At 41.1% G+C, this 71464-nt stretch overlaps 3 protein-coding genes across 5 annotated transcripts in view; 1 reads left to right on the top strand and 2 right to left on the bottom strand.

Annotated features, from left to right (window-relative positions):
* The window catches only part of LOC149311701 (aldo-keto reductase family 1 member B1-like), a 14997-nt gene extending 4875 nt beyond the window's left edge, over positions 1–10122 (top strand). The window contains exons 2-10 of one of the 2 annotated variants that reach the window (XM_089526693.1): positions 288–455; positions 569–685; positions 2110–2187; positions 2777–2899; positions 4082–4188; positions 5134–5215; positions 6119–6202; positions 7733–7815; positions 9598–10120. In XM_089526693.1, the coding sequence (XP_089382819.1) occupies positions 288–455; positions 569–685; positions 2110–2187; positions 2777–2899; positions 4082–4188; positions 5134–5215; positions 6119–6202; positions 7733–7815; positions 9598–9640 (885 nt within the window). In that variant the 3' untranslated portion in view covers positions 9641–10120. Of the gene's footprint in view, positions 1–287; positions 456–568; positions 686–2109; positions 2188–2776; positions 2900–4081; positions 4189–5133; positions 5216–6118; positions 6203–7732; positions 7816–9597 lie in introns of both variants that reach the window. The other variant, XM_089526694.1, reaches the window with a different exon arrangement.
* Positions 10123–12485: 2363 nt separating this feature from the next.
* Positions 12486–26068, bottom strand: LOC149311700 (perilipin-3-like). The gene is made up of 7 exons (XM_089526598.1): positions 26006–26068; positions 21992–22187; positions 20605–20687; positions 16873–17137; positions 15338–15537; positions 13872–14000; positions 12486–13412 (listed from the first exon to the last, which is right to left on the bottom strand). Exons 1-7 carry the CDS (start codon positions 26066–26068, stop codon positions 13047–13049), a joined length of 1302 nt encoding a protein of 433 aa, XP_089382724.1. The 3' UTR covers positions 12486–13046.
* Positions 26069–34957: 8889 nt separating this feature from the next.
* On the bottom strand, positions 34958–62570 carry LOC149311699 (aldo-keto reductase family 1 member B1-like). 2 transcript variants are annotated; one of them, XM_089527723.1, is made up of 10 exons: positions 62377–62570; positions 57431–57598; positions 56311–56427; positions 54646–54723; positions 52852–52974; positions 46019–46125; positions 42594–42675; positions 40166–40249; positions 35625–35707; positions 34958–35221 (listed from the first exon to the last, which is right to left on the bottom strand). In XM_089527723.1, the coding sequence occupies exons 1-10, from the start codon at positions 62440–62442 to the stop codon at positions 35179–35181; spliced, it is 951 nt and encodes a 316-aa protein (XP_089383849.1). In that variant the 5' UTR covers positions 62443–62570; the 3' UTR covers positions 34958–35178. The 2 variants fall into 2 exon arrangements, with proteins under 2 accessions (XP_089383849.1, XP_089383851.1); XM_089527725.1 differs by lacking the exon at positions 56311–56427.
* Positions 62571–71464: the final 8894 nt, after the last annotated feature.

The raw sequence follows: 71464 nt of genomic DNA, 5'->3' as shown, positions 1-71464 counted from the left end.
GGAAGGGAAGATAAAAAAAGGGAAAAGAAGGGAAAGGAAAGTTTTTAGGTGAAACTCTAACAGGCCTCAGCAACAGAGAAAATAAACCCTATTCTTGGTCAGGTAATGGTCCAGTTTGCAGGTCGTAGTATGCCAGCGTACCTTGTTTGCCATTTCGGGTTGACTGCAGGGAAGATGTGATATTAAGATAACAAATATTAAAACCTTGGAGGGATGATAACTGCTTCTGTTTTCTTTGTAGGAAACTGCAACATATTACTCTCTGAGTAATTTCCCTTCCCTCTCAGTCTCCTTTAGGAAAAGTGAGAGAGGCCATCAAGCTGGCAATTGATATTGGGTACCGGCATTTTGACTGTGCTCTTCTCTATGAAAATGAAGATGAGATTGGAGATGCCATCCAGGAGAAGATACAGAAACAGGAGGTGGCACGAGAAGACCTTTTTGTCGTCAGTAAGGTACAGCTGTGTCGAAAAGCTTGAGGAAATGCAATTTTTTTAACGGAATAAAACCAAGATGCCTGTTATCATTCCAGGGCAGTTACGCAAGGAATGTCCTTATTGTTTTGCAGCTGTGGTGCACATTTCATGAGAAATCCATGGTGAGAGGGGCATGTCGAAGAACGCTCACATCTCTAAAGTTGGATTATCTAGACCTCTACCTCATGCACTGGCCCATGGGATTTAAGGTACGGTGATTTCGGTCCCTCCCCGCCAGCCTTTCCATTAGAAGTGTGGGCTGACTTTTCTTTCTGTTATCTCTTCCTACTATCAGAGGAATAGTCAAACCATCTTCTGTTCTACTTTTGGAAAATCTGTCAATTTTTAGGACTTTGACTAACAAGTAGATACACAAACACAGTGAGTCAATTGTTTCAGAAAGGATAGCCATGTTAGCTTATTGCATTAAAATCAACAGAATCATGTGCATCTGAAAGACAAAACAGATATTTTGGATATTTTGTAGCACGTGCCCTTCTTTTTGGACCATAGCCTCTTTATCAAGTATAGTAGAATAGTCCAGAAAGGATGATTGTATAGTTAATTTGTTATATTTCAAGGTGCCAGAAGACTTTTCACTGATTTAGTTGTGTATCTAATGTCTTCCTGCTAACACTTTGTTTTTTCCCTGTAGTATAAAGGTCCAAAACACACTGCAGAAATAATCCAGTTTGAGAACTGCTTTAACTCCCCTGGCTCAATGCTAGGGAATCCTGGAAACTGTAGTTTTGTGAGACATTTAGCCTTCTGTATCAAAGAGCTCCTGTGCCACAATAAACTAGAATTCCCTAGCACTGTGCCAGGACAGTTAAATCAGATTCAAACTGGATTATTTTTGCAGTGTCTTTCAGACTATAGTTACCTGTTTGTTACACATGAGACTTGTTCACTGAACTACTGGGATGGTGAAAGCAATTCTTAACACTTGCTCCGCCATTGTAATGTTTTCATTTCCTCAAGTCACAACAATAGAACGGGAGAGTGGGTCATAGAAAGGTCTTATTGGCGCGTTACAGACCTCCCCTTAGGGGCGGCCTGTAGGCGCACCTTTCCCCGCCAGATCGGGGCCTCAGCGGCCAGAGTGGCAGCTTCTGAAGCCCCGATCCGCCGCTTTCCGGGCTGCGGGGAAGCGGCAAAAGGCCCCTTCCCCGCAGCCTGGAAAGGGGTGTCCTTGGGGCTTCAAGCCCCAAGGACACCCCACGGCAGTGGGGAGAAGGAGAAAGGGGCCGTTTGGCCCCTTTCTCCTTTGGTCCGCTGGACGCAGCCGTCTAAAGGCTGCGCCCAGCGGACCAAACCAGGAAAGAGCTCCGAAACGGAGCTCCTTCCGGGGTCGTGGAAAGGGCGCCCTAGGCGCCCTTCCGCAACCCCAATATGTCACAACCGTTTGGAGGCGGCGCGGTCGTGACATATTGATGGTGATGGCCGTGTGGAACGGCCGCTGCCATTTTGTGCGTGCACAGCACGCACTAGGGTTAGGGCGGTGCGGAAGCACCGCCCCGCCTTAACCCTAGTACACGCTCCGCGCGTACTTTTAAGCCCGTATGTAACGGGCCATTGCTCACTATGCTAGATATGTTTGGAAACTGTGGGGCATTCTCTTGCTTTTTAACAGGCCGGAGAGGAGTTTTTCCCTGAAGATGAGAGTGGTAGGATAGTGCCCAGTGATACAGATTTTCTGGACACATGGGAGGTAAGTTTGGGGACTCTCCTGTTTTGTTCCATATCTGTGATTGCATGTGCCTTTTGCAGGAAATGGTTCCTGCAAACCTTTTAACACTAGAGAGTTAAGACTGGTGCATTCTCTTTGAAACATTTCCTCTACAAGCACCATTGAAACAGAAGGAATTTGAAGAAGGATATGAGTTGTTTGACAAGTAAAGTAAATTACAACTCTGTTCTTGGCTGATTGTACCTGTATTGACTGTTTTATTGCTGAGTATCTTATTTTGGGGAGTAGAAACTGAATTATTGTGACCCTCAATTGCTCACTCACTCTGTCTAGCTTTCCATCTATGTTTTTATGGGCATACATGGACTGTGTTTCTATTTTATTATGTTTTAAATGTGTTTTGAAAGGTACTTTTAATTTGTATTGTTAACTTGTGTTGTTAAAATAGATATCTGGTTTAATTGTCTTTTAACTTTTGTATTCATCTTTTTGTTTTTTGTTATGCCTTGTTTTTAAATGCTTGTAAGCTGCCTGAAATCCCATGCTGGGGAAAACAAACAAAACAAGCAAAGACATTTTCACCATTTCATTCTATTTTTTGATCCTGTAGGCAATGGAGGAGCTAGTGGATGAAGGTCTGGTGAAATCCATTGGAATTTCTAACTTTACTTGTGAACAGATAGAAAGACTCTTGAATAAACCAGGATTAAAATACAAACCAGTGATTAACCAGGTACCTTGCTTGCATAGAATGATTTGTGTGAAACGCCCAGTATTTATAGGTGACTTGATCTATGTGTTCTATTTTGGTACTCTTGGTATAGTAAAAAACAACAACAACCCCTTCTGAAAGGTGAGTAAGATGCTCTGAAACATGCCCAGTATTTTCCCTGGGTAACTTGGCAGCTGTGGTGTTCTGCCATTTTACATTTTTCAAAATCTTACATATAAAGCACCCTTTGTTTATTCCATGCCATGGGATCTAATGCTAGCCTGTGTGTATATAGGAGCTTTCGATGTGCTATTGTACATCAAGGTGTTTCTCGTTGGAGACTCATACATGTTTTGTTTATCCCAGAATATCTTCTATCGACTCCCAGTACACACAGAGATTTTTAATACAAGCTCCTCAGATTGGTTTATTTTAACCTTGTATAAAATTGGAAAGAACAGGAACAACATCTGAGACTTTTCAATCAGCCTGGATTCACTCTGTATGTGCTTGTTATGAAACATAACATCCAGTGATGCAGTGAAACCAGGATTAGCAGAATTGAAGTGCCAACAGAGGGATGCAGATGTCATCTGGTGTTTTCTCAAACTTCTCTCTCCTTCCCGGGTTTAGCTGCAGTCTTTCCAGGTTGAGTAGGGGTGGATTTAAATAGGAAGTTAAGTCCCATTAACTTTACAAAAAGGCCAGTTCCTGGGATTGCTGGACTTTGTATGAATAACACAGCTGATTGTATACTCTCTTTTAAAATACTCCTTGGGGATATGGATATAGGGGTATCATGATGAGTGCCTATAGTTCAAAACCTATCACTGCTCCATTTGTAGCAGCAACAAACATGTGGGGTGAGCTCTGAGTAGTGATAAATGGATGGTGGTGAGCAATTCAGCACACTTGCTGTTCAGTCTTTGGATACTTACCAACAATGCAAGAGTAAGCAAGGAGAAAACACAATGGACTCCCCCACCCCCAAGTATCCCTTCCTTAGCACACTCTGTCTTTGTCCATGTGAACAGAGCCAATGCAAAAACAGCCATGTGAACCCCTATTTCACATGAGAAAGAAAACTGCAAACCACCAGCATGACACCAAAAGTACTGCACCCCAATGCACACTATACTATAGCAGAGTGCATTTGCCTCTTTATCTGCTTGGAAATAAGACATTAGCGCTTGTGTGTTATAGATCGAGAGCCACCCATACCTGCCTCAGGAAGAACTGATAAATTTTTGCAAGTCCAAAGGGATTTCTGTAACTGTGTATTGCCCTCTTGGAGCTCCCAGATGGCCGTGGTGAGTTTACTTTAAACCTGCCTTCTTTGTAAACCCTGACCTTAGGTGCCGTTTCTTTCTTTTATTCTGTAATTTGTTGCTTTTTGTGTTGAATTAACATTTTAAAAAATATCCTGATGACATTTAAGCCTTGTTGCAATGGTGGTGGTGATTAAGTGAATGTTAATAGACATATTTGGGGTCAAATTAGATAGACATGGGACCACTGTATCATCTGCCACCAATAAAACCTTTAGCAGTAGTATGTGTCCTATATAAAATGGCAAAATCTAGTTTTGCTTTTTGGAATCTGGGGAGGGAAGATATTTTCAAGCTGTGAATGGCTGAATCCATAGATGCAGAATTAATGGATACAGAGGGGTGACTGTAAAGAAATATTCCATCTATCACCCATTCCTATCACCTATCCAGCAATCAAATTCCATCCCCATTGTGTTCTAAAACATTACTGCCACTGGCTCTGAGATTATATCTGCCAGTTCTTTTAATATCTTTGGATTTAGTTTGGATGGAGACTTATTAACCAAGTATTCCTATACTGCCTCTTTACATCTTCTGTGCTGCATTTCCCCTACTGCATTTCTGCCTCATTTTCCTCGGGTTGAGCATCCTTTTTCTTATGTGAGAAGACTGAGGCAAAGAAGGTGTTGAGTCGTTTTTCTTTTCTCTGTCCACTGTTAGCATTTTGCCATCTTCTCCATACAGTGGCCCTACCATTTCCTTTTTCCGTTTGCTACAGACATAACAAAAAAAGCCCTTTTTATTGTTCTTAACCTCTCTTGCAAGCTTGAGTTCATTCTGCGCTTTAGCTTTTCTGACTTTACCCCTACACTTGCTAGCTATTTGTTTGACTTTCTCTTTGATGATTTTCCCCTTTTCCCATTTCTGGCATTTAAAATGATTTTTTAAATGTATGTATGTATGTATGTATGTATGTATGTATAGGTCCAAATCTGATGCCGCTTCTCTCCTGGATGACCCTGTGATCAAAGAAATTGCAACTAAACACAATAAAACAACAGCCCAGGTACATGGATCCTTCCCCCACCTTTATTGGATGACATTACTGGGACCAGCAGTGTAAGGTTTTGTTTTGTCTACATGATCTTATGATTCACATGATTCAAATATGGATTATGTGTATCAGTAATTCTTAAGGCAGAAAACCAAAGCCGATTTCAGAATGTACACTCCATGATCTTTCATCTACACATGACTGAGAAGCACTGTTGCCAGATTTCAAGGTCTGACCCCAAGTCTCCAGTTTTTGTGGTGAGATATAAGTTTGCAAATTCTCCAGTTTTGCCGGACTCAGCTTCAGCTCTCTCTCTCTCTGTGTATGTTTGAATGATAAGCTGTAAGGTTCGGACTTAATGCATAACACCTAAGCACAATCACTGGGGCTGTCCCTAAGGTTTTGGCTTTGAAACCTCTGGGCTTGGGATGATGCTTAATTGGCAACTCTGCTAAGAAATGAGGTGAAGCATTCCCTTCTCCACTCATGTATATCTCAGGCATGTATATTCTATCATCCAGATATCTGGATTTCCACACATTAAAATGACATTTGATGAGGGCAATGCGCAGAAAAGTCACATTTTAAGATCACAATTTCAAGAGTCCCCCAGCTGTTAAAGTGACTGGCCATCCTGGCTGAGGAAGTCAGTGAATTTTAGTCTTAAAGTCATTTTACAAAGCTCTGAACAAGAGTATCCACATATTACATTCAACATGCATATGCCCAAATGGACAGCTGATTTGATGGCTATAATTTCAATGTCATTTGCACAGTTCAGTCCTACTTTTCTGTCTTGTGTTGTGGTAGACCCTACCTTTAGTTTTGTACTGAGGTTCTAAAGAGAAAGACCATGAAAAGGACAAGTGTATCACATTATCTTTGAACCATCCCTAATTAATGTGTTTCTCATAGGTTTTGATCCGTTTCCAGATCCAAAGAAATGTGAGTGTAATCCCCAAGTCAATTACCCCACATCGCATTAAAGAGAATTTTGAGGTAAGGTTGACATTGAAAAACATTTTAAGGCATTTCATCCAGACATCAATTTAGTCTATGCAAATAAAAGTACAGTTTATATAGCAGGCATGTGGAGAATACCTTTTCTGGAATTGAAAGGTTTTTTAAAATTAAACCAAACTAAATATTTTAGTCAATTAAAAAAAAATCTATTCCCACCCATTTCCCATTATCTAGGCCAGCATTAGTCAAAGAGGTTGTCCCTGAGCCATTCGCTGCTGGGTCCTGACAGGTTTCCAGGAGGGAAAGATAGAAACAAACAGTTCTAGCTAATGGACACAAGTATGGTGCCAGGGCCTGGCACACTGGACAAAAATAATTGTTGGTCTCCCTCATCAGGCAGTCTTAGAATTATTGATTTAGGTATAAAAGAATGTTCATTACATAGATCAGAGGTTTTTTGGACTATAGTTTCCAGCTAGAATGGCCAGTAGTGATGTTTATTGGAGAGCTCTTGGAGTTCTGGTCCAAAAGAGCTTTCTAGTTCTGATTTATGGACTCAATATGGACCCACCAAGGCCTTCAGTCTGGACCTCTAGGGACATTATCACATTAACCCCCTTCTTGCTTCAATTGTGTTAGTTAAAGAAAACAAGAACATACTGGTTTCAGAGCTGCTATTATTGCACATTTTCGCAACAGTACAACTGAGACTGTTTCCCTCTCATATGACCTACCCAATGTGCCTTTCAGCTTTATTTTATTTTATTTTTACTTTTTAACACCACTCTGGAGTTAGGCTCCTCTGATGCTCATTTTCTTCTTGCCTGATGTGCACACATGTGGTTATAATATCTAATCTAATCTAATACTTACTGCATGTAGTCTCCTTGCAGAGATCAGCCCAACTAGCTTTTTTTGTTGTTGCTCTTTTGACCCCCTGCTGATCCCAGCATGGTTTGCAAAAGCAAACAGCCACAGGGCAAGGAGCTTCAATTTGACCTGACCAAGCTTTATGAACTCCAAATGTTGCCTTTTATCCCTTGTTCAGGACAGTGGGCATAGACTGGAATTTCCCTGACTTGCAAAATGAAAACTTAAAATCATTCATGCCTACGGCTCTTGCATTTTCTGTGCTAGCATTTTCAAAAGAACATTTGCTGGCTCCTTTTCTTTGGATGCCTTACCTGCAAAGTGGGACCTTGGTATCCGCTGCGGTTTGGTTCCAGGCCTCCCCATGGATAAGAAAATCCATGTATGGGAAAGTCCCATTAAATAGAATAATTTAGTAATATGGTGTCCCTTATACAAAATGGTAAAATCAAGGTTTGCTTTTTGGAATTTATATATTTTAAAATTATTTTTAAACCATGGATCCTTGAATCTGTGGCTATGGAGGGCTGACTGTATTTCTAAATGGTTAAATTCAGCTTTAAGTTGCTGCAATGATAGAATTTTGAGGACTGAAGGAAAATTTAATGGAGACAGAATTCTTATTGGGGGCCAAAATGCTCATTGAATTGTGGGGCATTTCCAATTATTATGGCACTGTAAATTCTTTCTTTTCAGGTGTTTGACTTTGAATTGAGCCCAGAAGAAATTCGAACTCTACTCAGCTCAAACAAGAGACACAGGATCTGTACGATAGAAAAGTGAGTGTCTACTTGCTGTCCTGCAGTGAGTGGAAAAACAACAAAACACACCACATCAAGGAGACGCTGACCATTAAAACAAAAAGAGCTAAATGTACTCCACCACTGACATTTTTATCCATCTGCAATAGCCAAACCCATCTGCAGAATTCACAAGTAATAAACATTCAAGTTTAGTGAGACTTCTACCCTAAACCAAAAGTGTTTTAATGGGTCTTTCCATAGTTAAAATCCAACAAAATGCAAACTCCCAGTAGACCTCTAAGAACACAGAAAAAAACCAAAACACTTTGATTTTGATGCCATTTGGACCCTTTAAATTATTATGGTTATTTATCATACATATGTACAAATCTTATAAAAATAACTATTCTAAAACATGCTTCAACAACTGATTAAATTTCTAAAACAGATTATCTCTCTTCAGAGCTATTGTTTAGGTCGGAGTTATGTTTTATACACATTCCTTGTAACAATTGGACAGCAGAAGTATTTATTTCAGCTGTTACATTTTTTTTTGGTATATTGTATGTTTTTTAAAGTGCATAATTCATTGTAGAAAACATATTTAAGTTTCAGAATAATGATTTGTATGTTTATTGTATATTTCACTAGTGCAAGGCTATTAGTGCAAAGTGCAATCTGAAGGTCACACGTGGCTTCTTAAAGCTGTTTTTTTGGTCTTCGTCTCCTCCAGTTTTGCCTAAACTGTCCTTCTGTAACCCCAAAAGGGTGAATTTCCTTTTAGATTCAGACAGGTTGAAAGCTGATCTGTTATCTTTTTAACGTCAGACAGCACAAGCCTTTGCCATATTTTTTAATTGCTAAAAGAATTGGAAAAAGAAAAACTCTCTCTACAATCACTCCTTGATACTTAGCTCTTGTGCCAACACATTATTATTTTCAACTGTAGAATGCAAATACCTAGATCTTGGGAAAATTACTTTTGAAAAATAACTGCGTGGCTGAGATCCTACAATGGGGTCATGTAGCATAAATCTCTATATGTGTCTTTATGCAGTAAATGTACTATGCATTTCTTGTGTTGAATGGCAACATTGCACAGCCATACGTGCAACTCCATTTCCTCAGATTAAATAAGTAGACATTATGGATTGGACAGCTTTTTAAAAACCTGTTTCTGTAGCAGACGTTACACACCAAAATGAGCAGTCATCAAATTAGTTGAAAAACTTGGGGGATTACAGCCGAAATGAGCAACTTTTCTTAAACTCTGCAAATAATTTAGAATATGGGATTTATTCCACCTTAATTGCTAATAGAATCCAGAAAAGTTTGCAAAAGTTTTAAAGACTGAATCTCTCCATAGGAGCCTGCCCAGGCCCTGAAATTCTCAGCAGAGGCACTTCTTTCAGTCAAACTACCATCATTGGCAGGCTCCATGGGGATACATAAGAGGGCCTACTCAGTGGTTGCCGCTAGACTCTGAATTCCTTCCTGAGGAAGGCTAAAATGGGCCCCTCATTGCTGTCTTTCCATCAGCAGGCAAAGACTCCTTAAAAAAATCCCTCTGAAGATTTTTTAAAGGGAAGGTTTTTAAGACTGTATGTAGTGCATTAAGTTGTTTTTAAAAACTGCTTTTTAAAAATGTAATTGTATGTTTGGATAGTGTTATAGTTTGATTCTATTTTAATGTTGGTCTGTAGTATTTTCTTTTAATTATGTTGCATTTGTTTTAATTTGTAAGCCATTTGGAATCTCATTTTTGGGGAAATGGTGGTGTACAGATGATATTGATGCCAAGCTCTTAATCTTTCGCAGGAGCAGACTCCATAAAGATTATCCTTTCAAGGAAGATAACTGAAGGCATCATATAACCCATGAGAAACCAGCCAAGCAGCCTTCTGTTTGCATTACACCTTTCAGCAGTCACCCCAGCAAAGGAAAATTACTTGTGATACTCCCAGCAGCTCATATCTAGACACATGTAAAACCAAAAGGAGAAGAAAATATTGATCTAACTCTGCTTAATTGCAGTAGCTTTAGATGCTTTGTGCCAGTTTTGTTTTCACTAGATCAATTGTAGGAGACATTTGGTCCTCCAGATGTTTTAGCTTGTAATTACCATCACTCCCACTCAGCATGGTCAGTGGCAATGAGTTATGGGAATTATAGTGTAACACATCTGAGTATCTGTTGTATCTGCACTATATGGTTTAAGAATTACATATTCAAGCATTACTCTCAAAATGCCTTTTGAAATAAAGCAGTGATGAAAATAATGTGCCAACACCAATCTTTTAACTGATTGTGTGCTCAGGAAAATCCAGTGTTTCGCAGCACATCACCAAGTATTCTACAGAAGCTGAGTTCTTCAACCATACACCTTCAATTCTCCTCCTAGATGGCACAGGTTCTTTGCAAAGCTAACCCTAACCAATAGTTAACAATGCAAACAATACCAGGGCATGTCCATTACTAGTCACACCCAACCTGTCCATTAATAAAGATCTGTGCATAGCACTCCATTCCATGCATTTGATGAAGTACATTCACTTTATGAAAGCTTATGCTGCAAACTTCTGTTAGTTTCAAAGGTGCAACAAGATCCTTTTGCATATTGATCCAGACTTAGGTGCAGTACAGACCACCCAAAAAGGGTGGCCCACTGGTGCCTGTTTTTCCGCCAGAGGGAAGCCGCAGCCACCAAACCCTGTGGCTTCCCACCAGTGGAAAAAGAACCCGTGAAAAGCGGGTTTTTTTAATGCTGTGGCAGCGGCATAACATGTGTGCCACTGGCGCACTTGTTATGTAAGTGCCACACAGCACTTACGTAACAATGGCGGCACCCATGTATACAGGGTGCCACCATAGTTACACCCTCGTCATGTGATAGGGTTGAGGGGCATGTGGGCGTGCTGCCCCGAGGCAACCCTAGCGCATGACAAGGGCATCATGAAAGGCCCATCTGCTCCAGGTCTTACATGGCTATGTCTTAAGTAGGAGTATGGTTTGGAATGCTGTATGGCATGCTCCTATCATCTGTTGGTGATCATTCCCTTTTTTCCCTTTTCTTTAAGGGCAGTAGAAAGGAATATGGCTATTCATTTTTTTCTGGAGGTAGCAGGATGGCAATACAATTAGCTACTAGTATAAGCATCTGCAGGATGCACAAAGCACTGATTGTAACCTCCTTCACATACGCCTTGCTGTTATCCCAAAAGGTGGGCGGATGTGAGGCCCCTATCAACAATGATGGCATCTCCTGATATTTTGGAAAATTAATTCACTCTGCAAGAGGTTGGGTAACTTGTGAAATTTCTCTCATATGTATACCAGTATTGACTGACTCTGAATTACGAGATGTATTTAGAAATGTTCAAGGCACACATAAACCAATACATCCTCAAGAACCACACAAAGCTAACAGAAAAGAAAGGTGTGAAAGGTTGGATAGAGTAGTTGAGGAATGACTGGGGTGATATTTACCAGGCCTGAATATGAGGTTCCACATAAAGCGAAGAGTGGCTCAGATGGGGGCTCAGGGTGGCACAGCAAGTGAGGAGCACCATGTGTGCTCTGGTGGGCAACTGTGCATAAGGTGTCTAGGTTTGGGCCCAATATTTTATACCGTGTTTCCACTCCCAAAGGATACCTGATGGATTTCCCATGGAATAGAAAAGGGATTCCAGATAGCATTGATTTGAAATAAACCCTGGTGAGAAGGCAGTTGGATAGAATCACATTGTGGGGGTATGTGGCTTCATAGTCTTACACATTCCTCTAGGTTGGTGTGATGCTTTGCCTAGTTCCCATAGGTCATCTTGACTTCCAAAACATGCTGAACACTAGATGTCAAATATGAAAGCCCATATCCAGCTATCGGGTAAAGGATGTACTAACACTGCCTTGTCTGCCATTCTGAAACCAGTTGCTATAAAATCTGTGCCCTTTCAAGTACTCAGTGGAGAGCAAGTAAAAACCATATCTCCTCCTCTAATAAGTTTGTTTCTAATCTTCTGTTTTGTTACTCTGAAGTTAGAGCATCTGCCTCTCTGGAACCTCTTTTTCATTCTGTGGGAAACCAAGTTTTTGTTACACTGTGTGGGATAGTATCAAACATCCCTTGAGTGGCAAAACAGGCACTAACAGTGTGCTGCATGCACGCTTTCCCTCACTTACTGTGCCACCCTCAGGCCCTATCCGAGCCACTCCTCACTTTCTGTGGAACCTTATCTGGTAAATATAACCCTTCCAATTCAAACTACCCGCTAACTATTCACACCTTTTTCTGTTAGCCTTGTTTGGTTCTTGAGGTTGCATTGGTTTGTGTGATTGCATGCCTCTTTTGCACATTTCTAAATAAAACTCTGGTAATTCATTAAAACAAGAGTCTTGAGGCAGTCAGTGCTGGTATACGTAGGGGAGAAAGATCTCAGAAGTTACCCTATTGAGTTAATTAATTCCCCCAAAATATCAAGAAGATGCAATCATTGTTGGTACAGACCACAAGTCCAACCTTTTTGGGTAACAGCACTGCATACTCAATGGCAACATTAGACATCACTCAATAGTAGCAGAGAGATTTCTGGCTTCTAAAATGTCTCAAGACTTTTTTTGTAGTGTGACCTTTCATGAGGAAACGTCAGATACTGCAGTTGTTGAGCAAACCCAATTTCACCCCTGTTAAAACTAGTAAGAGATAAGACTTGTGTCTTTATGAAGCAGTCTTTATTTGGATACACATTCAACACTTTTCCAGAGCAGCTGTGTCCACATTCCCCCTGCCACTAGCCCATAAAACAAGTACTAATAATACCACTAGTTCTTGATAGCTAGTCACTGCCATCACTTTAGTACTAGCCACTTCTGAACTTTTGGTCACAGAGGATTTTGCAATTTTAAAATATGTGCATATGTGCTTTTGAATAATTATTTGGATTATCCCTTTAATAATTTCTCCAGATGGTTTCTCTCAACACACAAAACACTCCACCCAGCCTATAAACCAAGTATTCCCAATAATATCACTTGTTCTTGACAAAATTACTCAGTGCCATCACTTTACTACTAGTAGCAGGTTGCAGTAGGACATTGCCATTTTAAAATATGTGAAATCTGGAGCGGGATAATTACTGTTAAAAGTGATGCCTCAGCAAAAACTGTCACCATCCATTTACATTAAGTGAGTTAAGACTCTTATTTTAAATATAATGCAATACAGTTTCACACTCTGTAGCAATAAGAACAGTACTGCAACAGACCGTGTCTCAGTTAAGCTCTCTTGGCTCTTCTGATTCAGCAGTTTCAGTAGGTTGCTTGGAAGGGAGCATGAAAGGTCCCACAAACCAGGAGAGGGGTGTGTGGTGGGTTATGTAGTCCCGCAGCTCTTCCATATATTCTTGAGCTTTTTTCACTGTCTGGTAGCTTTGGGCCAACAGAGTGTTGGAGAGCTCCTGGAAGGAGCCAGCACTCGACAAGGAATCATGGAGTTCTTTAGTGCTTTGACGGATTTGATGCACCTTATCTTGCAAGCTGGAAGGAAATCCCTGGATGCCAGACATCAGTGTCAGGAACGTGGTTTGCAGCTGCTGGAACATGCTCTGGATCATTGTGACAGCCTGGACATCTACCTGCTAAAATACACAGGGCAAAAATACTCAGTGCCAATATGTCTCTTATTGGAAGCAGATTAAAGGTCTCCCATTAACTTCTCGATTGAATCCAGTACTTCAGATTTTTACCTTTGACTCTCATCAGCTCAAGCTAGCAAAGCAGATCATGAACAGCTTTGGCTATAGTGTGATCCCTCCGGGCTGTTTTTGCATCCCTTGACTTTCTCCCATACACCCTGACCTTTTATCTGGGCAAAGTAAGTTTTTCCCTCTTTCCTGGAAGTCTCCAGGAGTGAGGATTAACCTTTTAAATAAATTCTGGGGGCTCCCCACCCTGGACTTCTTGCCACTTCCAGTTTTGGTCCCCTCTTGACCACTTTAGTAGTTCATGTCATTCCGATAGTGTCCCAGGGGCAAAATATTGATCCCTGAATCTGCAGCAGTTGCTTGTCCTGGACTTACAGGTAACTCTTGGCTTACCGCACACAGACATGCTTCTAGTTGCTCTTTGGTTCCAGACTGACCCTTGCTCCATTCTAACACCATCTGGCGAAACTTCTCATGGTGCTCACTAATTTTCTCTCCTGCTTCATTTTTCATATATTCAATCTGAAAGGTAAAAGGGAAGGGCTTGGATTGAAAGTAACGGCAACAGTGGAAGCTCTAGTGTCATGATTTGTCACTTGTCCTATCTCATTTGTCAGGTCCACATAAGCTTTTGTCTCTCCAAGGATTTATTGAAGGGAAAAGCTACCTAGCTAGCTATTTTTATTTGTTTGAAAAACTAAAATATGCCAAGTGCATAGTCAACAGATGAATCAGTAATTTATAAAAAATACTTCCTACCTTCAGAGAATTGGTACAATGTAACTTTCTCTGGATTTAATTTCTTTTCATTCTTTTTGACTTCTTCCTGCATTGCTAACTTTGCATCTTCTATCAATCTGCCTATACCTCTATGACAGTAAGTCTGCAATAACTAAAACTAAATGATATAAGTTGAAGAGTTAATGAACATTAATTCCAACATATATCCCCATCTTTAATTTATACAAACTGTTTAAGGTTCCCATTTTTAGTAAAGCTAGTTGTGGTTCCTCATCATAAAATACAAGTCAGTCTGTCCATTTCAGCTAAATCCAATAGTTTAATAAGCAAGTCATCTTTAGAAGAGACATTTAGGTTTTCCCAGTGTTATGCATAAATAAACCTGGCTGCAGAAATCATATAGTGTACCACTCTTTCGTGGTGATCTGATATACATCAACCATAAATAAAATGCTGGTTTTAGATGCAATTTTAACTGTAAAATTTCTGACATTAAGCTGTTCATCTGGATCCAGAACATCCTAGCTTTTTGAAAAGCTCCACCAGGCATGGAAAAAAGTGCTCTCACTGGACACACATTTCCAGTATTTATTACTTTGGTCTTTGTACATCTTAACCATCATAGCTAGTGTTACATGCCATCTGAAGAACATCTTGTTCCAATTTTCTTTTAATCTAGGTGGGTGTAAAAGTAATATACCACCACAAATGTATTATTTAGGGATTTCAGAAAGTTACAACCTCCCCTCCCCCAACATACTTTGCTTTATTTGTTTTTGCCCATTAGAGTGGCCTACTGACATGCCCTATGCAGGCTAAATGCAAGTTGAAAACTTCTCAGAATAAATTATGGTCTGAAGTCATGGAGAAGTAAATTTTTCTCTTGTTTTAAGAGGATGGGACTGAAGTTTGAAGGAGTTACTTTTTTGGACTATAGCTCCCACAGTCGCCCAAATTAGCTCAGGGGTTAGAATAACTGTAGCTCCAAAATATACTTTTTAAAGTTCTGCATAGGCCTCAGGCTGCAACTTGTTTGTTTATATTTGAAAAAGAATTTGCAGTGGACCATCTTACTCTCAGCTTCCAAAATGTTTGAAGGATGGAGGCAAAGTTCATACCAGACGAATAGTTCGCTCAATATGCAAGAGAGAATCCCGGATCTTTTCCCTGACTTGGTGCAGCTTCTCTAGAGAATGTCGGTAGGCTCTGTTGCGGAGTTTGGCCGACAAAGCCCCCAAGCGCACCAGATACTCTTCTTGTTCGCTCTGCCTCATAGCCACCAGGTCACCACCATTCTTTACAGCTCTTTCAAGCTCAGCTAAGGAAGAGAGAACCACAGAATTTCACAAGGGGTCAGTATAGGGCAGCCTTAATGCATTACGCATCCAAAATAGCATTTGTAAGAAAGGAAGCTTTCACTCCCTTGTTGACTTCCTGGATAGTTGTCTTAAGGAATCCAGGACTTGCTCTTTCAGATAAGATTGCTCTGTAGGCACAGCAGGGAAGACATGGACTGGTGCTTACATGTGCTTTCTGTTCACTCCCAGACCTTATTTTTCATGAAATCTCCAGGATCCCCAGTGGCCCTGCAAACTGAAGGATTACAGGAATTGTAGTCCAGAAAACCTTCCCGAAGATCTGGTCACTCCAAATGCAGTCCCTTGTGAGACATTTTTGTGGAGGGGATGAAATATCACAAAAATGCAATTTTTTGTATCAGACCTTCCCACAAAGAGGTAAAGCATCCCTATAACTAAGAAATGTTTGCTGGGGAGGCCTTTCTCCTACCACCCCAATCTTCACAGGTACAACTGGTGGAAAAATGAGAGAGGGCTTTTTCCAGTGGCTGCCTCCAGGTTCCAGAACTCCCTTCCCAAAGAATTCAAACTGGCACCATCCCTACTCTTTCTGTAAACAGCTGAAGACTTTTTTTGACAGGCCTTTGAGGACTGTTTAGGTGGGATGGGGCTTGTACAATGTGCTGGATTTTTTTTAATTTTTTTATTTTTATGGTCTGTTTCTAGCTGTTTTGATTTTTATAGTTGATTAAATTATTTTTTTAAAAAGGGTGATACATTTTTTAAAAACTATTGTAAGCTGTCTTGAGTACTATCTAGGGAAAAAAGGTGGGACATAAATATAATAAATAAAAACTCTCAGAAGCCACAGCTGGCATGGCCAACCATAAAGGTTTCTGAGGGATGAAGTCCAAACCATTTGGAGAGACAAAGACTGATAAGTTCGAAGTAGGGCAAGCACATCTTTCAAGGGATAACTAGGGCCCCATACAGACAGGCCAAAATAAAACTGCTTCGGGTCACTTTGGAGGTATGCTGTTCAATGAGGCGTGCATCCTAAGAGTCCAGAAGCTGTGCCAAAGCTGTGCTCCAGTCCTTACGACTGGATCGTGGCTTTGGCGCAGCTTCCAGACTCTTAGGAGGCATGCATCATTTAAACAGCAAACCTCCAAAGTGTCCCAAAGCAGCTTTATTTTGGCCTGTCTGTATGGGGCCCATGTCTCCTAAAATGAGAGAGCAGGACATTTAAAATTAGCATTCCGATATTTTAAGTAAGTTTTGGAATATTCATGCAGTTTTAAGAAATTGTAATGCCACCACGAGACAAGAGGATGCTAGGTATTTAGGTACCATACCCAATTCTTCATCTGTCATGGGGAGGTAGTAATCAATGGACTTTTCAGCACGGTCAAGTATTGCTTCAGCACCACTCAGAGCAATCTGGCCCACTTTGGATTCTGCCACAGTTGACACACTATGGCTGATAGCAGCTTTGGTTGCTTCCATGCCACTCTGCACAGCTCCTTTGGTCATGTCTACAGCTCCAGACAGCTTGTTGGCAATAGCCTCCTTGGTATCAGCCATTTTGGTGGACACCATCTCCTTGGTATTAGAGGCAACCTAAAAGGCAACAGAAGACCTCATTTTAGAGCTACAGAATTCTCCATCAGGAAAGAATTTTTCATACATGCTGTTATGCTGTTAACAATCTTTTCCATTTGATGTGCTAGTGTCTGGTCTAGATAAAGATGACTGGGCAAAGAACACAGCAGGTTTGTTCCTCCTCTCTGTTCCACCCAGTTGTCTCATCTTCATCATCATCATCATCATCATCATCATCATCATCATCATCTATATTCCCATTTTCCCTAAATGGAGACTCAAGGCAGTTTGCATAAATTAACATCAACAGACAGACATATGTAGGTAAAAGCAGCTAAAACATTACAGCTAAAGTCTTATTAATCTGATGGCCAGTTAAGAAGTCAAGGTAACAGGTGGTGAAAGTGAGAGCTCATCATTTTCCAACCTCCCAATGCAGACTTGTAGTATTTATAAACTCTGAAAAGTAGTACTCTGGAAAGCATGAGGTGGTTCACAGAAAGGGGATGGTGTCAAAGAACAGCCAAGTCCATGTCTGGACATTACAAGGGACACAATCCTTGCCATCAACTTTAAAAAAAAGAAACCAATTTAAGCTAACAAAGAAGAAATCTGATAGACTAATACAAGTAATAGAGGACAGGACAAGATACAAAATGGATGCAAATCTGTAAGGATTTAAAGAGGAAAAAAGATACCCTGGATAAACTAATTCTTAGAAAAGAAAAACCAGCAAAATTCTATAAATTATTGTTGGAAAGAAAGCAAGAGCAAATTCAAGATATGATGATGAAATGGGCCTGTGATACAAAATTAAGAGATTGATTTGGAGAGCTGGATATAGTCAAAGAGCAAGATACAGCCACTTCCTAGATATCAAAATGTGAGAGAAAACAATATATCTCAAAATAGCACAATGATGGTATCTAACCTCCTTAAAAATGTCCATGATTTATAAAACAAGACAAAACAAATATTGGAAGTGCCAACAAGCAATTTGGTTCATGGTGTGGTGGAACTGGGTCAAGATACATAAAACAATTTGCAAGATATTGAAAATTTTCAATTGAAACCTGACATCTTTCTCTGAAACATGCCAAATAAGGTAGCAAAATGTGGTGCAAAAAGTATTGGAATGCAGTTCTATATATGGTAATCTCAGCCAGGATTATTACTACCTAGAACTGGGAACTACAAAAATTCCCTCAACGGGACTGGTTTCTTAAACTGGTGGATATGACTGAATTAGACAAGTTAACATGTCATTTAAACTCTAGAGATGTGGAAAATGTTGAGAAGGAATGGCTCTGACAATAAGAGTATTGTAAAATTGGCTGAAAGTAGTAATGTTGAAAGGGTGAGAGATTAAAAAATAGGAATAGATTATCCACTGAGCTCCATAACAAAGGAGTTTTTCAGACTAGCAAAATCCTGCTGAAAAATGGGATTTAAACTAGATTCAAATTTTTAAAAAACCCGCAAATGCAGGAAGTTTATAATAATAATAATAAATAATAATAAATTTTTTATTTATATACCGCCCTTCCTATGATCAGGGCGGTGCACAACAGGTTAAAACAATACAAATACATCCATCAACATTCAGTACAATAAAACTGTTAAAGCCAATACTAAAACCCCATCAACCAGCTACCATTGCTGTCAGAGGGGGGGAAGACTAGCTGGAACTGTCAGGGAATGCTAATCGGAACAGGAAGGTTTTTAGTTCCTTCCTGAACTGGGCCAGGGAGGTGGCCGAGCGGAGCTCTGTGGGCAGCGTATTCCAGAGGGTCGGGGCGACGATGGAATATGATCTCCTTGTTGTGGAGACTAATCTAGCCCCTGGGACCCTCAGTAGTTGCTGCCCAGATGTTCTGAGTGTGCGGGGCGGAATGTATGGGGAGAGGCGGTCCTCAAGGTATCCTGGGCCCAAGCCATGTAGGGCTTTATAGGTTATAACCAACACCTTGTATTGTGCCCAGAAGCGAATGGGCAGCCAATGCAGATCTTTAAGTACAGGTGTAATGTGACTGGCCCTGGAAGTACCAGTGACCAGTCTGGCTGCCATATTCTGTACCATCTGTAGCTTCCGGGTGTGGTACAAGGGTTGCCCCATGTAGAGCGCATTGCAGAAATCCAATCGAGAGGTTACCAGAGCATGTACTACCGTTTCACGGTCTCTCTGGGCCAGGTATGGGCGCAGCTGGCGAATAAGCCGAAGCTGATAACAAGTGCTCTTGACTGTCGCATCCACCTGAGCTGTAAGGTGAAGCGACGAATCAAGAAGCACTCCCAGGCTGCACACAGAGTCCTTCACAGGAAGTGTGATCCCATTCAGGACAGGTGGAACCACTGCCATTCCTGGACCAGGGGAACCTATCACAAGTACCTCCGTTTTCTCTGGATTCAGACTGAGTCGGTTTTCCCTCATCCAGCCCATTACCGACTCCAGACAGGCCACGAGAGGAGAGATGCCATCCCCAGTCACTGCATCAGTCGGAGACATAGAGAAGACTATTTGGGTGTCATCAGCGTACTGATAACCCCGCGCCCCATGTCTCCGGATGATCTCTCCCAGCGGTTTCATGTAAATGTTAAAAAGCATGGGAGACAGAATGGCTCCTTGAGGGACCCCAGATGTAAGGGCCCTCTTATCGGAGCACACATCCCCCAGCTGCACCGTCTGGGACCTCCCAGAGAGGTAGGACCGGAACTACTTATCACACCAAATTCCTGCAAAGGTGAAATAACACGAAGGCAAAGCGAAGGCAAAGGAGAGAAAAATGGCAGCTTTTTACTTTTGAAACTTCCCAAAAGTAAAAAGCTGCCATTGTTCTCCCCTTTGCGTTCACGTTATTTCACCTCTGCAGGAATTTGGTGTGATAAACTTCATGCATTTGCAGTTTTTTTTTAAAAAAATCGAATCTAGTTTAAATCCCATTTTTCAGCAGGATTTTGCTAGTGTGATAATCTCCTAAAATACTGTTTAAAACAGTGAATTAGAAGTTTAGAATAGTAAGCAAATCAAGTCTTATGAAATCAAATACATAGGAAGTTTATATTAATTGTATTGTATTGTTTGTATTGAGTGAATGTCTGTGTGTAGGTATATGTATATGACTAGTTGTTTATTGTTTATTTGCCTATTTTTAAATGTGAATTGTAATAATAAAAGAGAATGAAACATAAAATCTATAGCATTCAGAACAATTTAAAACATATCCATAGAAAAAGGAAACAAAACCAGCAAAATGCATTATTAAGAATTCTTTATAAAGAAAAGTTTCCAAATGCCTGAAATTCCCAGTTCCCAAATGCTTGCAAAACAAGATATTCATGTGGCTATAAAACAAAGGTTTGGGCACTCCCTGAAGCCACTATACATAGGCAACTTACGATTTCCAAGCAACCAAATCCTCTCTCTTCCCCCTTTTCTGTAACTCAGGAGGAGACCATGCATTTCACTAAGGGTTAGATCAACATACCTCATCTGCTGTCAGATGAAGAACAGGCAGCTTCTCCTCCAGAGTATCCAGACCTTTAGAAGCATATTCACTTGCTGTTTCAACTGCAGAACAGAGGTCTCTCTTTAATCACTTTTTAGTACTGACATGGAAGACTATTTGCAGAATTTGGAAAGTTACTTTCTTGAATTACAACTCCAGAATCCTCTAGCCAGCATGGCCACTGGGTGATGCAGGAAGTGTAGTCAAAAACTAACTCCCAAACTTCTGAATATTTCTTCATAAAAGAATAGGGTTATTTGTCATACCACCACTAGAGCAGAAGCACAATGTATCTGGATACTGTTTGCTGGAGAAAATGAGGCAGGGTTATTATTGTTGTGTCTTGCCTGTGGGTTTCAGATTACTTATTATAAAACACAGGACAAGTTAGGACTTTGGCCTGATCCTCTGTTTTGACATGATTTAGTTTCCCAGTTTATTAACATAGTGCTGTAGCAGACTAGTGAACTGTACTTACAGAGCTTGGCCCATGGGATTCAAAGCTATTTAAATTTTAATTAAATTAAATTGAAATTCAGTACTCCACTGTAGTCCAGTGTGGTGTAATGGTTTGAGCATTGGACTATGACTCTGAATACCAGCTCAGCCATGTTGACTCACTGGGTGACCTTGGGCAAGTGACACTCTCTCAGCTTCAGAGGATGGCAATGGCAAAACTCCCTTGAAGGAACTTGCCAAGAAAACCCCATGTTAGGTTTGCCTTAGGATTGCCATAAGTTGGAAACAACTTAAAGGCACACAACATCAGCAACAACAAACTTGGTTTATAGACTGGTGGGTGGGGTGTTTCTGTGTGGAGAGAAGCTGTCTGGGAAACTCTTGAAAGGATGATCACAATAAAGGCTACTGCATACCTTAGGGTTGCTGTATGTCAAAAACAACTTGAAGGCACGCAACAACAACTAGTCCAGTTTAAAAACCTTGCACACTATAAATACACTCGACATTACAAAGGCTAAGAAGGCAGTGGTCTGGTCTGGAATGGTATTAATAACTAAGCAAGAGCAACAATGCTTCCCATGATTCTCACAGAGCTCATAAAGGGATTAGACCAGACTGGACAACGGAACCAAAACATTTGAGACAATGAAGTAACTGTGCATCCAAGGACTAAAACATGAGTCTCAAGGTTGGGTGCTTGTATATCTGTGAGCAACCCATGTGTTCGACCCCTCATACTGACTTTTGTTTGGGTAGCAGAGAACAGGACAAGCTACATTATTATGACTACATTCCCATGCAAGATTAGCAGCTTCCTCCTATACTCAGATTAAGATGCATTATATTTAAACCCACCTCTGTATCTGAACTATGCAAGCCTGAGAAGTCTTTTTGGCTTACTTACTCTGGGTTTCAAGTATATCCAGGAAAGGCAGAGCAGACTTCATTGCTGCTTCTGTTAGGGTCTTCACCCCCTTCTCAGCAGTGTCAAGGAGGGATTTCACATAGGGATTGCTGTCTTTGGTAGTGCTGTAGGCGTTAGCAGCTATTTTATAAGTAGAGCTGACCAAAGGCATACTGGCTACTCTTCTCAAGACATTCTAAAGGTGGAGAAAGGGCTGGTTATGGTATAGAACAGTTCACACTCTTTAACATAAGGAAGTGTAACAGGCAATCTCTTGCTAAAACATGCCTTAGTATTTTCTTCCTGTGTGGTCAGTATGAGAAGCAGCATGCTGTAGTGGTGACCATGACTCTGGAGACAAAGGGTTTAATCCACATTTACCCACTGAGTGACCTTGGGCAAGTCATACTCTCTTGTATTCTCCATGAAAAACAGCACTGTTACAGCTGCCTACTGAAAGCTTTAAAAAGATGGAGCCCAACTTTCTGTCTGGTTCTCATAAACCGGCAAAACCAAACAGCTTCCTTATAGCTCAGGATCTTGTTATTCCAATTGTAAGAAAAAACATTTAAAAGTAAAATGAATATAATTTGTTTTGGCATTTTCTGGATAAACTGTTTTAACATATCAAATCTGATAATTTGATGACATAACTAACACATTTTATGTCCTTAAAGTAACTCTATCATAGGGTGCCAATGTTGCCTTTTTCCAATTTTTCCAAAAATTTCTATTTTTCTTTCCCAATGAAAACTGTAAAAAAAAAAAAAAAAAAAAAAAAAAAAAAAAAAGGGGGGGGGGCAAAACAAAACAGCCCATCCACCCAGGCAAGGCTTCAAAATTTCTGAAAATTCACATCTCTAGTAACCTCCAACACAGAAGAGCAATTGAGAGTCCGGAGGATGAACCTAGAATCCTACTGCTATTCACTCCCTATGCCACTTTAGGCAAGTTACTTTTGATCAACCTCAGTCCTCATATCTGGGAAATAGTACTGCCTTTATGGAATTATTCCAAGGATTACCACTTTATAATACATACCATATAATACATCCCAATTTGAAACTGGAATTTGGCCTTGGACTAAACAAGGTTTACCTACCCCTATCTTAATCCTTCTCTAAGTAAACAACATCTTAAGTTTGCTTTTCACTATGTTTCAGGGCTGGCTTTTACTGGCTATTTCCTCACTGCTATCTATTTACTCAATGACCCTCTTGTCATCTTGCCTGCCTTCCTTTCTGGGTTATGATAGGGTTGGGGTTCACTGGGCTACCACCAATGGGAGAACCAATAACTGTTTGCCACTTCTCCATCACTGCCACGTTAGTGAAAACATGGCAACAGAAGGAGTAGCAGGGCTCCTTTCCCAGGAATTCACAAATGGGTTCATGTACAGGCTGGGGGATTCTGCGAGTTGTAGTCCAAGAAGCAACTTGTGCACGTTATGCACATTTGTGAAGTTTTAATCAATCACCCCAAAGTCACAAGGAATGCTTGAAAATACTATGCTTTACTAATCTTTAGTATTTGTTTACTGAGCACTGAAATAAAGAGAACCCATGGGGGATAGTGGTTTGACCATTAGACTGTGGCTCTGGACACCAAAGTTTGAATCCTTGTTCAGACATAGAAACTTAGAAATGTACTGGATGACGTCAGATAAGTCATATTTACTCAGCTTCAGAGGGAGGCAACGACAATCATGTCCCAAATAAATGGTGCCAAGAAAACCCCGTGAGAGGTTCAGCTTAGGGTCACCAAAAGGCAGAAATGACTTGGAGGCACACAACACTGAAAAAGATTCCTCCTACTCCGAGCAAGGATGTTTAGTATGTGTTTTGAACTGGCCAATTCATGTATATTTCTGGTTCAGTATAGTCGAATTTGGGTTGCCTGCTGTTTCTTGAATCAGAGAGTGGCCAATTAGATATTGAGAACCGTGACACTAATACTATTTTGAGACATTTTCTGCTCTTACACATTGTTGTTTACATGGAACACCCATTATTTTTTATCCAATGTTGTATGTACACTTCCAACGTGTTACAACATGTACGCAGTTACACATATCTTTTCACTTTCCATAGTGTAGATTTCAAAGATATAGCTGTGATCTGTGGAATCAGTATGTAGAAAGATCTTGTAGCACCTTTGAGATTAACTGAAAGAAAGAAATTGGCAGCATGAGTTTTTGTTGACTTCAGTATACTTCCTCAGATGCATCTGACTGAAGTCTATGATAGCTCATGTGGCAATTTTTTTCTTTCAGTTAGTCTCAAAGGTGTTACAAGGTCTCTCCACTCACTGCTGTCTTCACTGTTTGCCTTGTACACATTACAAGTAAATGAAAATTTTACAAAACGCGATTTCTTTTCTTCTTATTGTTACATATTTGTGTGATTGCTTCTCATTGGTGTGTTCTACTTCTGACTAGTGTTATATCCTGAGCTAAATTCAGTATTTTTATCGCTTCATTGGTACCTGTTAACATCCATATTTCATTAGTTTCCTATTACCAGTACTTCCACTTGTTTTTACAATATTTAATTATTATTTCACATTTCTTTTCAAGTTTCCCTTCTGATTTTCCATTTATCAGATCTGTTAATCGGTTTGTTTCAGCCATATCTTGTAATTTTAACAACCATTTGTTGTTGGGAACACCCATTTTTAAAGGGACATGCAGTACTGTACATTCATTTTCGATTCAGTAGGAAGTGTAAATCATATGGGGTTTGAAATTTTCAGACTGAATCATGAAAATAATAAGTTGCACTTGAACATTAAGTTCATTATCTGCTGCCTTGGCCTGGAATTTCTTATCTGCCTAATGCTAGGAAAAGTTATTTAGAGACAATAGGTCCTGGACATTGGCCATGCTGGCTAAAAAACTCAAGACTCTAGGTGGTATAATCCAATCTTAATACTTAAAGGTCTGAAATAGAACCAGACTTTACAGGGGCCACATTAGTCCAAAACACACTGCCCTGGGTCAGTGCTAGGGAATTCTGGGAACTGTAGTTTTGTGATACATCTAGCCTTCCCTGTCAGAGAGCTCTGGTACCACAATAGACTGCAATTCCCAGGATTCCTTAGCAGTGAGCCAGGGCAGTTAAAGCGGTCTCAAACTGCATTATTTCTGCAGTGTGTTTTGGACCACTGTCTTCCTGAATGCTAGGAGATTTTTTCTGTATGAGTAGGGCTGCCATAATTGTCCACTTTTACCAGGGACAAAATGTAGGACAAATTCAAGACCAAACTGTAGGGCAACTGCAGGACAAAACTCAGCTCAAAATGTAGGACATTTAAGGTCCACCATTTTTCTTCAACGTCCTACATTTTGGGCTGAGTTTTGTCCTGCAGTTGTCCTACAGTTTGGTCTTGAATTTGTTCCACATTTTGTCCCTGGTAAAAGTGGACAATTATGGCAACCCTATTGAGGAACCTAATGAAAAGGCTCTCTGGTTAGCTGAGAGGGGGAAAGCGGCTCACTTGGCTTTAAGTAACATACCCTGGACTTGCTGTGTATCCAGCCACACATAGAGCTGCATCTTTAGCTTGAACTAAAGTGGACTGGCATTGTGCTACTTTAAGGCATCAATCCAAGGCTATCAGAGGCAGAGAGCATGGAAAACTTTATTTTCTGTACTCACTCCCTGAATACCCAGCCATTGTGGGTGGAGGCATGTGTAGAATATCTCTGCCTCTCTTCATCAAATTGCTAAGCATGAACTAACATGTCATCACAAAGCAAACTCCTGCTAGAGATCCAGGTCTCTGCCTATTGTTTTGCACATCAAATCTCTTCAAGGTGCTCTTTGCCCTTTCCCATCTCATTGAATTACTCCTTAGGTAACAGCTGCTACCATTAAAAGTTTCTTTCTGTCAATATATTGGGCAAAACTAGTGGCTGAATCCTTGACCCTTAGACAGAGTTTGATGTCCTGCCTAAAACCGGCACTTTGGCTGCTGTTCATGCCACATTTTTCAAGAATCATTGTCTGAACTCACCTCTTGTTCAGTTTCCTTCACCTCTTCTTGGGCGGACATCTTCTCTTGGCCACTGGTAGCCATCTGGCCTTGTAACTAGCAAAAAGGCAGAGCTGGAAGAGAAAGTCAGCAGTTTATTCACCATATATAAGCTAAAGCACCAAAGCCTTTGTTGACTGAAGACGTCAGTTGCTCTAGCTTTGCTTAAAATGCATTGCCATACAGTAGGTGAAGTCTTTTTGGTATCTTTAAGAACTTTGGAGCATGTTGAAGGAAATGATAATTTAAACTCATAGCAGCCGTCTCAATAAAGCCAATGTGGTTTAGTGGTTTGTGCATTGGACCACCACTCTGGAGACTAGGGTGAAGTCGAAGGCTTTTGTGGCCGGCATCCATTTTTTTTGTGAGTTTTTCGGGCAATGTGGCCATGTTCTAGAAAATTTTCTTCCTGACGTTTTGCCAGCATCCGTGGCTGGCATCTTCAGAGAATGCTTTGCCTGGAAAAAGTTGGGTGTATATATACTGTGTGAGCCTGGGAATGCAGGAGTGATTTGCATGTTTATTGTTCTGTGCTGATGGCTGGCCTCAGGCTGGGAGGCTAATGCAAAAGTATTGCAGACTGGGCCAGCCAGAAAAATCAGCAGTAGCAGAACATGTCACAAACCATCCTGGGCATAAAATACTGTTTGAAAACACTGAAATTCTGGACCATGCCAACCACTACCATGTTAGGATGCACAGGGAAGCCATTGAAATCCACAAACACCTGGACAATTTCAACAGGAAAGAAGAAACCCTTAAAGTGAACAAAATTTGGCTACCAGTCCTGAGGAATAGCAAAATAAGGACTCAGCAAGTGCAGATGGGAAACCATTCAGAGTCAGGGGCTTTCCCAGCAGATAATGATCACCAGTTAGCAGACATTAATCCTCTTTTGGAGACCAGGGTTTAAATCCCTGCTCAACTACAGGAGTCACACACTCTCGGCCTCAGAGGAAGGGAAAGGGAAATCCTGCTCTGAACAAATCTTACCAAGGGAACCCTCCCTTCCAATAGGGTCACCTTACAGTCACCGTAAGTCAAAAATAATTTGAAGACACACAACAACAACAACAACAACAACAGCAAGCCACTGTCTCAGTCCTGTCACTGCAATATCGAAACAAGAAAATAGGGTGTTTACAATTTTCCTGGCTTTTATAGCTGTTCTAATACATTGTGTTTTTTTTTTAATTGTACTGCCTTTCTCTGCATTACACTCAGGCTTTTTTTAAAAGCTCCTCCTCCATTTGTCCAGATTTGTAACTGGGCATATTATATAATACTAGATGTAAAGGTATAAAAAGTTACTAGAAGTAAAGGGAGTGAACTTGGGTTGGAGGATTAGACTATGACTCTGGAAACCTAGGTTTGATTCCCTGCTGAGCTATGGAAACCTACTGGATGACCTACTGATTTTCTATCAGCCCCAGAAAATCCTGTGAAAGGCTTCCCTTAGGGTTGCCGTAAGTCAGAAATGACTTGAGAGCACACAATAACAAGATATAAAGAACTAGGCCCATGCAAGACTAAATATTGCCATTCAGAATGTACCAGTCATCATTTAGCAAGAAAATTGCTAAGCAGTTACATTTAATTGACCCCAGAGTCTAAAGTACATTATCAGCCTATAGATGAAGGTGAACTACCAAGTGTTTGTGGCAAACATTTGTTTATTGAGAGCTGCTGTCTCATTCATTCTCCCTGAATATTCACTGACATTTGTACTAAACAACTGGAACAGCTTAATTCAAGCCTTAATTCAAGCCTTGCCTGCTTTCCTTCCTTGTGTTGAGCAACGCAGATAAACAACTGCATGAAGTGTGCTGTTCACTACATGGTTACTTCAAAGTTAAGAAGTTTCAACTACTACCTCCAGAACCTCCAAACCAGCATGGCCAGTCTCATTCAAAGGGTTGTAGTTAAAGAAAGTAACTTTCCCTAACTCTGCATTTCTTTCTTTTTTTGCAAGCAAAAAAACATAGACACTGATATCCATACAGAGACTAACACGAATGCAGGAACAGGCATGCATCACATTCAAACATATAGGAACATAGACTAAAAGAGCAAGCTCTTCAAACATGATACAAAACAATCTGATACCCATATTCTGCACATACCACAATCGCAGCCCATCTCCTAACCAGCTTACCTGCAGGGGAAAAGTCACAAGAAATACTTGGAGATCTCTTCTACCTTCCCTTTTATGTACCTACAAATGATATCATGGAGGTAGGGCAAAGAGGTCAAGATTGACATTCGGAGACCCAATGAGCAGCATTTGTTCCCTAATCAGTGAGCGATAGAAGACAGATGGAGTTAACAAGAGTCAGATAATGACTCTGATAGACAATGGAGATATGTTGCCTGCTGTGTTTAGGAGACCTCTGTTAGACTACTTAGCAAAAAAAGATCTGATTCAGATTTAATTCCCAATAGAATGATGTTAAAGAGATAGTCCATGATACTCCTGTGCTGTATGATTTCTTTCCTACCCTATCCTGTGGTGTTAGAATAAGCTACAGAATAACCTTCTTGTTGTTATTCAATGCCTTCAAGTTGTTTCCAAAGTGATCAGAAGACATGCCGAAGCCACACTCTGGTCCTTAGAACTAGAGCAAAAAGGAGCTTGGTTAATTCAACTCTTGGTGGTGCCGGTTGGCCCTGCATGCATGGCCTGCCTTGGGAGTAGGGTGTGCGAACAGTGGGGCTCTGGCCAGAGTGGACTCAGGCGTTCTTTTGTGTTCATTTGATCTGGCCCAAAATCTCCAGGTCTCATCACCACATTAGATTTAAACACAGCTGGGGAGAAGGAAGAAAAAAGGCTGACAATGTATGCCTTGATTGTGGCCCTCATAATATAATAGCATGTAATTGTCGTCACACTGAAGGTGGTCCTTGATGGTGGAAATTAGCTTTTTTTCTTATGGACCAAGGTAGCTTGCTTTTTGTAGTGTACAACAGGTCTCTATGTTGACTGCCAGCTTCTGGAAAATAAACAGTGGGGCATATGCTGAGACCTCTCTTAGTGCAATACACTCCAGAGCCATCTGGGTGGCTGCTGCTGCTGCTGGAAACAAAATAAAGTGGACATGAAGTGTCTTAGGTAAGGATTATTTTCTATGACTATGCCTTGACTAAGAAAACCCTTTGAAATTCATGGGATCACTAACAGGCAACTTGAAAATACACACTCTGATTGAATTTAATTTCAGTGTTTACACAGCCCACTGTCGCCAGCATTTTGAATTACATCCCCTACTTCAGAATAGCCCCACATGGCAAATTCAGCAAAAAAGGCTGAAAGATTTATTTATACCAGACCTGCACAACTTGGCAGTAGGTAGAGACCAAAATTAAAATAGGCCAAACCTCTTTGGGTCACAGATGGATTTTAATTAAATACTAATTAATAACACCCCTGCCTCATAAGTACACTCTTGGCCAGTTTTTCATATCTCTTTTCTGATTCCCAGCCTGCACACACCATATTCCAAAACTCCCTCCACTATTCATATGGTCTTCCACCCACCCTGACCTTAGGCAACATCTTCCCTCCTGCCTTTGCCCCTCAGTTATCACAGTTAAACCTGAATTTCTCATCTCAACACCATACCCACAGGTTTTGCATTTCTATGGCTATTCATATAGTGTGATTATAAAAGTCTTTCTTGGGCTACAGTTCACTCCGAGAAAGTAGACCATCAGGCTGTTCAGACCACACCTAAGGGTGGCCTGCAGCCATCTCCAGCTGTGCTGGATCGGGGCAGCGGAATCTGCACACCACACCCTTGATCTGGCCTTTTCAGGGTGCAAAAAGGAGCAACAAAATATGGCTCCTTTTTGCACCCTGGAAAGGGCACGATAGCTGCAGCATTGCAGCTTTATGGCATTTCTTTGGTGCTGTGTCATGTGGATGCAGCGCCAGAGGAGTGCTGTGATGCTGTGCGCCATGTGGAGCAGCGCTCAACATCATGCTGCCAAGGGGCTTACGTCGGAGCATGCATCATATGGACGCCATGCCCCGACTCCGCTCCCAGGCTGGCCTTAATGGCTGGTCTGCACAGCCTCCATGCCTATGAAATGCTACGACTTCTTTTGCACAGTTAGTTTCAAAGGTGCTACAAGAACTCTTTGCATATTGATATTCCAGACTAGCACAGCTATGTCGCTGCAAACTGCATATCTCAGAGTCTCTGGAACATGTTCTCAGAACATTCTTGATAACATATGACAAAAACACAGCTAGTACTGTCCTGTTTATCATGTACTAAAAGTAAGGCTAAGTTCCATGTTTATGTTTGTTAGTAGCACAACAAAGAGGAAGAGGCTTCTTTCCAAAAAATTCCATCAATGATGGCATCTCTGTTAGACATCTGCCTGGGTTGCAATTAACAATAGAAAAAACACAATGTTTATATCTGTTACTTTCCTCTTTTTAGGCATGGCAGTCTGGGTAAATGGGATAAAATTGGGGTAAACCTAGCTAAGCAGGTAATATGGCAACAATGAGCCAGGTGTGTGTGATGTTGTTTAATTAACTATACATTAAGACAATTTGTTTAGAAGGTAAGGAGCTATCAGGAGAGGGTGAGATAATAATGGAATATTGAGAGAGAGTGGTGATAGAATATTTGAGAGGATTTGATGAATGACAGCTGGGGTGACAGTTGATATAGGTGGTTAGAGTAGTTAGAGAATGGAGGAGTGAGCAAACAAAGGATAAGGATTAAGAAAGTAAATATTAAGAAGTAATGAATGGTGTTTAAGTCTGAGCTGGGAGAATAGTGTGATGGAGCCTGTGAGATGTGTTTGAAATGTATGAAATAATCTCTATGTTTTTATATGCTTAACTTCTGTTAAAAAATATTGTTTTTGTATTTATACATTTTTGGACTCCAGGAATGCTATACGCTATAAAGCTTGGATTCGGACAGTGTTTGTGAAGGGTATAAGGGAGAGAAGGGGAGTTAACCTGCTTTCCTCCCATGTCAACCAATGGTCAGAAATCAGAACCCTGCATAGCAAACCTGGAAACTGGATTTAGGTTTAAATCTATCTGCAATACTTAAGTTTATTTTACAGAACTTACAGACAGATGGAGAAGAGGGTTGGTGAGCAAAAGTGAAGCCACCTTTGAGATCATTCTCACCCTCATCCTCTCCCCACCTACATTTTAAAACAAAGAGAGTATTTTTGCAGAAGACAGTTATGGGGAGGAATCCTCTGTACCCTAATGTTCCAAATATGTTTTTTCAGGCTGCTTTTCCAGGGACTAATTCTACAGACTTCTACTGTTCTTAAGTGCAACATTTCTAGCTTACTTTTCTGTTCTTTTTACTGACTATGGACATTAAAAAGTATAGCATCATTCAATTAAATGCTAGTTTCCCAGTGGCCAATTGCATACCTCCACAATTTTAACAGAGGACAATCCAGGACACATGTGGCCAAGCAACATCAGAGTGTGATCAAGGTGGCAAACTGTATTAAAGTTATTAAGGAGGAAGTACACACTAGATAAAGGTGCAGCAGTTAGCTTTTGCCGGTGCCTATTGGGAAGCACAAGATTTTGCCCATTCTTCTCCTATTCCCCTTGCTGAGATGAATAAGTGCACACCATTCTTGCACTTTGAACTCAGTTTGCAGCAACTGAAATGATTCAGGGACACAGGGGGAAAGTGGGATGAAAATTAGGACATTTTAAAAGCAGCTGAAAAAGGCTGCATCTGCACTGCAGAAATAATGCAGTTTGACACCATTTGAAGTGCCATGGCTCAATGTTAAGGAATTCTGGGAATTGTAGTTTGCTGTGGCACCAGAGCTCTCTGACAGCGAATACTAAATGTCTAAAAAAATTACAATTCCCAGAATTCCATAGCATTAAGCCATGGCAGTTTAAGCAATGTCAAACTGCATTATTGATGCAGTGTGGATGTAGCCAAAGTGGGACAACGGAGGATTAACCAGGACTGTCCCTGCCAAATTGGGACAGTTAGAGGGAATTCAGTGAATGTTGTACCATAATTTATCTTGATTTCAGCACTGTGTTTGACAAAATTCCCAATGATGATTTGGTTTGAAAACTGGTTAAATAAGGGCTATTATAATGTTGTCAGGTGGATTCAGAACTAGTTGGAACACTGTATTGTATTCCAAAAGTGGTTATCAAATGGGGAGGGGGAGTTTTCAAGTGAAGAGTCACAGAGCTCTCTCATTTATAGTTCAACATTTCAATAATAACGTAGAGATGTGAAGGTGTGCATTCATCAAAGTGGTGACAGAGGGGTTTCTTGTGAGTGGATTTAATCCTCTTTTGCACACCTGCAGAAGGCTTCTGTCCCAATTACACTGTTGCTAATTTAACCTAAATGGGGGTAGATTCAGAATTTGCATTTCAGCATAACATAAAATGCATTCATGTAAACTGGAAGATCCCTAGCTTGGTATGTAGTACATGTGAAAAGGATCTTGTCATTTTTGCCTATCAAGCTAAGTGTGCTTCAGCAGTGTTTATTCAGCTGTAAAAAGGGGTTCATGTGATTTTTTTAGGCTGCATTTGGCCATTTCCAAGCCACAGGATCTAGTGGTTCTCCTTTATTCAGTACTTTGTTGTTGTGTGCCTCCAAGTCAGATGCTGAGACTCAACAGTTATGTCAAAATCATATTGCATATACACTGACTGCCTCATGAAGGGTTTTATGTGGACAGGATACAAATCAACCAGAGATCCATGTTATTTCTCAGAACCCACCTGGATGAACTCAAATAATTTTGCATGTTACAAGAAATAAATGACTTACTTAAGATAACTAATTAGCAGTTTTGGCCTATGGCTGTATAGCTCCTGGATAATCCAGCTGGGTAAATGGGTATGCTATATCACAGTGAGCCCTTGGTATCTGCTGGGGTTTGGTTCCAGGACCTCCCGTGAATAACAAAATCCATGGATGCTCAAGTCCCGTTAAATACAATGCCACAGCAAAATGGTGGCCTTTATATAAAATGGCAAAATTAAGGTTTGCTATTTGGAACTTATATATTTTTAAAATATTGTCAAGCCATGAATGCTTGAATCTGAGGATAAAAAAAAAATCCATGGATACAGAGGGCTGACTGTATATAGATTTGTATTCATATACCCTTCTCCATGAATATATGTAGGGCTATAAGAGAACACTGACATGGGTGGCATCTATACATCACCTCATGTCTTTGTAGAAGAAAGACCTTAGTGTATTGAGCATGAAGGACTCTTTAATTACATTGGCTGAATGTGGCTACCAAACTAGCATGGGTGTGAGCACCTTAGTAGGATTCAGTTCCTACTAGAGTTTTGCAAACATGTTCAAGCAAATATAGGCGCGTTACAGACTGCCCGTTTGGGGCGGCCTGTAAGCAGCCCTTTCCCTGCCGTATCGGGGCCTCAGTTGCCACAACGGCAGCCTCTGAGGCCCCGATCTGCCGCTTTCCAGGCCGCGGGGAAGCTTCAAAAGGCCGCTTCTCCGCGGCCTGGAAAGGGGTGTCCTTGGGGCTTCATGCCCCAAGGACACCCTATGGCGGCAGGGAGGAGGAGGGCCCCTTTCTCCTTTGCATCGCTGGCACAGCCATGTAAAGGCTGCGCCCAGCGACGCAAAGCTGGAAGGAGCTCCGAAACGGAGCTCCTTCTGGGCCCGCAGAAAGGGCGCTCTAGGTGCCCTCATGTGGCCCCACTACGTCACAACCACGCCGCCCCATTTAGAGGTGGCGCGGTGGTGACGTCGTCATGGCAGCCCCCGTGTAGAATGGGTGCCGCCATTTTGTACGTGCTGAGCACGTACTAGGGTTGGGGGCGTCCGGAAGGGATGCCCCTTTCTAACCCTAGTACGTGCTGAGCACGTACTTTTAGGCACGTCTGTAACACACCATAGTTTCAGAACTCTGTTCAAACTTTTGTGCTCAACATACAAAGATGTTACTTCTAGGAGCTCATGGACAGGGTGGTAAAGAATGCAGAAGTTGGCCATCATGTACATATGAAAGGTTTTGGGAATTGATTTACCTCTTTGCATCCAGCAATACTTGCTTTAATGTTACAAGACACTTGCTGGTTCAGAAAAAAACAGCATTCTGTTGCCTTTGAGAAGCTTACGTTCAAAACACAAGGGCCATAGTTTTCTTTTACTTGTTGTTGTTGCTGTTGTTGTGTGCCTTCAAGTCATTTCCAGCTTATTTCCCTATCATGGGGTTTTCTTGGCAAGTGGCTTGGCAAGTTTGTTTAGAGGGGATTTGCCATCGCATCCTATGAGGCTGAGAGGGTGTGACTTGCCCAAGGTCACCAAGTGGGTTGCATTGGTATTTAATGATAGTCTCCCTTGGAACATGGCTTACTGATGTCACAATAACAAACTATTTTGTTAAATAATTTAACACTGGTGCATGGGATCAAGCCAATACAGTTAGAGTGGCATGAAACTGATGTTAGCTGTGTAGTACAGATACATTCCCACCTGGTGAAGTACTTGCCTTTCATAAGGCCTTTATGCAGCTCATCTGGCTAAGCAATTAGTTACCTTTGATTATCTTTATACAGTTCTGCTGAACAGTTTCAAAACAATGTTAGAACACCAGATCTAGAGAAATATTAGCACTGATATGCTATGCAGGATACATAGAGAGTAGATAACTGACTCTCTTCCTTTTTACATACAGCATTTTGCATCCTGACTATGGCTGGTGGTTCCTGGTGTTCTAGTAAAAAATACAAAGTAGATACTACAAGTTTCAGCTGTGTCCTTCTGTGCTGTATTATGCTAACATGAGCAAAGTAAACTTTCTGCATTTGGATATCTTCTCAGATATGTTTTAAAACAAACATTTTGATTTCTGAAATACTGTATAACAAAATGTTTCCCCCCCCCTGATAACAATAAAAACCCAACTATTACAGCAACTATATATTTTATTAGAAACAATTCCATTGGAAGAAGAGAAAAAATGATTTTTAAAAAATCAGAGAATTATAGATGTTTTTAAAGTGATTGGTACTAAGAACATACTGAATCTAGGCTAGAAAAAGTTCAAAGGTGTTAGATGGAGAGGACAGCTTTTTTTAATGCCCAGAGCAGAAGCAGTCGACTCTGTGGTTTGAATACTTTCAGGACAAACAGACTTTAATATTCAGCATGGAAAGGATAATCCTTGAGACTGGTGCACCTAAAGAGACAAATGATTAATCAGAAGCAAGATTCACACTCCATTTATGCTCCCTGTTTTACCCCTGTTGCAGATTTTACTTTGCACTATTTTATCCTGGGCTATTTTATCATTGCTTTATTTCATTTTATAACTTATATTTAACTTCCCAGTAAACTTTGGTTTATGAATGGTATAACCATAATCACTATTTGTAATACAGTAAAAGTATTTTATTTAAGCTGCCCATGCCCAGGCAACCACCATTCTGAAATCATGAATCTATGAAAGAAATTTTAATCCATCTAACCAGTTACTGAACTAAGCATTACCAAACTATGCTGTATTGATCTTAGTGATGTATTTCTGACTCTAAAGTTGTTGTTGCTGTACTTTTAAATGTTTTTCAAAAACTGTTACTTACACATGTATTGTACATGCTCTCCAGTTCTTGTTGAAACTGAGGATGGTTTTCATTTCTTGTTTAGACAACTCAAAGTCAAACACCTGGCAGAGAGAGAAAAGTTTCCAAATGTTAAAAAAGAGCCCCAAAATTCACAAGAATTGCAGAGGTACAACAATTTATTGCATGCATTTAGTACATCTCCATCCTGCTCCTTTCCCCAAAGAGATCAATGCAGAATAAATAGAAGTTATTCCAGTTTATTCTCCCAAAAAATTTGTGAAGTAGGTCAAGTGGGAGACAATGAATGGCCCAGGCTCATGTGTTAAGGTGATAAAACACAAAGAAGCCAGGAAATTCATAAGTAAAAAAGTAATAAAGTAAAATAAAGTAATTTCTTTTATTAATACCGTTGAAGTGTTACAGACATGGTGAGAGATTTTGTTTGGTCTATTAGAAAACCTTATACTTGATGAAGAGAAATACATAACTACTTTCAACAAGGTGAAAAAATGAAAACACTTCATTTTCCCACAAAGATTGTAGCTGCCAGACGATTAGTAAAGAGATACAGAATAGTCAGTTCACCAAGCCACGTTTTTTTTACATTTTACTTTTTCTCGTTCCCCTAATTTTTGTACAATTAAGTCCGAGGAAAAGTTCTAGAGAACTTGAAAGCTTGTGTCACTTATGCACTGCTTTTGTATCACTTTGGTGGTTACTAATAAAAGTGATTATCCAGCTCTGATTTTTGGTGGTCAGGCTTGACTCCTGTTTTGAGGGTTGTAAGGTCACTTCCTTTCAACCTCTGCCTCATGTGAATGTGACTTCAAGTTTGGTTATAGGATGGAGATGGTTTTGATTATTTTGATGGAGAGCCTATGCTGGGAACTGGATGGGGAGACTCAAAATACACTGCAGAAATAATCCAGTTTGAGACTGCTCTAACTGCCCTGCCTCAGTGCTAGGGAATCCTGCGAATTGCAGTTTGTTGTGGCACCAGAGCTCTCTGACAGAGAAGGCTAAACGTCTCACAAAACTACATTTCTCAGAATTCCCTAGCATTGAGCAATGATATTTAAAGCAATCTCAAACTGGATTATTTCTGCTGTGTGTTTTGGACCTTGGTCTCTGGTCTATTGGGTCTTTCAGAGGCCTTATAACAATTGATCTTTTTGGACTGCCTCTCTGGGATGGGACTTCTTGGAGAGGTGCACTCAGAAGGTAGCGCTGGGGCACTCCTTTCTGACCTCCTGGCCATTGGTCTATGCTGTCCCTCAGGGCTCAGCTTGGTCTCTCATGCTGTTTAATATATGCATGAAACTGCTGGGAGAGGGTGTCTGGAGATTTGGAGTTCGGTGTGTGACTGGTATGCCCATGACACTCAAATCTATCTCCCCTTTCCATGGAATTCCAAGGAAGTTGTTAACAATACTAAATGAGCATCTGTTATAAAGAATGATTTGAAACAAACTGAAGCTTTATCCAGATGAGACAAGTGCTCCTTGTAAATCAGGAGCCATTCAGACTTTGGTGGATGGGGTAACACTCCCTTTGACATCTCAGGTTCTTAACCTGGGTGTATTCCCAGGCTCAGCCTGGAGGCCCAGCTTGCAAGCAGTAGCCAGAGTGTGTTTGCACAGTTAAAACCAAAGTGCCTCTGTAGTTGTCAGATCTAGCAATGGTAACACATGCCTTGAGTACCTCCTATTTGAATTACTGTAATGCATACTACATACTACGTGGGGGTGCCTTTGGAAACTGGTTGACTAAATTCAGCAGGTCCAAAATGCTGCAGCCTAACTGCAAACAGGTCTGGTTATAAGGAGCATATAACTCCCTTGTTGAATAAGTTTCAATATGTAATACGTGTTTTATGTCTTATTGTTTTAAATTAATATTTTAAAAGTAATGTTTTAATTGGATTGACTGTCTAATATTAACTTTTGTTGTGGAGGAACAACCACACACTGTTTTAACTATTTGTTTTTATTTGTATTGTAAGCCACTTTGTGTCCTGCTTTGATAGAAAGGGAGGGGGATAGAAATCAAATCCAATGAATAAATAAAAAAGAGACAGGAAACTGAAATGTGCCAATGATGAAAATCTGTACTAGCAAAAATTGTCCTCTGTAAAAGAACAAAATTAAACACAACCAATTCTATCTGGGAACACCTACGTGGAGAATTGACACACATATACAGCAGGTCCTCCACATTCACTGAGGTTAGGATGCAGGACTCCCATGAAAATGGGAAAAATGCAAATAAAAAAATACTATTGGTTTTCCAGTGCAAGTCTATGGTCAACATCCACTGGACATTGACCACAGATTCACACTGGAGGACCTACAAATGCCTAGAGAAGTGTTTTCCCTAGGAATCTCTACGTCCTCCATCGTCACTCTATAACCAACTTCTGGCAGTCACATTGGAGGACCTAGAGATTCCCAGAGAGAACATATTAACCAAATCTACGAATAATCAAAGCCTCAAAAGTCAAAGCCACAAATGTGGAGGGCTGATGTGGATCTTATCGCTTGGCTATTAAAACTGGCTTACCATTATCCAGTTTAAAGCTTAATTGGGCGGCATCCTGATCTTATCAGAAGATTTTTGCTGCCAAATTTGCCACCCGAATACAGTCCAGCTCCATCCCCCCTTCCAGGAGTGCTCCACTGGACATTTTCTTGAGTCAGAAAACTCCCGGATCCAAAAAGAGCCACACGGAGCACTCCTGGAAGCAGGGATAGGCCTGGGCTGTATTTGGGTGGCAAATTTGGTGGCAAAAACCTTCTGATAAGATCAGGGTGCCACCCGAATTAAGCTTTAAACCGGATAGAGGTAAGCCAGTTTTAATAGTCAAGCGATAAGCTCCTGTTTTTACATTTTGTCTCCTTCTCTAGTTAAGCAGCAATTCAGGAAGTTTCTATCAAATTCACACCACATTACACTGACACACAGCAATTCAGGAAGTTTCCACCAAATTCACACCATATTACACTTGAACTATGTATCTGGAATGCAAAATTGTTCTTGATGTATTACTGACAAGTGAGCACCACAGCAAAACCTGGCAGATGGTAGTCATGGTCCTTATCTTGCAAAGCTTTGAGTTCTGCACAGAATGTGTCATACATAGTACCTTTTTAATTTCATATAATTTGGCCCTAGGTGGAGGAGCTGCACATGTGTGTCCACATAAAAATAATAAATAAATAAAAATTTTATTTATATACCGCCCTTCTATGAATCAGGGTGGTGTACAGCATAAAATCATATACAATACATACAATAAAAACAGCAAATACATTAAAAGCATATACATTAAAACATTCTAGCCAGCATGTCACTGCTGACATAGAGGGGGGGAAGAGACTAATTAAAGCCTGTGTCAGGGAATGCTTGTGTGAACAAGAGAGTCTTCAGCTCCTTCTTGAACTGGACCAGGGAGGTGGCTGAGCGGAGCTCAAAGGGCAGAGAGTTCCAGAGGGTCGGGGCCGAGATGGTAAAAATCCTCCTTGATGTGGAGGCTAATCTCCCCATTTAGCCCCAGCATGCTTAAATTTCTCCTCTCTGCCTGTTGAAAGCAAGGAATTAGTGGGGTAGGGCTTTCCATAGAGATTACTCTTCTTCAGCAAACCAATAATTTCAGTGGCATCAGGAGGGACATTGACTTGTTCCATTGCCCCCAAAATTTATAAAGAAGTTAAAGTTTCTCCTCACTGAGTTTTCCACTTTTCTCTCCTCCATCTTACAGATGGTTGCATATATTGCAAGGTTGATGGATATCTCTCCAACTCAACAAACAGAAACACAGAGAGACACAGACAGAGGGAGAGAAAAGAGGGAGGGAGACTGGGGACAGGAGAGGAGAATTCTGGAAAATTTTCAGATTCCTCCAAACTAAGTTTATAAGCATCTCCTGTCCTTCTTCCAAGTTTTCATATTTCACCCAGCTTAGGCTGACAAAGCAGTTTCAGGAAGAGGAAGCAAACAAGAGGCCTGAATACTATTGCTAGTACTAATTAAAGGAGATCAAATTAATAAAGCAATCAAGTAAGACCTTTTTATTCCAGTAGGCCTTTGAAAACTATTATTTTTTAAATGGGAAACAGATCTTGTATCATGTGCTGGACTTTTATTTGTGGTGTTGTTGTTCTTAAGTGGTTGTTTTTAACTGTTTTTAATTTTATGAGTGTTTAATTTCCTTTTTAATTTTTGTATACTTTGAATGTTAACTATTTTGGTTTTAAGTGTTGTTAAAGCCAGAATATAAACTTAAAAGTGGCTACCACCACCACCTATGAGTAATTCATCAACTGTTTCTACTCTGGTTGGAAAACTTTCTACTTTTGGGGTAGAGAACAGACAAGGATGACTTGACAAGGGGCAAGGACATGTTCCCTATTGGGTTAGGAAGCTTCCTAGCTTCTAAGTTAAGTTGTGTTAGATGATAACATCCATTATCCTCAGCAAGCATGGAGAAGGATAACTGGACTTTTAATGCAGGATATCATGAGCAGACAAGGTTGGGGAATATAGAAAACACATTCTCTTACCTTGAAGTTTTCCTCAATTCGTGAAGCAGTGACAGATTTGGGAATCACAACCACATTTCTTTGAATTTGAAATCGGAGTAGGACCTAAAAGCCAGGGTGACACAAGCAAAGATAAATCTCCTATTCCAAAAATCTATATCAAGACTGTTTAACGCTTTTCCATCTAAAAGCTGAATTCAGCTTCAGAGAAGTTCTCAAGAGATTGCCTTTCCACATTGTATGGTGTCAAAGGCAGAATAGTGGGACCCAGAATAACAAGATAGTTTAAATTTGTGGTATTTCATACTTTTAGAGAATTGGGATGACATCGAACAGTAATGTCATGAGAAAAGAGGCACAGCCACCAGGAGAAATATGGAGGGCCACATTGGGGCCTGAAGAGGATGAGATTTGGCTCCAGGTTAGGTTAGACTTGCTGCTCAAAACCTTTGCATAACCTGTTTTATTAAGGCAGGGCTGAACTGTTCCTAGAACTATTGTGATGTATATACCTAAACAATAATTAAAACAAGCAGAAGAGAGGCTTGTAAAACATACATCTTCTCTCCCAAAGGAAGGATTTGGAAATTTGCAGTGTGGTGCACTGATTTGAATGTTAGACTATGACTGGAGACCGAGATTCGAATCCCAGCTTAGCCATGGAAACTCACTGGGTGATCCTGGGCAAGTCACACTCTCAGTTTCAGAGGAAGGAAAAGACAATCCTCCTCTGATCAAACCTTGCCACGAAAACCCTGTGATAGGGTTGCTATAAGTTGGATATGACTTGAAGGCACACAACAACAACAACAACAACAACAACAGACATGGGGCTTTATTACACCAGTCCCTTTCTCACTGCAGTCACGGTAAAAAAGTAAAATGGCAACCACCGCCTTGATTGCAGCCATCATCACACTGTTTGTCTTTTGCGCAACTGAGGACTGCTGCTCCCATCACGCTGCCTTCCTGTCTTGTCCCTTAACTCTGCCCTCCCTTCCTCTCTGGCATGCTATTTTTAATTTTTTAATTCCCCCTTCCCCCCAACTTTATAGCACAATTTCAGAGCTCTGCAGCTCCAATTCAAGATTGCAGTGTTTTTTTAAAAAAACCTTTGAGGCTTCAGAGCTCCAGAATTGCATAAAGTTGCAGAATTGCATAAAAGCAAGGGATTTAAAAAAAAAAAAATAGCGAGGGGGAGGAGGGGACATTGGGACCATGTGACCACCAATTGCGCGAATGCCCCAGGAATGGTAGCTCATTCATGGGTTTCCCCTGTGAATCACTGATGGATTTTTGTTTAGGTTTCCCCTGTGAATGAGAAAGGATGGGGACGGGACAGGGATGGAAGTGGCATCGTGCAATCATCATCTCAGATGCCACTTCCCTCCCAGTGAAATTGCGGTTTAAAAACTGTGTGTGATAAAGCCCATGGTGATGGGTAGAGTCCTAGAGCAGAGAGAGTAAAATGCAGGCATTGCTGAGTCAATCTTGCAGCCTTGAGTGTGTGTGTATGTGTAATGTCTAGGATGTGCAGGAGCAGGAATTGGGGGCCAGCGAGGTGATCACACACACAAATAGCTACTAGAATGGTCTGTACAAGATAATCTCGCTTTTAGCAACTGATAGAATGGCAGAATTTGCATTATTGAGGACAAAGGATGATGTAATAATGTAACTAGAGTATAGAAGATAACTACTCCCCCCCTTAATCTGGGCTGCTTGCTTTGCACTTTTGATATGCATTTAGCAACCTCACTTTCACAGATGAATTAAAGCCTTTTTACTCCAGATACCTGACTTGTCTTACTTTTTAGCTTTTCTGGACAAGTAAAATAGAAAACAATAGGAAACGGCTACATTGCAGGTCAGATAAAAAGCCTCAGTCTTGCTCATCATTGATCACCTACTACTCGTTTTAACTGAACATGCCAGGGCCTGAACCTGCATTCAGCAGATTATCTAGGATAAACTGTGGTCCTTTCTCAGTCTTGCCTCCCTTTTATTCATCTCTCCTCTTTGGGTACACACCAGTATACACACTGACTAAAATTTGAAGTGGCACCTTTGTTTACTCTTCTCTTGTGAGTCATTTTATTCAACTAGGTTTATTCAACAACTTTCATTTTTGAACAAACAAAGTCTGGGAGCAGCAGTGAATATACTAAATTGAGCTATTAAGACATTTTATTTTTTCTTTCCAGAAAGAAAGAGGGGTTTTTGCTGCACATTCTTAATTTTTTTTTAAAAAAAAAATTACTTTAATATTTTTCAATATTTATTATATTTGTTTTAATGTTTTTCTTGGTAAAAACATCCAGAGAAAATGTATTTCAACTGCAACAATTTTTGCTTCTCATGCCTGCTTTCTGTTCAATTATGAAATCTTGTTCTGTTTTCTCCCAATCCAGCATCTTCTCCAATTACATTCACCCAAACCCTTACCTACCTGTGCTACAGTTTTATTGTGCTTAACAGCAATTTCTTTGATCTTAGGATCATCCAGGAGAGACGGATCGTCTGGCTTGGCCCTGGGAAACATGAGCAGCAAAAGCCAGCATTACACACATGAAATTACGGAAATTGTATGTAAGATAAAGGCAAAAGATGCCAAATTGCTAGGCTGAATAGATATAATGGAGAACAAAACATGTACATCCTGGATGCATGTGGCCCAGGGTGTTTTCCACACCTGCTATATGGGGCAGAAAATGAATGCAAAATGCTTTGAAAAGTTAGAATTCCATTATAAAGGTGCCATATTGCTAAGCTGACCAGATACAGTGGAGAACAAAACTCACAACTTGATTTAAACCAGCCAATACTGTCACCAAGTGAGCCTGTGATGGTGGCAGGACCAAGAGAAAGCCTTCCTATGTGAGATTTAGGGGTTGTTCCCACTTAAGATTTGAAACGATTTAAAATACAACATTTTTAATAAAACCGATTCAAAATAACCCTGGTCTTATCTCGCGTTCCGAATCGCATCAATCTTCGTTCCCATCTGGTTATTTAAATCGAAGTTTTTACCTGGTAGCGTTCCTACTTGTCATGAATTCGGTGTTTAAATAAAACGATTCTTCTCCTCCATACCTTATTTGGAGCTGTCAATCAATAGTACGTCAGAATGACGTAACGTTAATCCAGAATATTTGGAAGCGATTTAACTTTTGGCATCGTTTCCATTTCATTGACAGTTTGTGAATCGATGTATTTTTGGCGGTTTTTCCCCCCAAATGGACCAATGAAGGCGCTTCATCGCTCAAACGTCCTCTTCTGCGTCTCCCCATATTAACTGCCATAACTCAGTGCTAGGGAATCCTGGGAATGGTAGTTTATTATGGCACCAGCACTCTCTGGCAGAGGAGGATAAATGTCTCACAAACACAACAGTTCCCATAATTCCTTAGTACTGAGCCAGGGCAGGTTAAGGGGTCTCAAACTGTATTATTTCTACAGTGGGTTTGGAACTACAGATGAGGGTTTTTTCATAAATTCAAAAACTTGTTACTTTATAATTACCTTATACACACACACACACACACACACACACACACGCATATATATATACATGTGTGCAAACACACACACAAATATATATGTGTATATATACCTATGTTTGTGTGTGTATGCATTTATATATATATATGCATGTGTGTGTGTGAGTATTCATATATAATCGTCTGTCTGTCTGTCTGTCTGTCTGTCTGTCTGTCTGTAGTGTGTGTGTGTTTGCCAAATCGGATTAAGGAGGAGAAGGCAGTGTGTTTCAGTGGGTAGAGACTCAAAGCCCAGGGTTGGAAAATGGGATCAAGGAGGAGAAGGCAGTCAGTTTAAGTGGGATAGAGACACAAGACAGAAAAGGGGAAAAGAGAACAATCCCAGCGTCAAGAGGCTGCAGATCTAAGAGAGAGGAGAGAGTGAAAGCCAAATAAAGCAAGAGCAAGAGACGTCCCAAGACAGCCAGGGAGAATCCCTTCAGAGAGCACAGAGATCAATGGCAGAGGCTTCTGGCAAAGCGAATTTGGGGAACCCAAGCTGTTTCCAGAGGAACTATGGGATGGGTTTTGCAGGATAGCATCCCCTCTTCATGTCTCCCAAGACAGCCAGGGAGAATCCCTTCAGAGAGCACAGAGATCAATGGCAGAGGCTTCTGGCAAAGCGAATTTGGGGAACCCAAGCTGTTTCCAGAGGAACTATGGGATGGGTTTTGCAGGACAGCATCCCCTCTTCATGTCTCCCAAGACAGCCAGGGAGAATCCCTTCAGAGAGCACAGAGATCAATGAAGGAGGCTGCTGGAAAAGCAGGGAGGGAGCACTCTTCCCAAAGATTCTCTTTCTAGGGTTGGAGGAGAAGGCAGATTCCGTTTGAGAAAGAGAGGGAGAAAGGCTCTATTCCCCCCCCCCCCCATTGATCAGAGCCCTTCCCTGCCTGGGCGAGATCAGATGCCTCCTCGCGAGGAGCCTTTCCTTCCCTGCCAGGGCGAGATCAGAGCCCAAGCGGGCAGGGAATGCCTCTTCGAGAGGAGGCTTGCCTTCCTGCCTCTCCTCCGTTAGAAATGGGCTCTCCCCACACAGAGGGGAGGTTGCAATCCACCGGGGGAAGCCTTGTAGTCCTTTGGCAGATGCAGGCGCTTGAGCAGCCGGGACTTCAGGCGCTTAAAGCGCTGAAGAGATTAAGCGCCTGTAAACCATTAAAATAAAAAATAAAAATAATCCTTATCTCTTATTGAAAGACCACAGCGGACAAAGGGGTGAGGGAAGCAAAAATGGCGACAGCCACGACGGATGGGGACAGAAAGGGCAACTCCCCCAGGCCAGCCCCATCGCACTCCGCTCCTCCCATCCAGCTAACCCGATTTCAAAGGCTGTCGTTCCTATCTAAATGCTCCGATTCCTAACTCGAATCAAGGGAAAAACGAAGGTCAGACCCTACATCTTTTTTAACGCGCGTTAAATGACAAAAACCCGATTCAAAATTTTATACCGCTCTACGATTCGATTTGTAGTGGGGACGATTGCGGGTTGCTCTAGAACCGTTCTAGGTTTAAATCAGATCCTAATAGGAACGCCACTCCTTGGATTCGATTCAGAACGCGGGGTTTCACCTAGTGGGAACAACCCCATGGTCTTTCAAACAGTCTGGACCTAACCTGTATTGCACCTTATCCATCGTGACCAGCTCTCTGAATTGTGCCCAGAAACAAACCAATAGCCAGTGAAGTTGTTTTAATAAGGGGCTTATGTGCTGTCTATAACTGGCCTTGGTCAGCATTCTGTCCCCTGCATTTTGGACTCACAATGTTTCTAAACAGTTTCTCTTGCTGCAGTGAGAGATTTGCAATGTTTCTAAACAATTTCTCTTGCTGCAGTGAGAGGTTTGCAATGTTTCTAAACAGTTTCTCTTGCTGCAGTGAGAGGTTTGCAATGTTTCTAAACAGTTTCTCTTGCTGCAGTGAGAGATTTGCAATGTTTTTGAACAGTTTCTCTTACTGCAGTGAGAGATCTGCTGCTCTCCTTACCCACTCAAGCAGTTCCCCTCTAAGCTGCTTTAAGAAGGCAAGAGAGGCAAGGATCCATTATGTGAGTGAGTGGTTCTCACTTTTCAAAGGATCAAAGGTTACACAAATGGAAAAGTATCCAATAATACAGTACAAGTGATCTGTCCGCTGGATCTGTCTCAACTACAGTATCCAAGTCAGAGTGGATCTGAGTCTGGATCTGTCTGTAAAGTGCCTGGCAAATTCTTCACATTAATTCATGCCTTAATCTCCTTTTATTACCCAATTCCCCAATCCAGTGTGTTAAGGAGCTCTGAACCCAGGACACATTTCACCAAGCACTAAAGAGAGAAGGATGATCAGTTTTTCTTACCATGGTCTGTCGGGAGATGCAAAGGGGCTGTATGCTGTGATAGTGATCCCTTTGGACTGGCAGTAATTAATCAACTTTTCCTGAGAAAGATATGGGTGGCATTCAATCTGCAAAAGATTTGTAACTATCAGTTTATTTCTTCATTTATTCACTTTCAGGATTTATTTCTTACTAATATTCCATTATTTGATTTCAGATTGAAAGGTCAGTATCACATCATGTGTTTATAGCAGGAATTGCTCTGGGACAGATCTATTGGCAGATGCTCTAGGATTCTGGAGAAAAATAGAAAGGTTTCAATCATCTTAGGGGTTGTTCCTCAGGTCAACTGAAAAAAATTGACAATGGAAGTGGTGAACAATGTGCTTTCAGCAAGTCTCAGGATTGCCACTAAATTACCCAAATTCCCTGTGATATTAATGGCAGCTGCTAATAAAGGAACAGGATCTGCACTCTATATTGTCTGTTCAAAAGTCACTTGGCCTAGATGAATTAAACCAGCTATAACTGCATGTAACAGTCTAGAGGCTCCACCAAAATAGGAGAATGGCTCAATGGGATGGATTCTTGCCCAACACGGGCGATCAAAAGGAGGCTATCCTCCAAATTGGATGAAAGAGGCAGTCAGCCTCAACAGTTCTGTAGAAACAGCAACAGCTTGATACATGTTTCATACTGTACCCAAACCCAGGTATTTTGTTAAATTTCTTTGGATTTTTCATTGCTGTTTCAATTACAGATTGAGTCTCCCTTATCTGAAATGCTGCAAAGATGTGGTTTGGAATTTTTTTCAGATTTTGGAATATCTAGGTATACATAATGAGATCTTGGTGATGAGACTCAAGTCTAAACATGAAATTCATTTATGTTTCATACACATCTCATAAACATAGTCTGAAGGTAATTTCATACCTAATATTTTTCATAATTTTGGATATTTTTCATAATTTTGGATTTTGGAATTCCAGATAAGGGATACTCAGTACATAGAAACCAAAAGATATGCCTCCAACTATTCAGGCTGAGACATGTAACATTTCATATGGGGAGTATGAGGAATAAATTTAGTCAGCTTGCTTCCTTTTTTCTTTAGTTTCCATGTTGTTGTTTTTTTTGGCTGTCAAATTATGCACTTTACAAAAAGGAAACTAAGTGGACAAACAATTAATAAAAACACTTTGTCTGTTGTCAAATTTGGTATTTATCACCAGGCGTTACAAGCAAAGTAGTAACCCACTCATAATCACATGCCTAGATCAGATGCTTTTTTGAGGAGACTGCTGGAACGGGGAGCACATCACCATTCTGAAGATGCTAATGCCAATTTTTTAAAAAATGAGATCTTAAAATACCTTTCAGACTGAAGGCCTAAACAGATGGCCCCAAAGGGGCGGTGGCACACTGCCCCTTCCAGTGGTGGATCAGGGCCATGGCAACTGCACGACGCAGCCCTGATCCAGCACTTTGCCGGCTCTAAAAGAAACAGCAAAATGCCACTCTTTTTTGAGCCAGCAAAAAGGTGCCCTTGCAACCATGGCAGCACGTTTTGGTGCTCCTTTTGGCGTGTGGTGTATAAACGGCACACCAAAGGAGTGCTGTGATGCTGCCCACTGTGCAATCAGGTGGGTGGCATAATTCTAGCATAGGCACGGTGTTCGGGCGTGCGTCATTCAAACACCATGCCCCCATGCTGCCCCCATGCCAGTGCTTCAAGCCGATCTATACAGCCCCTCAAAGAAAGAAAATGGTAGCATCAGCTTTTGTCTGAAAATGCTCGTGCTACCCATTTCTTTCAGTTAGTCTCAAAAGAATTAACAAATTAACAAAATGAATTTCAACATGGAGAAATGTAAGGTACTGCACTTAGGGTGGAAAAATGAAATGCACAGATATAGGATGGACGACACCTGGCTGAATGAAACTACATGTGAAAGGGATCTGGGAGTCCTAGTAGACCACAAGTTGAACATGAGTCAACAGTGCGATGCGGCAGCTAACAAGGCCAATGCAATATTAGGCTGCATCAACAGAAGTATAGTGTCTAGATCTAGGGAAGTAATAGTGCCACTCTATTCTGCTCTGGTCAGGCCCCACCTAGAATGTTGTGTCCAGTTCTGGGCACCACAATTCAAAAAGGACATTGAGAAACTAGAGCGTGTCCAAAGGAGGGCTACTAAAATGGTGAGGGGCCTGGAAACCATGCCCTGTGAAGAACGACTTAGGGAGCTGGGGATGTTTAGCCTGGAGAAGAGAAGGTTAAGAGGTGATATGATAGCCCTGTTTAAATATTTGAAGGGATGTCATATTGAGGAGGGAGCAAGCTTGTTTTCTGCTGCTCCAGAGAACAGGACACGGAGCAATGGACACAAGCTACAGGAAAAGAGATTCCAGTTCAACATAGGAGGAACTTCCTGACAGTAAGGGCTGTTCCACAGTGGAACAAACTCCCTTAAAGTGTAGCGGAGTCTCCCTCCTTGGAGGTCTTTAAACAGAGGCTTGATGCCCATCTGTTGGGGATGCTTTGATTGAGAGTTCCTGCATGGCAGGGGGTTGGACTGGATGACCCTTGTAGTCTCTTCCAACTATATTATTCTATGATTCTATGAACTTCAAGATCTCTGTGTACCGATTTTACAGACTAACACAGCTATGTTTTTGAATTTTTTTAAAATTAAAAAACAGCTATTTACATGATTTTCACGATTATACATTATATCATATATAATCCTACCAAAGTTTTCTTAACAATCAATTACTTCCTTAGCCATAATTCTAATTTGTGATTTAAACATCCTTATCGTCGGATTCTCAGAAACTTAAATTTGTATTTATTTTTAATCTATAAAGTCCCTCTGAAGAGTTCCTAAACTATCGATTTAGACTAAGTTTATTGCTTGTTACTGTTATTCAATCCTCCATGCTTTTCAATATCAATGAACCCCCTCCTTAAACCACTTTGCTTTACAAAATTGAATTATTGAGAACCAATCTTTCTCAGCCCTATCAATGTTTTTGTTTCTTAAATATAAAGTCAGTTTATCCATCTCTATCATATCCAAGAGTTTCAGAAGCCAAAGATCTATATTTGGTATTTCAGGTTCTTTCCAATATTGGGCAACAAGTATTCTCGCAGCTGTTATCATGTATAGTATTAATTTACCAAGTTTTCTTTCTATATCTCTTGGCATTTTGTTTGTCATGTTTAATAAGTAGATTTCTGGTCTCAATTCAAACTTAATGTCCAATATTTTTTCGATCGTCAAGTGTATTTGTTTCCAATATTTTTCTAATTTGGGGCAGCGCCACCAAACATGCATCCAAGATCCTCTAGCTGAGTTACATTTCCAACATTTATTTGATTTTACCTTACTTATAAAAGCTAGCCTATTTGGAGTCAGGTACCACCTATTCTCCATTTTCCAATAATTTTCTCTCAGAGCCTGAGATTGGGTAAATTCTTTTGTTTTCTTCCTCGCATGCTTCCAGCTCTCCAAATGAATAACATTTCCACAATCAGTAGCCCATTTAATCATGGCATCTGTCACTATCTCTTGTTCTTGGTCTAATTTCAGCAAAAATTTATATAATTTCGATGTTTTCTTTTTTTCCTCACTAAGTAATAATTTATCAAACTCTTCCATTTTATCGTTGATTCCAAATAATTTTATATCCATCTTGAAACGTTCTTTAAGTTGAGTATAAGAAAACCAATTCACTTTCATGTCTAATCGGTTTAGTTCCTCTATTGATTTCATTCGGGAAATATCATCTTGCCCTTTATCAAGTCTTCATATTTCAACCATCTCTCTGTTGTTTCGCATCGTCCAAAAAAAGCTTCTTGTATGGAGGTCCATAGGGGCAACTTCCTGTAAATCTTCTTCTTTATTTTTTCCCACGTTGTTAATAAAGATCTCCTAATTTCATGTTGTAAGAATTCTTTGTGGATTTTTGCTTTCCCATAACATGTGTAAGCGTGCCAACCGAATCTATTGTTAAAACCTTCTATTTTTAAAGTATTTTGGTTTTCAAGTTTTATCCAATCGGACATCCAATTTAACGCATTTGCTTGGTAATATAATTCTAAATTTGGCACTCCAGCTCCACCATCTTCTTTGGAATTTGTCATAGTTCTCCAATTAATTCTTGGTTTTTTATTGTCCCATATAAAGTTTTTAATTTCTCTGTGCCATTTCTTAAATGTCTCTTCTTTAATAACGATTGGAATCATCTGAAACAGAATATTTATCTTAGGAAGAACTATCATTTTGATTGCCTCAACTTTTCCTGAAAGGGAAATATCTAATTTAGACCATCTGTTAAAATCCTTCTTGAATTCAGCCCAAAGTTTTTTATAATTGTTTTCAAAGAGGTCCGTATTTTGATTTGTTAACCAAATCCCTAAATATCTTATCTTGCTTTTGACCGTGCATTTTGTCGCTTCCTCAATTTCTTCTTCTTCTTTTTTTGAGAGGTTTTTGGTTAATATCGCTGTTTTGTTCTTGTTTATTTTAAACCCCGCCACTCTTCCAAATTCTTCAAAACTGCTAAACAAATTTTCTATTTGGTCAACCGGGTCATCTAGTATTATCACTAAATCATCTGCAAAAATTTTAGTTTTGTATTCCTTTCCTTTTACTTTTGTTCCCACTATCTCTTTATTTGCCCTTATGTTGTTTGCTAAAATTTCCATAGTCGTAATGAAGAGTAATGGTGATAAAGGGCATCCTTGTCGTGTTCCCTGCTATGTTTTTGAATTTTTAAGAAATGGGTTCCCTGTTAATTTTAAAATCAAAAGTAACAAACATTGCTGTGGCTTTTCCAGATTGCATAGATAAAAAGCATCCTCCCTTGCCAATGCACAGTGCAAGAGAGGAAAGTCACATGTGTTGGCTGCTTGCCCTACAGAGGCCCATCACTAGGGAATCTGGTTTTCAATTCTGGGCCAAAATGCAATGAAGGCTGTGCTGACTGTGTCCACTACTGCCAGCCTAGCAACCCTAGCCATTGAGCAGATCACATTTCCCCTGCTTGCTCCTTGACCAACTACATCATAAGAGCCCGAGGTGTTATTTTCTTTATGTATTTTGCCAATTTCAGGCCTTGAAGTTGGTGATTAGTAATAAAAAGGGTTAAGATAAATGTATATGTTCACTGGTTCAATGAATGTTGAACTTTAGCAAGGGTTAAAACAATTATTCTTTGCTAGTGAGTATTTGATATTAATATAGAGGAGTTTAGCCAGTTAAGTGTAAAGAAGATAAAGGTAATGTAAAACATGAACAGGCCAGAAAGATATAGAAAAAAGCATGAACAAAAGCAGGTGTGACTCATGAATAGAATCACCTGAGTCATGTTTGAAGGCATAGAGCCAGAACAGGAGATCCTGGTAAAAAAATTCTATAGCAAAATTGGGAAATATTCTGGCAGAAAGCCAAATCTGAGAATGGTTGCTTTCATGATGTGTCTGGAATGGGGTCTGGTGAACCCCTGGCTGTAGGGTGTCGACAAGCCTGTTGCATGTTTTATAAAAGCTATCTCAGGTAGATGGATATCAATTTCATGATTGCTATCTTGTTAATGGCATATGCATGCAAAATTTCTCCCTTATACCTGCACATGTACTTTTGGGGGCTGGTATTCTTTCCCCTTCTGTAGCCCATTCTAAAGGCTGTGGGGAATGGACAGGATCAGAGAAACATCCGGCTATGTATCCATAGCCAGATGCCAAATGGTTATGGCATTGCTAAAACTTCTGGAGGACCCTCGACAGTTCTCAGCACTGATATAGTCATTCTGCCACTGGCTAAAGGAGCATAGGCAATAGATAATAAATAACAGAACTCTGCTTTATTCTCCGATTATAAATATCCTGAAATTCCAATGCTTAAGTGATGCTTAAAGATAGTGTTGATGTAATCCTGCCTATTTGGACAATGAATTATTCATGAACAGGAAGCTCAGGTGGCAAGAAGGTGGACTGTAGGGAACTCCAAATAAATACAGGGTAGCTGACAGATGGAAAAGGAGCTTCAGACCCTCATATCTGAGATAGGAAAGAGAAACCTATATGTAACCTTGTTACTATATGAGCTCTGGTTTGGGTAAAATGAGACTTATCATGACGTTCCATTCCCCAGTCCTGGCTTGCATTTTTCAGCTACCTGAAGTAGCTAAAAGTTAATGACAGAAGGGGCAGGAGAGAAACAAACCAGTTTGTTTGCTCATTTGCTGAACTGTTTGTGGCCCCAGAAACAAACTACATAAGTAAGCTAAAAAAACAAACAAAACCCAACCTTCCTTCTGGATGTAAGGGCAGCGAACATATTTGTATCCCATCCTAGTATCCACAAGGGTTAGTGTTTTTTTAAAAAATGGTTTAACAATAATAAAGTAAGCAAGTAAGAACTGCAAAGAATTTTGTAATATTTAAAACAATTATGGAGTTGAAACAGTGTAGTGGTCAAAACCAAAATGGTTATGCATTTGAATGTATTCTATGGGACATGTACTTCCTTTTGACTAACAGCAGCATTAAAACTAACAGCAGCTTCAATCCCAAATGTCCAGCACGGGGTAGTGGTCTGAAGAGACCAGGGTTCAAATCCCTGTTCAGACACAGAAGCCCTCTGGGTAACTTTAAGCAAGCCATAATCTCTCTGCCTCATATTAGCAATGGCAAACTTCCTCTGAATAAAACTTGCTAAGAAAAGCCCAGGATAGGGTTGTTATAAATTGGAGGCACACAACAACAATGAGAACTTTCTTGTATTGCAAAATGATTTCCCCTTCACAGTCCCCCAACGGCCTCCAGTTTATATGAATAGGCCTCTTACCTGGTTATTTGCAGGCTTGTATTTCAACCCAGGCTTGTTCAGGATTTTCTCAATTTGTTCATGGTTGAAATTGGAAACTCCAATAGCTTTCACTAACCCAGCATCCACCAGCTCTTCCATTGCCTAAAACCACACCAAAAACCAAATATTATCACATGGCACAGTCTTATATTACTCTGGAAGATTGTGTGTGTGTGTGTAACACATAAAATCCCCCATATATTATCCTTATCTGTGACATGTTATATTTCCCTCTGAAGGAAGATGATCTTGAGAAAATGTTTGAAGACACATCCACATGATGAAACTACAGGTTTGTTTGTTTTTTACTTCTAGAGTTTCCCTATACTTTAAAATAAATTCATGGAAGAATTGGGCTTCCAGTCTTTCCCCCATGCGTTAGTTTAACTCCAAACCTTCTCTCTGTGTAGCCTTAAACAAAGGGAAGCATTCACACAATAATTTAAGTCATCTACATTCCACACTGGTACATGAAAGAATGGTTTTATTGTGTGAGTGTGTATGGTCCTTTTTGTATGAATGTGTATGGTCTTTTTTGAGTGTCACTAGACTATTATGTATGCTACTGGATGTGTGAATTATTGATACTTTCCTAGCCCTCTCTCAAAGTCATGGCAACCGGTTTTCCACCAAAGAACTTCAGAGAAGGTATGAAAAAATATGAAGAACTTAATTCCTGGCACCAATGTTGTGCTGTTAGGATGTGATTTGGCTTCTGGCATGTTAAATAGCAGTAGTATGAACATACCCTAAGATGAGCTGGTCATGTCATATCTACAATAGGTTCCAGTTGTGATTTTCCTGCTATTTGAGCTTCCCTTACTCCAGGGCAGACCTCTTCATCCTCTAGATGTTTTGGATTGTAACTCCCACATTCACCAACCATTTTATGCTGGTTGGGGCTGAAGGGGATTATAGTACAAAGAATGTGGAAGGTACAAGATGGCGGACTCCTGCTCACCTCTACATTGAGAACACAATGTATTCCATAGAACCATAGAATCTTAGAGCTGGAATGGAATGCAGGGCCATTTTGTCCAAACCCTTGCCATGCAGCAATGCCTAACTAAAACACTCCTGAAAAATGCTCACCCAACCTCTGTTTAAAGTTCTCCAAAGAAGGAGAGTCCATCACCCTCCAAAGCAGTCTATTTCACTAACAGCTCTTAAAATAAAAAAGTTCTTCCTAGTGTTAAAGTGAAATTTCTTTTCTTCTATTTTGGACTAAATTATTAAGTTATGATTATATATAGAAATGTGTGTATACCCCTAAAAGACTCTCTCTCTCTCTCTCTCCCCCCCATAAATGTGGAAAGCTCCCCCCACAAATGAAGCAAGAAGAGTAGATGAAAGGAACATTTAAAAGAATTTTGAAGAAAAGAACTGACCATCAATAACAAAATCTTTTCACACATGGGATAATCAATCAGCTCCTCTGAACAGGGAGAGGAAGAAAGATGCATGCAGAAGTATTTTAATCTGACTTTCCTTCTCTTTGTCTTCTGGCACAGGGAAGTTCATATTACATTTGCTCCACATATATTTGAAAATATTCTAAAAGAGTCAAGTGGAATCTTAATGTGGTATTTAGAAGCTAATATAACAAAGCCAGTTTCATAATAAATCTTAAGTTTAAGTTACGGGAGCGAAAAGAGGGAAGCATACAAACAATTTCAGCAAATGCAAACATTTCCAATGAATACATGCACAGTATAAAATAAAACCATGGTACTGCATGCAGAACAAATAGAAACCTTTGACTGCAAAACATACCTCCCAGGTATCTAGAAGATTTGTATTACTGGTTATGATCACACCTTTTTCATCGGTAGGAAACAGATCATCTCCAGCCTGCCAGTACAAAGCAAGAATGCAAGAGGGGTTTCTTTCAAATATATGAAGTTGATTTACAAGAAGTCAGACAATTGGTCTTTCTCTGCTTTGCTGTCCAATATACTTTAATAGAGTGTGCTTGGATTTAAAGCTGATACTGTATGAACCCTGAGAGGTGCCTTAGATTAAGGCGGGTTACAGACCGCCTGTTTTGGGGAGGGCTGCACCTGCCCCGGGATATCGGGGCCTCAGTGTCCAGAGCGGCAGCCACTGAGGCCCCGATCCGCTGCTTTTCAGGCTGCGGGGAAGCGGCAAAAGGCCCCTTCCCCGCAGCCTGGAAAGGGGTGTCCTTGGGGCTTCAAGCCCCAAGGACACCCCGCAGCAGCGGGGAGGAGGAGAAAGGGGCCGCTGGGTGCAGCTGTGTGAAGGCTGCGCCCAGCGGACCAAACCAGGAAGGAGCTCCGAAACGGAGCTCCTTCCTGCTCCGCGCTAAGGGCGTGCTAAGCGCCCTGGCGCGGAGCGAGGACGTCATGTCCGCTCTGCCCTGTATAGAGGTGGGGCGGCCGTGACGTCCTCATGGCGGCGGCCGTGTGGAACGGCCGCTGCCATTTTGTGCACGCAGAGCGCATACTAGGGTTAGGGGGGTGCAGAAGCACCGCCCCTTTCTAACCCTAGTACGCGCTCTGCGCGTACTTTCTAGCCCGTTTGTAACAGGCCAAAGTCTTCATCTGTTATGTCATTTGACGGACTTGGGAGCTACTCCATTCTATTAACATTTTTCTGAAGATTATCGCAGCAGAAGGCAATCAGAAGTAAAGTCTAGATGAACTTATTTTTCAACTGTAAATATGTCTTGTAAACATGTCATAGTATTCCACATTGAGATATGTATAACATGCTCATGACTGCTACCTGCCCCACACTGGTATTTCAGATTCTGAATGCCAGACTCAAGGCCATGTGAACAAATCAATTTCAGATACTGATTGACTGAATATCATTTTCATGCCTATTGTTGGTTATGTTAATAGCCAACAATAGGCATGATCCGAGGTGGGTATCATGCAGCCCTCCCAGTAGCTAACCAACACAATCAATGAAAAGGAATGGTGGGAGTTGCTGCATGATTCTCATTCCTGAACTAGAAGGTCAATGATCCTCCATCCCACTCTAGGTAATATCATGACATAATAGCAAGCACTTAGCAATAGCACTTTACATTTCTATACCGCTTCATAGTGGACTAAGCACTCTCTGAGTGGTTTGCAATGTTTTAGCCAATTGCCCCCAACAAGCTGGGTAGTGATTTTACAAACCTGCGAATGGATAGAAGGCTGAGTCAACCTGAAGCCCTATGGGATTGAACTCATTATGTTGTGGCTACAGTACCAACATTGAACCACTGTGTCACCAGGACTCCCTATAGGATTCTATGATATAATCATAGAATCCTCTAGTTGGAGGGGACCTCAAAGACTATCCAGTCAAACTCCCTGCCATTCAGGAAAGGGAGAAAGATAGAGATTTTAGATGTCAAATCCGTGCACAAAATGAACCAAGGATTTTGCAAGGTTCATCCAAAAAAGAGAGGTTAATTCAGAATACCTTGAATCCTATAGGCCAGTGAATTATGTACAGGTCTAGGTAATCCAATTTCAGGGCTGCAAGAGTTTCCTTACAGGCACCTTTCACCAGGGCTTTCTCATGGAATGTGCTCCAAAGCTGCAAGAAGGGAGAGAAGGTAACTCACCAAATGAAATCTATTCCTTGATGCCTTCTCTTATAAAAGATGTTACATAAACAGGAATGTTTCCAATTTCTCAAACAATCTGAAGACTGCAGGGAAGGTTCTGACATTTAGTTCATAAAGTATGCCAGTTTAGAGACCAGAAAAGTACAGGATTCAGCAAGGATTTTGTGAGGCACCAGCACTCTTTGGCAGAGAGGACTAAAGATCTTGTAAAACTACAAATTCCAGGATTCCACAGGATGGAGCTGCATTATTTCTACAGTGTAGACACAGCCCAGTTTTAGGATGAAATTACTGCATTACTATAATGAGAAGCAGTTTGATCATGTCCCAAAGCAGATTTTCCTACTACCACATCTGCTTGCCTGCTTCTCAAGCATTGCCTCAAAGACATGTCCTGGTTCCTCTTCCTTAAAATCAGGAAACGGCTTCTTTCTGTGCCACTTCTACCAACAGGACCTTTTCAGTAGTGGCCCTGCTGGAGAGGATGCTTTCTCCAAGACAGTTTGTCAGGTTAACTCATCTCAGAATTTCAGCCATTTACATTTATTTCTGCCAAGTATTCTGTGGCCTCCAAATTGTGTTGACTTTTTTTTTAAAAAAAATTCTGTTTAAAATCAGTCTGACTGAGCTCCAGATTGTGATGCTTACAGCAGACCCTCTGAAACCAACAAGACTTAATAAATCCTGTTGATTGCAGTACATCTTTTTCAAGGACAAGTTCATCTGAAACTCACCTGGAACTTGGTTTAGTACAGTTTTATTACAGCTTTGTGCAACTCTTTCTCTCTGTTGATGTTCATTTCATATTCTATGTTTGTATCCCTGGATGCAGTCAGGTAGGACTATCATTTGAGAAGCATTTAGAGTCACATAAAACTTATTATAATCTACTTTGAAGACCTTCATAGGCAATTTTATAACAAGTGAAGGGGAAGATTCTATGATTCTAATAATAAATGAAAATATAAATACCTTGCTGACAACAAAAAGATCCTCACGCTTCACAACCCCTTCCTTGATTTTCTCTTGGATTCCCCTGCCAACTTCATTTTCATTGTGGTACACATAGGCACAGTCAAAATGGCGATATCCAACATCAATGGCCTTTTTCACAGCCTCTTTCACTTGTCCTGGTGGAGACTGAAAAACATAGTCTTTAAGAAACTTTGTTAACTCATTCCATGAACCCTCATTTTAAATGGTGTAAAACTATTCAGCTTATCATGCCAAACATCCTGCTCCCAGAGGTTGTGCACGGGGAAGTATCAAAGTGACCTGCTTGTCCCCTTGTAAACACAAAGAATGCTGAAGTGAAGGAACTCTAGTAATCAAAATCAATATAAAACCTAACAAAATCCATAGTACACAAACCAGCTTCAAACCGTGGTTTCACATCTTGTTGCATAGAAAGTAACTGTCGAAATGCAATCAATTCATTTCTATCGACTGCAGGAAGCACTTCACACTTGTCTACTATGTGAGTAAAGAATGTACAGTGTAAGTTGGAGAAGAAAAACAATATGGGAGATATGGAGTGTTTTGCTTCTGCTCTTCTCAGTTTATATACTATGAGACCATGACTGGTAGTAGATCTGAACAGCAGCCATTTGCTAGGTAAAGATAAATTGAAACATTTTTGTTACATATTCCACTTGGAATTTATTTTGTCCAAGGTATTTTTGTCCGTGATTAAGGATCTCCAGATACGATCAACTTTCAGAAGTCAGAACTGAAATATTTATTAAACAGAAGAATTAGAAGCTGGAAATCTTACATAGAATATGTGGGCTTCACATAGGGTTGCCATAAGTCAGGACCTCCAAACCGGGACAAATGTAGGACAAGTGTAGGACAAAATTTTCAAATGTAGTACAATTTTTTTAAAAATGGAGGACATGCGAAAACATTGGATGTTTTTTTAAAAAATGTTAATATAAATGCATGTTTCTTAGGCATGATCAAAATGGAGGACATTTGGGCATTATTCCTAGACTATGGGGCTTTTTTACTGTTGGTTTGTTTCTATGTGTATTTTATTTAGTGTGTATTTTAATTTATTGTATTTTAATGTGTTGTAAGCCGCCCTGATCGGAGGAAGGGTGGCATATAAATAAAATTTTTATTATTATTATTATTATTATTAGACAGATAGCACAAATGTACTTCCCTTTCTGGCCAAACCATCCCCCTCCCCATCCCAAAACACACGATGTAAGGAATTTGTCCCGTACGTGCTGAGAGATTCTTCCTATGTAATGAAAGACCTTGCTGTGCACCCTTGAAAACATGTGGAGCCCTCCGTCTATCAGATCAAAAGGAAGAATCTCCTGCTAGATAGATATAAAGGTTAAATCTTACTCTTCCCCTCAGGAAACTATAAAGTTAACTATTACTAAGTACACAACCCAAAGGTCAGGCACAGATGGTTAACCAGCCATGCTATGATTAATCAATTATCCTGCATTGGTTACTTGTTTATCTCTGTCTATAAAAGGAATGGACTTGCTTAGTTCATTGTCAATCAAATTGGCCAAGTGTCAGTTTGGTTGGTCAGAGTCAATTAAACCATTCATACCAAATGGCTGATCTTGACTGATTTCTCTACAGCACGACAGCACATTTGGGCATCGAACATGGCTTTACTTAACATGGTAATCTCTTGCATATTTCAGAGGCTTATTGCATAACCAAACTCTTTGGGTTTCACACTGAACATGGATTCACATAGCTATGCATACTGAATATGTCAAGGTGGTTTAACAAGAAGTGATTTGCCCTCGGTTTCATGTGTCTCGCACCAACGATACTTCTCAAAAGTGTGTACTTGGTCAAGGGACTTTGCTTTTTCTTCACTGCGCATGAGTTTGTAAAAATCACCTCAGAGGCTTGCTGATATCAATACCACCACCACCACCACCACCACCACCACCACCATCACCAGTATCATTGTTAAAACAAAGGAAACCTGTACAAATGGAATGGAAATCCTTCTCCTCTTCCTCCTCCTCTTCTTCCTCCTTCCTCCCTCCTCCTCTTCTTCCTCCTCCTTCCTTCTTCTCCTCTTCTTCCTCCTTCATCCCTCCTCCTCCCTCCTCCTCTTCTTCCTCCTTCATCCTTCCTCCTCCCCCTCTCCTTCCTCCTCCTTCATCCCTTCTCCTTCCTCCTCCTCCTCTTCTTCCTCTTTCTCCCTCCTCCTCCCTCCTCTTCTTCCTCCTCCTTCCTCCCTCCTCCTCCTCCTCTGCCTTGGTGCGCTCCCCCTCTGCGCACTCCAGCGGCAGAGGCAGGCAGCCACCCCCACCTCTGTCTCCTCCGCCTTTCTAGCCCCGCACGCAAGCAGGGGCGAGTGTGTGCTGCTGCCGGCCGGGGCCAAGACAAGCGCCCAGCACAGTCGCGCACGAGGTGGAGGCAGAAGAGGAGGTGGGTGGCTGCCTGCCTGCTTCTGGTGCGCGTGGACAGGTGCGCGCCAAGGCAGGCAGGCCCCTCCTCCTCCTCCTCCTCTGCCTCCGCCTGCCTTGGCGCGCTCCATGTCCGCGCGCACCAGAAGCAAGCAGGCAGCCACCCTCCTCCTCTTCCACCTCCGCCTCACGCTCTGGGCGCTTGTCTTGGCCCCGGCCAGCGGTAGGGCACACTCGCCCCTGCTTGCGCGCAGGGCTAGAAAGGCAGAGGCGGAGGAGGCGGAGGAGGCAGAAGTGAATGGCCGGCGCGGCTGGGGCAGAGGAGGCGGCGGAGGAGGAGGAGGTGGGTGGCCGCGGGCGGGGCAGTCCCCCCTTTTGGCTGGAAACCAGACCGGGACCGGGCCAGGACCCCCAAAAGCGGGATTGCCCCGCCTACAGGCGGGATATGGCATCCCTAGCTTCACAGCAAGAGAGCCTTCTTAAAGGACTCCTTACTATTTATTCAAGGTTAGACAAAGACATTTTGCAGCCTGATGTGAACAGGAAAAGCTGCAGTGCTTGACTGAAATCAAGGTGCATAGTGGCAGAACTTCCCCACCAACAACGATCTATGCAACATAGGGGCCATTCAGACTACCTTTAGCACTGAATTGTAACCCATATTAAAAGTGGGAAGTTTCCACTGGCGCTGGTTTTAACACACCTGGATCAAGGCTTTGCACGTCCAATCCAGGGCAAATCCCCTGTAGAAGCTGTTTTTCCCAAAGTGGATTATTTCCCGTTTCTTTTTGGAAAACCCGTTTCTTCCCTGCTTTTCTTATTAAAGTCATATTGAATTATAATCCTCTGCAAAATGATTTTAATAGATTAGAAAGCTGGCCCAAAATTAACAAAGGAGTTTATCCCATGAATATCACGGAAAAGTTGTATAATTATGCAAAAAGATTTCACATGACATCACACAAAACCCGCCATTAAAGTCGTCACAAAGAAGCATTAGTGCACATTTTTTTACTTTTGGGATTTCAGCAACAATGCATTTCCGTTATTACTTTGTTTGCGGAATTGCATGTGATCCCTCTTTAATGCTGAAATTAGCCCCAGTGTGATAAACTCCAAAATGATTTTCAACCAGGAGAAATGTAAGTAAAGAACACATCTGCTTCATCAACTGAACTATATTTATACACTTAGGTATAAAAAATGAAATGCAGAGATATAGGATGAGGGACACCTGGCTTGACAACAGTACGTGTGAAAGGGATCTAGGAGTCTGAGTAGAATGTGTGAGTGAGATTATTCACCTAGTTGTGCTAAAATAAAAACTGATGTCTGAATGAAGCTCCAAATCAGCAACCAGAAATGTTTAATCTTGTTGGAACATGTACAGCTACCCTCTCAGGAAGACTACTATGGTTAAGCTTGTATTGCAGGTGGAGGACAAAGTCTTAAAGGGCAATGGGGGGAGAAGAGCAAAAGTAGTTTCGAAGTTAAAAAAAGGCAAGCAGTTGGCACAGATCCACAGTTTGTTGCTGAAAGCTTTTGGAAGAATGAAGGGACAGGGTTAGGCAGGGTTAGGCATAATGGAAAGGCAGAGAAGTTGGCAGGCGAAGAGATGGGAGATGCAACAGAGCCAAGGTGGCATGCAGCCAGGGTGACCAGCCATCCTCCTTTCCCAGGACATATCCTACATTTCCACCTTCTTCCAAAAGGTCCTCTATTTTTGAGCCAGCCTAAGAAGCATGAATTTTACATTTCTATATGAGTATTGTTAGCTTTTATCTGAGAGCCAGCATGGTGCAATGGTTTGGGCACTGGGCTAGGAGACCAGAGTTTGAATCCCAGTTCGGCAATGGACACCCACCAGGTGACCTTAGGCGAGTCACACTCTCTCAGCCTCAGAGGGCTGCCATGGCAAACCCTTTCTGAAGAAATCTTGCCAAGAGAAACCCTATGACAGGTTTGCCTTAGGATGGCCTGAAGTCATACACGACTTGAAGGTAAACAGCAACAACAACCAAGGGTTGATTTGGGCATGTCCTCCATTCTTTTTCCAGGAAGGCCCTCTTCTTTTTTTTTTTTTAATCTGTTTAAATCTTTATTCATTTTAAATTCAACATCAAAACTGTACATTCTTCTTTTTGCACATCTTAATCCTTATAATCTTATTTTACATCATGTCACTTGAGTTCCCCCCAAAAAATATAAAGTATGCATTCTTTTTCCCCTTAGCCACCCTTACCTTTACTTGTACCTTTGTTCAATCTCTCTCTTCTTATGCTTATATTTTCTTTAATAATGACAATCCATCTGAAATCATTGCATGTCTTTCTTTCCTCCGCCCATGTATTTCTCTGCAATTTCTCTTCTCTTCTAATAATCTAGAACACTGTTTCATGCTTCATATGTTAATGGCATATCCTGTCCTCCACTTTGCAATGCCTTGTCCTCCTTTGTGTTGAAGGCATCTGGTCAACCAGATCTGAACCCAAACCCATCATCCCCCTCCATGCCAGGGCTTACCTTCCAGGTGCCCAGCCCCAGAATGGGCATCTTGGCTTTGGTGTAGAGCTCCACATACTTGGCCATGGCTGTTGGAGTCCGATCCCTGACAGGCAAAGCCCTGAAAACCTGAAGCACCAATACTGCAGGGCTGGTCGACACGAGGAAAGTAATCCATTCTCTCAAGAAGCCTGTTGTTGTTATGTAAGTTCTCTTCCAGCCCCGCCTTGGCAAGCTGAGGAGGCGTTGCTGCTGGACTCAGCTGCAGAAGAGTCTTTGCATGATTTGGCTCAGTGGTTTGAGTGGGCTCTGGGTTCGAATCCTGCACACCCAAGTCACACTCTCTCAGCCTCAGCTTGCTCAGAAAACCCCAAGGGCTGCTTTGCCACTTTGACACCGCTTTAACTGCCCTGGCTCAAGTTCTAGGGAGATCTAGGTTTTGTGAGACCTTTTTAAAGAAATCTTTAGTGCCCTTCATGATCTTCAGTTCCCAGATTTCCTATAGCCTTGAGCCAGGGAAGTTCAAGTGGTCTCAAACCGGGTTATTTCTGCAGTGCGGATGCAAATCGTTGACAAAGGGATGCTAGTAGGGAATGGAATCCTCCTGAGCTGCCCAAAAAGAAAGGCTTTTTGGACATTTTTGGACACTTTGTGTGTTGGGTGATTTCTGGAGACCCAAAGGGGAACCCATCCTGGGTTTTCTTGGCAAGATTTGTTCAGAGAGGTTTTTTTTTTTGGCCATTGCCAGCCTCTGAGGCTGAGAGAGTGTGACTTTTTTTGGCAAGATCACCCAGTGGGTAGAATGAGCAAACACCCTCCTTTCCCAGGACATGTCCAACCTTTCAACCTTCTCTCCAAAATGCCCTCCATTCTGAGCATGGCAAAGAAGCATTCATAAGTGTTTCCCCCCTTTGCTTTTGTTTTGCAATGTCCTCTGTTTTCTTGGAATGTCCTCCATTTTATTGATTTATTTGTTTAATTGATTTCTGCCCCACCTTTTTCCCCGAGAGGGACCCAAGGCAGCTCACAAATAAAAAATTTCTAAAAACGTATTACAGTAAACCAGTTTTTTTTTTAAAAATCACCTAATAAAAACAATATAAAATTACAAACATTAAAACCACAACACCCACAAAACCACACCCTGCCAGTGGGTTTCCATGGCTGAGTCGGGATTCGAACCCTGCTCTCCAGAGTCTATAGAGTTCAGTGCTCAAACGCACCTTTCCAACTTATGGCAAACTAGTCACAGGGTTTTCCCGGCAGGATTTGTTCAGAAAAGGATTGTCTTTGCCTTCCCTTGAGGCTGAGAGAGTGTGATTTGCCCAAGGTCACCAGTTTCCAAGGCCCAGTGGGGATTTGAACTCTGGTCTCCAGAGTCTTAATCCAACACCCATGGCTCTCTATTATCCTACCATAATCATATATCTGTTTGTGTATTCATGTATAATGATAAAAAAAAATTCCTGGAGTTTTAAAGAAAGAGAAGATTTTTTAAAAAATTCTTTAGAGAATCCGTACTCAATGTCAGGAGGAAATAGTCTGTCTAACATGCTAACTTCCTTGTCCATAGTGATTCCTGCTGCATAATAATCCAGTTTGACTCCACTTTAACTGCCTTGGCTCAGTGCTAAGGAATTCTGGGAAATGTCAATTTGTGAGCTACTTAGCCTTCTCTGTCAGCAAGTTCGGGAGCCATACCAAACTATAATTCCCAGAATTTCATAGCATTGAGCCATGGCAGTTAAAAGCGTTGTCAAACTGGATTATTTCTGCAGTGTGGGCACAGCTTTCATGAGGCAGCGTGCTGTCATGGGATTTTCTTGGCACGATTGGTCGCAGAGGGATTGCTTGTGCCTTTCTATGAGGCTGAGAGAGAGTGACTTGCCCAAGGTTTTCTAGCTCTTCATTATGCCTTGCATCAGTTACTTGAGGTAGCTGAACCCTACTTTTTTCTGAATGCAGGGCGGAGATGGGAGGAAGGCATATATCCTTTGAGATGTTTGTTGGACTTCATTTTTCATCAGCCTATTCCAGCAAAGCCAGTGGAGTGGAGTGGAGTGCTGGGATTTGTAGTCCAACATCTTGAATGATATAGTTTGCCCAGCCTAGCAGTAGCATGAGCCTTGCCTGTCCATTTTGCTTTCTAAATTTATTTTCAGTTTTGGAGCCTAGCTGAAGGGACAGCTTCTGTCAGAGATGGTACCATGCCCCACCGACCCACCCAAAAGAGAGGGCTCCAAGAGCAAGTTCAGCTTGAACTCTCCCTAGAAGCTAAAATGACCCAATTGAGAATTATAGGATGACTTGGAAGTCTAAGTCAAAGTCAATGTGATGACCATTAACAACAGATCTTCTGTTTTCAATTGTTCTGTAAAAACATACATCCATGTAGTCACTGATAATGACCAGAGAACTGTCAGAAGGTAGAATTCATTGAAAAATGGAACCCAGGATTTTTTAAAGTTTGCAAATGCATTTTGGCTGCCAAAAGGCATGAACAATAAACAGCACTTTTCAATGTGTGCAAGAGCTAAATTGCACACTATACACAGAAGTAAAGGAAGACAAAAACTTACCTTTCATGTCCTGCTCTCAGTATCTAACTATATACAGTACTGTATATAAATTGCATTATACTGTATACTGTATAAATACTGTGCCGTACTGTTTCATGGCCGACTGGGGAATCAAATCCTGGTCTCCAGAGTCAAAGTCTAACACCCAGACTCCTAAACCACACTGGATCTCCAACAAATAACAAAGTAAAATGAAAAGCTTACCTTTAATGGCCTGCTCTCAGTATATTACTGTATACAGTCAGCTCTCCATATGCGTGGATTTTTTATCCACGGCTTCAAGAATCCATAGCTTGAAAATATTTTAAATATATATAAAGCAAACCTTGGTTTTCCATTTTATTGTAAGGGACACCACTTTTACTATGCCATTGTATTTAATGGGACTTGAGCAGCCACAGATTTTGGTATCCAAAGAGATTCCTGGAACCAAACCCCAGCAGATAACAAGAGCCCACTTTACTGTATACTGTATAAATACTGTATTGCATTATACTGTATACTGTATAAATACTGTACTATACTGTAGGCATCAGCCCACAGTCTGAGAAACATCATGGACTGATGCTGAAGGAGCAAAGATGGTGCAAAATGACAGAGAGACAGAGGGAAAGGTGCCAAGCAGAGCTCATTGGGTCACAAGCAAGCCTCCATAGTTGGCTTGGCACCTATTTTCCCTCTCAGCTCATTTTGCAAACCATGCACACAAGCAATCCAAAGCAAGCCTCTGTAGGAAGAAAAACTGAGGACATTCTGCTGTTTCCACACTTGCAAGTTATGCAGATGCAGTCGACCCTCTGTGTCCACAGATTCTTTATCCACTGATTCAAGCATTCAGAGCTTCTAAATATATATTTTTAAATGTATACATTCCAAAAAGGAAACCTGGAGACTACAGTTAAAATCCCATAAGAAATTTTGAATGTGTGCAAAAGCTAAATGACACACTATTTATACACAGAAGTAAAGTAAAACAAAAAACTTACCTTTAATGTTCTGCTCTCAGTATATTACTGTATATAGTATATTGTATACAGTACTGTATATAAATTGCTTTATATTGTATACTGTATAATATTGCTAAAATCCGACCATATCTTTCCGCCTCTACTGCCAAGATCCTGGTCCATGCCCTAGTGATCTCACGACTTGATTACTGTAACGTCCTCCTGGCTGGGCTTCCTCTCTCTCACCTCCGTCCTTTAATCTCTGTCCAGCATTCAGCTGCACGCATTATCACTCCCACCCACCACTCTGACCACATCTCTCCTGTGTTGGCATCCCTTCACTGGCTCCCCCTCCCTTTCCGTATTCAGTATAAGCTCCTGCTGTCGTCGTTTAAAGCCCTCCATGGACTGGCCCCTCAGCGACGTAGCCAGGATTTTGGGAAGGGGGGGTCCAGACTAAGTGCCACCATTTTGAGAGGCTAAGAGCCCCCCCCCAGACACAAAAAGGGGGTCGAGCGTTTACATTAGAATGGCACCACTTGAACTTCCGTTATGGCTCCGTGCTGCTATGGAATCTTGGGATTTGTAGTTTTGAGGAGCTGTTTGGCCATCTCTGTCAGGTGCCGCAACAAACTACAAGTCCCAGCATTCCACAATATGGAGCCAAGGGCAGCTAAAGTGGCATCAAACTGGATTATTTTTTTCAGTGCAGATGCAAACTGAGTCCTTCCTCTGAAGGTGTTTACATCAGATAAATTCAGCTCGATAAAGCAAAACGCAGCTGTTCAAGCAATGAGCGGCAGCCACTCTGTTCATGCTCAGAAGCACTCTGTTCATGCTTTGAGACACTGCATTCCAACTGCTGAGCTGAGCTAAGAACCCAGGCTGCATCCACACAACATTTCATTCCCACTTCCAAGAGGGATTTTTCATTCCAACACACACACACACACACACACACAATTTTTAATTCCAAGACTCGTCTGTCTGTCTGTCTATCTATCTATCTATCTATCTGTCATAATTTTAAATTCCAAGACATTATACCTTCCTTTCTTTTTATAAAAAATAAACCCCTTTAAGAAAAGCCTATTTTGGGAGAAAGGCAGGATATAAAATCAATAAATACAAAATTATTGTGCAATAGTCCATCAGTGCATGGCTTGCATTATAAGACTTTATAACTTTAAAACGTTATACATTTAAAAACAATTAAAATCACAGTAGGCTCAGAGTGCTATAGAATCATGGAATCATAGAGATGGAAGAGACCCCAAGGGCCATCCAGTCCAACCCCATTGTGCCATGCAGGAAATCTCAATCAAAGCTTCCCCAAACAAATTATGTAATGGGGGTGTTCATCTACATTGTAGAAAGATATACTATAGATTAATGCTATGGAAAATCACCACCTTGAGTCTGTATATTGGGAGAAAGGCGGGATATAAGAAAATAACAACAACAACAACAACATCTGGGTATTGTAGTTTTGTGAGATATTTAGCCTTCTTTGTCAGAGAGCTCTGGTGCCACAACATACTACAAATCCCAGGATTTTCCATAGCATTAAAGTGGTGTTGAACTGGATTATTTCTGCAGTGTGCAGCCTTATTAGACTGCAGTTCCCAGCAGTCTGTGGTGCTGCTGGATGATGGGGCCTGCAGTCTAGCATTGCCTGGAGCAGAGCCATAGGACTCCACAGCCCCAATTCATCCTCTGGCAGAATTTGGGGGAAACTCCTTTAAAAAGGCAAAAATAAGGAAAATAAAAACTCCTTGCAAAGTAAAACTCAGAGGTCTGCCAGTGGACTTTGCTTCCAAGGCAGGAGGGCAGAGAGGCCCAGACCTTTAGATTGATTCCTTAGGTTAATTAATTAATCCTAGAATCCTAGAGTTGGAAGAGACCCCAAGAATGGCCATCCAGTCCAACCCCATTTGCCATGCAGGAACTCTCAATCAAAGCATCCCCATTGATATGCTGAAAAGGGCCCAGCTAAGTGTATTTTATTTTATTTTTATTTTAAAAATGAGAAAAAACAAGGCTGGAAGGAGCCAGAAAAGGGCCAAGCCTTGATATCTGGACCACAGAACATACTCTAACTCCCAGAATTCCATAGCCATGAGCCAGAATGGAGCCAAGCATCAATATCTGGACCCCAGAGCATACTCTAACTCCCAGAATTCCATAGCCAAGAGCCACAAAAGAGTTAAATCGCTGCCAAACCTGGTTATTTCTTGAGTGTGGATGCAGCCCGATGCAGCCTCCTGTCCCTCCCTCCCTCTCCTCCAGGGCTTTTTGGCTCCTCCCCCTCAGACCCCGCAAAAAGTTTAGGGGTGGCACTTGCACTCCTCCTGGCTTTGCCAGGGCCGGGAGGAGAGGAAAGGTGCTTGCTGGAGCACGCGTGTGCACGAGCGCAGCCCCAAACAAAGGCCAGGGGCCAGGGCGCCAATTCTGCTCCTCCTGAAGCCTAGAGGAGAGCAAGCGGCGCTCTCCCTGGTGTTTGATTGGGGCTGCGTGCGTGCGTGCGTGCACACGCTCTAACAAGTACCTTTTCTCTCTTCCTCTTGAAGGGGGGGTCCGGACCCCAGAACCCCCCCCCCCTTAGCTACATCCTTGGGCCCCTCTTTACTTATCAGACCTTCTTTCTCCTCACCTTCCCACTCGGGCCCTCCGTTCTGGTAGTCAAGGTCTGCTGTCCCAGCCCAGAATTTCCTCTGCCCCATCCCGGATTCGCCCCTTTTCACTCGCTGCCCCTCACTCCTGGAACCTTCTTCTCCTGCGAGCAAGAGCCATCACTTCTTTAACCAGCTTCAAAACGGTGTTGAAGACCATCCTGTTCAGAGAAGTGTTCCCAGGCATCGCATAATTGTCGCTTGCTATTTGATGTTCTTTTGATGCCTGTTTTATCAAACCATTTCCTGTATTGCAATGTACGTTATATGTATTAACCTACTAGCCCCACCACCTTTCCCTTCTCCTTTTGTGTCGTGTCTTTTTAGATTGTAAGCCTGAGGGCAGGGAACCGTCCAATTAAAAAGATTGTATGTACAGCGCTGTGTAAATTTACAGCGCTTTATAAATAAAGGTTAATAATAATAATAATAATAATAATAATAATAATAATAAATGGCTGGTTATTTAATTTACAGCAATTGTATTTACACTCCTAGGAAAAGCATCTTCCTGTGTGTCACCACCAGAGATTTTGGGAGCAGGATTTCTATGTACATTTTGTTTTCTTCTTCCTATGTCTTGATTCAGATACATACATATACAGTGGGCCCTAGGTATTCACTGGGGTTTGGTTCCAGGACCTTCCGTGAATACCAAAATCCATGGATGCTCAAGTCTCATTAAATGCAGTGATGTAGTGAAATGATGTCCCTTATATAAGTAAAATGGCAAAATCAAGGTTTGCTTTTTGGAAATTAGATCTTTCTTGAATATTTTTAAGCCATGAATGATGGAATCCATGGATAAAGAATCCGTGGATGTAGTGGGTCGACTGTAGCTATCAATAGTTGAAAGAGTCTCAGTTGAAACATTCTGTCATGATGCTGCTCACACTGGAATGAAGAACCTTGTATCTGTGGAGCAATAAGATGGTCCAGGTTCCAGCAACCTCTGAGGGTTGGTGGCTACGGTAGCTATTTCAGGACTATTCCTTAAGATTTCAGGGCTAAAGCTTGATGCTAGAGGACTTGGTCTTGTAATATCACATAGGTGGCTCCTTGCGATTTCACATAGCTATGTCAGAAAATGCTTGTGAGTCAGATGAATGGAAATGGGAGAAGGGGAAAATTTATTTCCCCACTTCACTGGGAAACAAGGTGGATTGAGTTGAGATAAAATAAACTTTATTTTAGGAATGCACCCCCACCCCAAATTCCAAAACATAAGAGTATCCATGAAGAAGACACCTTTTTTTTGCAGACAGCACATTTTATGTCATTTTTTTTCAGAATTTTAGACATGGAAAACTAAACTTCACTTCAGAGTCTCTGGAACATGTTCTCAAAACATTCTTGAAGGCATAAGTAGAGTACTGAACTGTTTATCACGTACTAAAAGGAAGTCTAAATTCCATTCTTATGTTTATGTTAGTAGTGGAACAGAGGAAATGACTTGGCTGAAAAAATTTCATCATTTCAATCAGGCATTTGGCCTTGGTCACAGTTAGCAACACAAAAGGCACAATTTATATCTCTGTTCTTCTCCTCTTAATGGACATGAGGAAAGCCTGGAAAAATGGGACCAGAATTTAGAGATAACCCAGTTAAGCAGATACTATAGTAATCCAAAGTAGCTGTGGGAAAACAACAACAAAACATTTTTTTTTTTTTTTTTTTTTTTTGGGCAGGTGGTAAAATGTGCCGACAGCGACAGCCATTCCCACAAAGACTCATATCCTTATTGCTAGTAAACATGGTGTGAGGAATTTTTCCAGACCCTGTGCTGCTACTACATATAAGCAATATAACTAATTCATCTAGAGAAATTCCAGTGTAGATAACACATATGCAGGTCATCCTGGCCTATTGGTGAGGATATGCAATAGATAACTGGCTCTGCTCTTTTTTGCATATAACCTTTTGCATCCTGATCCCTCCTCCACGGCACATTTTGCTCTAGTTGGTGGATCATGGAGTACCAGTATAAACAAAACAAAAACCAGAGAGAGAGAGAGAGAGAGAGAGAGAGAGAGAGAGAGTAGATTTCAGAAACTTCAGTAGTGTACAGTATATCTCTGCTGTGCTATGCTAAAGTGAGCAAAATAAACTTTCTGCACTTGGTTTTAAAACAAAGTCTTTGGTTTTTGTATTGTGTAATTAGAATCTATCCCCTCCCCCCGCCAGTAAAATATAAACAAAACCATTTTAGCAATCATATAATTTTATTAGAATCAATTTAATTGGAAGAGTAGAATAAAACCATTTAAAAACATAGGTGCTCAGAACATACTGAAAAAGTTCATAGATGCTAAATGGAGAGGAGAAGTGATCTAGTCTGTGGTTTGAAGACATTCAGGACAGCCAGAGTTTATTATTCAGCCTTGAAATGATAATCCTTATGGTTGATGCACCTAAGGAGATAAAGGGTTAATCAAACTTTATTTATGCTCATGAGAATTCATGAGAAGCGAGTTACAGACCAGGGTAGGGAAATTTTCTTCCTTGGGACTCTCACTTGACACATTGCCAAACATGCTATAAAAAGAGAAAAATCCCGGATGTGATCAGAATTATATACATCAAGGTTGTGATATATTTGCTCAGCACAGGGGATCCCTGCCATCTGCTTAAAAGGTGCATCACCATTCCTGGAGGATTGTGAGAGAGGCAGGGCTCTTCATTCTTTTTATTCTGCCCAGTAAAAAGGGTTCTGTTGGGAGGCTGGAGGAATTCAGGGAAACCTTGGGTGCACTCTGCCCTCTGCCCTGAAGAAAATAGCATCCTAAACAACCTGTCCTAACATTTCCAAACATTGTTTAGCAAAGGCCTACATACTTTGTGATACGCAAAGCAAAACATGAGTCTACCAGGATGCCAGCTTTTGGAATGGTCAAGAAGCTGGCAAGCTACA

This window comes from Sceloporus occidentalis, unplaced genomic scaffold, assembly GCF_023333645.1.
Source record: "Sceloporus occidentalis isolate IW3139 unplaced genomic scaffold, rSceOcc1.0.p SCAF_5, whole genome shotgun sequence".
NCBI lineage: Eukaryota > Metazoa > Chordata > Lepidosauria > Squamata > Phrynosomatidae > Sceloporus > Sceloporus occidentalis.
Note: the sequence above shows the minus strand (reverse complement) of the source record. Positions and strands in the feature narration are given on the sequence as shown.

What these genes read in the sequence shown, in the direction of transcription:
- LOC149311700 (XM_089526598.1), bottom strand. Translation starts at nt 26,068, where the DNA reads ATGGCTACCAGTGGCCAAGAGAAGATGTCCGCCCAAGAAGAGGTGAAG. An exon ending in GGATATACTTGAAACCCAGA is followed by an intron (nt 20,688 to 21,991) that starts GTAAGTAAGCCA and finishes TCTGTTCTGCAG; the next exon opens with TTGAAACAGCAAGTGAATAT. An exon ending in TTCATCTGACAGCAGATGAG is followed by an intron (nt 17,138 to 20,604) that starts GTATGTTGATCT and finishes GTTGCCTTTTAG; the next exon opens with GTTGCCTCTAATACCAAGGA.
- LOC149311699 (XM_089527723.1), bottom strand. Translation starts at nt 62,442, where the DNA reads ATGGCCAAGTATGTGGAGCTCTACACCAAAGCCAAGATGCCCATTCTG. An exon ending in ATCTTTTTGTTGTCAGCAAG is followed by an intron (nt 56,428 to 57,430) that starts GTATTTATATTT and finishes CCCTTCTTGCAG; the next exon opens with CTTTGGAGCACATTCCATGA. An exon ending in ACAAGCCTGCAAATAACCAG is followed by an intron (nt 46,126 to 52,851) that starts GTAAGAGGCCTA and finishes AATCTTTTGCAG; the next exon opens with ATTGAATGCCACCCATATCT.